This window comes from Equus przewalskii, chromosome 8 (genome assembly GCF_037783145.1).
Source record: "Equus przewalskii isolate Varuska chromosome 8, EquPr2, whole genome shotgun sequence".
Classification (NCBI taxonomy): domain Eukaryota; kingdom Metazoa; phylum Chordata; class Mammalia; order Perissodactyla; family Equidae; genus Equus; species Equus przewalskii.
Genome location: NC_091838.1, coordinates 56,065,512 through 56,137,600, shown reverse-complemented (window position 1 = coordinate 56,137,600; position 72,089 = coordinate 56,065,512).

Genomic DNA, 72,089 nt, shown 5'->3' with positions numbered 1-72,089 from the left:
ACGGAAAATATTATGTTTAAATTGTTATAAAACATCATGTTCAATTTTACATCCAAATATATTTCCATTCCATAATCCATTCCTATAATGCAAATAAAATCATTAATATGTGCATTTTAGAAGCCATTTGACACAGATATCTGTAGAACTGCTATTTTCCCAAGATGTCTTGATAATTAATAATCAGCTGACAATTTTTACTCGGCTCTGAGAAATAAAATTTAAAACACACCTGAGTACATCTGATTCTTGACATTGGTGGACAAGTTGTTATTGATAAAAAGCCGTGCTGTCTTTCCAAACATTGAAGTGCACTTTACATGATTTCAAAAAAATTGTTTTAGTAATGTTTCAGATAATCACAGAAGTCTATTGTTAGGCTGCATGTGTACTCTAACTATATTATTTGACAGAGGGTCTTTTAAAAATATGTATTTTCTTAAAAAGAGTCTTGTTTTATTTGTTAGTCTCTAAGAACAAAATGTGCCCACGTATTTGCTATAGAAATAGCTAGGGCATTTTAATTTTTGATGGACCTCCTCCCTCACCCACCCACCAAAAATACAACTGCAGTAATTTTTACATTTAAAATGTTGAAATATGCATATACAATGTGTTACCCTGTTAAGACAATAAATATAAATCTCGAAAGAGAATTCTATAACTAAATTAAGTAGTTAACTCTAGGGTTTATTCCAAAAGATTTTATAAGAATAAGAGCCAGGACATGATATTATAAGAGCACAGTCAGAAATACAAATTATATGTTACTAATGGATGTTTTAGTTTTCATCAATTATTTAATACAATTCAACACATTTTCCCCAGCTTATATGTGAAACATTGACTTGAGGGTTTTACATTTTATCCATTCATCTCAAATCTATCAACTTTTAAGGGAAAAATATCCAGCTATAAGCTAGATGTTCAATATTACTTTTTGCTGCCAAATTAAAATGCTTTCCCTGCTGGGAGCTAAATCTTAAAAAAGTAATATTAAGCCAGCACAGAAATACATAAGCTCCTTACTTGCGGTATATATTAAAGTTTCGGAGTGCTGACACTGATTCTGCCAACTGGATAATTTTCATAATAATAACAAAAATCTTGAAACTGAAACAAATCATAGTAATCTCTCAGCAATCTCTAATAAGAAGAAAATTAAGCTATAGACATATTGTAAATATTTAAAGGTGCTTTATTATACTAGATAATATATGATCAGATATTATTATCCATTCTGTGCTTTGTTTTTTCCCTCCCAACCAACAAGGCTTATTAATTGTCTGTAACATTCATTTTGTTGTGGCCTCCTTGTCTCGCCTGACCCTCTCATTATGTAGTAACGCATAAATTCTGCATTTTTATGCCCAATGTGGCCAAACACCAAAAGGCCAAGTTTCAAATATAATCAAACTAAAATTATAATTTACATCAACATTATCACTTGGGGACATATTACGCTTACTCCTATGCTTCATTTCAGCACTGTTTGTAACGTGTCCCTTAGTGTCATCTAGTCTATAACTGCTCTTGGCTTTGCTTCCCTTGTTTTGGCCCTTGGAGCCTAAGTTCTTGACACATACATATTCTATGGCTTCTGCTACTCCTTAGCATTCAGGAAAATTTTCATTTTTTGCCTTGTTTACTGATGTGATCAAGGGCTCAACTGGAACTTCTTCAAAAGACAGGGAAATAGGGATAAGTGAGAGGTGGGGGTGAATAACAAAATGCAGGCTACCTTTCACCTTCATGCCAGCTTCAACTGGGCACTTTAAATTTTGTTTTATTTTCATAACGTCTTTTCATAACTTTCCACAGATATTAACACATAATATTTCAACGTTATATTTTCTCATCTAGACTAATGAAACAACCTCTTAACTGGCCTACTTGGTTTACATAGATGCCTGTGATGTAAATTAAATCTTATTTTGTCATACTGCTTCTTACAGCTCTTCAATGATTCTACCTTTATTGATGTAAAGTTCCAATTCCTTTAACAAGACCACAAGCATCTCCAGCCTTATCTTTGTCCACCACCATTCTTCCAAGGCCTTCAATCTAGCATCAAGTTTCCTAAAGCATGCTCCACAGATGCTATTGTGTGGCATGTTAATGGATATTATGCAAAACAAGTTTAATCTGGATAAATATACTTGAAAAGACCTGGCCAAAAGATTCTCAAAGTGATATTTTTTTCCCAGAGTAATTAGTATGCACTGTAAATCTCCAAGAAAAATATAAAGCATTTCTTCAACAATTTGACTAGAGTATTTTTTTTTAATGGAGTATCTTCAGTAGTGCTGTTTTAGCCACATTATGTTTGGATAGCTTACACTTTCTTTTATCTCCAATCCTGCTTGAAATGCCTTTCTCCAACTGTGTTAAATCTTAAAAGTTGGCTCAATTGCAACCTATTTGAACTTGCCTCTCTATAATATAAAGACAAAAAAAAGCTAAAAACGATCTTTCCCAGACACTCTTGCAACTTGGATTCCGCAGATGATCTAGGTCTACTAAGGAGAAGCATCCCCATGAGATGTGGAAGCAAGAGTAAGCAACATCAGGCAATGGCAACATGTAAAGTTATAGGACACTCTGTCAAGCGTGATGGTGTAAACTTGTTCTAGACCTGGTAAAATATTAGCGATGATGCAGGATGGACAACTCTAACAAGGATGCAGCCTTTAGAATATCATGCACTATGGTGCATTTACATTTACAATTGCTGCTGTGTGACAGCAAAGCCTGATTTCCTGATCCTCTCAGAAATTTTGTAATCTAACGAATTTATTTATATTAACCTTCTTCCTGCATAAACTACCTGGAGTTGGGGTAGAGGATTAGGATGCCTTGAACTACAAAAACTTTACTGATAGAATAATTATCAGAGGAGATGTCAGGTTAATATACACTTAAGAAATTGAGGATCTCAGAATTATTATCTTACCTGATTGAGTTTTAATTTATTGATGATCCGTTTAGCTTTTGATGATGGTACACTGATAATCTATGGCATAATGTGGTGAAACAGTTAAATTATTCACTGAAATGAAGCGCGTATTAAAAGTAGAGTTTTGGTGAATAATGTACTTATGTTTGTGAAGGGCATGAGGAATACGAAGATTCAGGGTTAACAGTTTGTGTCTAATTGCACTGGAAATCTGAAAGAAATAAAATGTCAAACTGAAAGCTTGGAAAATCTCAGCTAAATACTTGGTAATAGAAAACATACGTTTCTTTGTCTACCCCAAAACAATTCCTTTCTCTCATAACCACAGGATATAGACAGCAAACAATCAGATGTAGATTCTGATTCTGTCACTCAAATATAACATAGGTTGAATTTACAGAATCGCCAGGAAACTTGTAAGAAACAGTGGGAACCTCAAAATTTGAATGGAAATATTTTATAGGATTCAGATGGCTCTGAGTACAGCTAACCATAGCTGCAGCCCCTTCTCTGTCTTGTGAGGCTTATCCTCCTTATTTAAACATCATATAATGGTGCAACCTGAGGCAGTTAACCTGCAAGAGGTGTCAATTCCTTCAGCTTCACCTCTATGTCTCATTGCCCCCAGACCTAGAACTAGAAGCATATCTTTCTTTATCCCAGTGGACAAAATCCAAAGCCAAATTCAAAGGGAAAGTCTTACACACCAAAGGAATTGCAGTATTTTGCTTTTTTGTATTGGCAAGTCTTTGGGAATATTTATGTAATGAATTCTGAAGGTGCTACCCCAGGGAAGGTGGAATACAATTTAGACTGTAGTGAATTCATTGACATGATCACACTTACAGGTTGTTTTGCGTTCATTGTTTTAACTCATACAGCTGGGAATGTTTGCTTCCTTAGTTGAATGAAACCTTGAATCAATGGCATCTAAGTAAAGAGTGTTGACAGAAATTCTTTAAAAAGAAGTTAAACACTTAAGAAGATTAACATTGAGTGGACTTACTCAATATATATTAACTGAGAATAGGTCCTTGACAAAATCTTTGAGGTCTACATAGTGAAAGATTTTCTAGTCTCTTTGAAAAGTGACATAGTGACTACTTTTTGTGGGTGGGGATTATGGTGGCTGACATTATCATGGGTGATTGTATCATGGCTGATACCAAAATAGTAACATTTAACCAAGCTGTTAAAGCAACCAAATAGACACACTACACTTAGCTATGAAAATAATATTGATATGATTGCTATAATGAGCAGCAAGCCTAGACTGATAATAAGATTTATTTGACCCAAACGGATATTTGGCAATGGCAATTGATGATTCCATTCCTATGACCAAAATCGAGGGGCAGTCAGCTAGTTTTCATTTTCATCTGTAAACTGGAGAAACAGACCAAAAAGGAAACTTTCTAAGCCTGACTTTAAACCACCATAAAAATAAAGTCATGTATAATTATCCAATTCCCAGGACTAGGTAAGTTCATAGATTCAGAGGCCTTAAAAAAAAAGAAGGCCTGGAACTCTTGAGAAAAGTCTTAAAATTATGCACTAATATATTATATAAATCTTCTACTTAGCTTTCCCTATAGGGACATGCAACCACTTACCAGGGTAGCTATGCACTTCAGGAAAGAAAACGCATTGATATTTGGGGGATTATTGAACCATCCTCTGAGCTAATACACCAATCACAGAGAACACTGAAGGTTCATGTAGTTTCCCAGTCAGAGTAGGTCTAATGGGATTAGATAATAAATGTAGTTTTGGACAAAATCCATCTTGTAGTGGGCCCAGTGGATCTCGGAAATCATTTTGTATTTGTTTTCTGGTACCTACACATCTGGTTGCAGTAGACACACTCAGACATTGACTGGACCTCATATTGGTTCCTGACCCATAAATCCGTTGCTTCTCTTAGAGAAAATACCGTGTGGGGGAACCCACTGTTGCTCTCTTATCCTACTAAAATTGTACATTAAAAGCAGTGCTACAGGGGCACCTGGCGGCATAGTACTTGAGTTCTCATGCTCCGCTTCAGCAGCCCGGGCTTCATGGGTTTGGATCCCGGGTGCAGACCTACACACTGCTCATCAAGCCATGCTGTGGCAGCATCCCACATGAAAGGGGAGGAAGATTGACACAGATGTTAGCTCAGGGACAATCTTTCTCAATCAAAAGAGGAAAATCGGCAACAGGTGTTAGCTCAGGGACACTCTTCCTCACCAAAAAACAACAAAAAAAGCAGTACTACAGCCCTTGAAAAATTACATATCAGTGACATCCTTAAAGACTTGAAGATTGCAAGGAGACTCATCCCTATTATATCTAACTTAAACTTGCTTTATTAGCTTATTGATGTAACAGATGGATCTTGATTAATAATATGTAACTAAGTAGCAAAACGAATTGCAAATGTTTTGTCATATATGATTTCATTGCTCGCATGAAACAATTAAAACCCAGGTGCCTAGTGTGTAGCAATCAATCTGGCAAAGCATTCTTCTCCAGAAGAAAATTGAAAAATAGTTTGCTTTCATCTGGCATGGTTCACGATACACATTTACCGTATTGTTTCAGAGCTACATCTATGCCCTAATCTTATATGTACTTTAGTCATCAGAAACATTGATCATCTCACAATACCAGAGGATTCCACTCTCATCCACCGGATTGATAACATGAGGCTAGTAGATCCTAGTGATCAGCATCTAGGAGGTATTTTAATGCCAGAGGAGGATCCCTGCATGTCAGAAAATGGGAAATAAACTCCCTGGGAATTCAGTGACCTTCACTTCAGTGAATGCATGAGGATTGAAATGTCTAGAGCATGTTAGGATAGTCTCTTCTAATTAAAAACAAGTTGTTACGTCTTGTACTTTCTAGCACTAAAAAGGAAGCACACTCGTTAAAAACTTTGATCATTCAAAGATTGTCTGAGGTTGTCAGTTTTGAATGTGTTCCAGAAAAAAGAGCAAGTTCATCAACTGGCCCAGGACAGAATGCTGACCCAGGAAATTTAATGTTTCTCCAAGTATTTTTGGTAGATTGTGATTCTGGTTGGTGACCCTGGGATTTTAGAACAAAGCTATGTCCTCTTCATCAAATAACTATTATGTTTTTGAGCACTAGAAATAAATTTTGGTTGCTATTGAACCATGGTAGAGGCTGAATACTTTCCACTGGAAACCTAAGTGGCCCCATAAACTGAGTTTGCTTTCATAAACCAGATGATATCTGATCCTTCTAGCCATAGATTCAGACATCATCAGCAATATTTCATCCACAAGTAGTTAGCTCACAGTTCCAATGCGTCTACTTCTACTTCAACACATCGGTATAACCTCTATGTGCGTTCTCTATGTCCAATTGACTGAGAAGGAAAAATAATAATTCTGCCTGGTTTACAAAAGCCTCTTCAGAATAGGCTATCACCAGCCAGACGCTAACTGTGGCAGCTTTGGAGTCCCACTAATTTACTCTGATGGAGAGTAGAGAAGGGAAATCTTTAAAGTTGGCAGAATTTTAAGATATCCCTTTAACAGACAAATTTTCATGGAAAGAGAGACAGCCAGAGGTGTATATGTGTGGGGGTGGAGATATAAACATATATGAAAAGTAGTAATGTTTATATGGATGGTTGGATACTTATAAGGAAGGAGATAAAACTGGTGACCAGAATATCTAATAAATAATTACGTGATCATATCTGTTGAAATGACCCTAGAATGCTCACCCCTAGGTCCTCTCCAAACAAAATTGCTCTCAATAATAACGGGAAGAAAATGGCCTGTCTGCTTCCCAGCTGGCTTCCATCCTCAGTCACCTCAGTGCATGCTTAATAGACTCTTGATCAAAGTGACCACAAAGGCAATAATTGAGATTTTTCATGGGCTCGACAAAAAGAATTTCCTCTTCATAATGGTTATTGTTTAGAGGTAACACAGAGCAGTTTTCCTCTTTCTGGAAAAATAGTTAGGTGTCACTTTCCAGCTCCATTTCATTTAACTTCAACCATGTAACTAATTCGCACCAATGGTGAGGTGAAACATCACTTCTTGTGGAGAGTTAATAGTGCATAAGCCCCCTAAATACTCATTTTCCCATGTACCTTGACCTTGAAGGCTATATGGTTGAATATGTTAGCATAATAAGACGGAACGAGCCAGGGTACATGTATGAATAAGGAGCAGAAACCCTTTAACCGTATTAGACAGTGAAGTAAGTAAGGAATAATGATCTTATTTTATTAAGTCACTGATCTCTAGGATTGTCTGTTTCTGCATTTATCCTACTCTGACTACTAAAGACAGTAACGATTTCAAATGGTATTGGTGTAATGATCACATAGTGGCCATTAAAGGAACATATATCAGACTGGATATAAAACAATATGCGTTATTCAGTGGAAAACCATTTAGTAAAACTGTTAATCATGATAACTTGAAAGGCAAATCCTGAGTGTATTGAACCAAAAGCTTTAAGAAAAGTGATTAGAAAGAACAAACATGTGGTTTTGGCAACTACAGTCTGCATTTGGAAGAAAATACAAGAAAAAGATAAGCTTGGGTGATAATTGAATCGTTTTCAAGGGTAAAGGAAGCGAATTGCTAGAATTCAGAAAATAGAACCTCGAAGGTTTGGAAAAGCTGTTTCCCTCTAGATTTAAATTATAAGAAAAATAAGATTAAGAATGCTTTTTAGTAGCAAAAGCCCATGTAAATCCCTATATTTCAACAAAGGTCAGATTAAAGACTTGAATTCCCCACTCTAGCCTGATAGCCTAAAAATAGTTTTTGTCATCTTGAAAGAGAGACGCAGAGTACTAATCCGAGAAAGTCTTGGTTAAGTCAACAGAACCCTAGAGAAAAGCTTTCTCATTAGAGAAATTCCTCATTGGGTAGAATGGCCCATCCCTGGTAAACCTGCCATTGACTGAGAGGAGCTTAGGGAGCTGGGCCTCCAAAGGGAAACTGAAATGGATCCCCATATTGCCCTGGCTGGAGTCTGTCAGCCAGCTACACTCCTAACAGTGGGTTCTCTCTTGAAGGGAGAATTGAGTAGCACATGTGCATGGCTACCACAAGGACTGATGAATTTTCTTTTTGTCAAACACCATAAGATGCTAGTTATTGTAATTGCACCATTAATTTATGCAACACTAAAAGAAATTTTTAAAATACCACTGATAAATCTATGACGTGTTTTCTTTTTACATTTCTTATTAAAATACTTGACGTTCAGTGTTCTTTCAAATCATTTTTTGCTGTTTTCAGTGTCAATATTTTTCCATGAAATACCATATTTTGTACACTCAAGAATGAATACTATATGTTTTGTTGTGTTTGTTTTATTTTGTTCACCAACGAGAGTACATGAGTCTGAGAGACAAAGAATAGGAGTAGAGATATCTCTCACTATTACACTTAATGACTCACTTAGAATTTTTTATTGTGTTTTCTTTTTTTGGTTTTGTTTGTTTGTTTATTTTTTATGCCTGTTATACTGGGCTATGCTGGTTTACAGTTCTTAGAACCCAAAAGAGGAATGCCTCCACTAGAAAACATACGAATGGGTCCACTAAGATGGTAGTTGAACCCATCACTTGACCTTTTCAGACTTCTCATTCCAAAGGATAAACAGGGAAGCACAGGGCTTCTGTGTAGCCTGGGGTACACAATTTAATGGAAAATTGGGTGTAGCTACATGGTAGGATTATATCTGAAGCCTGGGGGAATCTTTGGAATTGCCTTTTAATACTATAATGTAGGTGTTAAAAGATAGTAGATCGGTCCAGAAGGCTAATATAGGTGGGGCCAGCAAAGCGAAACCCTGAGAAATGAAGGTTTAGGTTACTCTGTCAAATAAAGAGACCCAGATCACAGTGGGTGCTTCATGAGGGCACAGAAAAAAATGCACAATGGAGGAAGACAGTTGTACAGACCGACTATCAAATTGTGACCAATTGTAGGAACAAGGACTATAATAGATATCATATTTTTCATTTGTTCTTGTTTATATTTATATTAATTTTAATTTTTCTTGACTAACTTCTCTTTATAATTTTATATAGGATGGATTGGAGGTGCTTACCTTTATAATTTATTCCATGGGCCACAATTTATCAAGATGAGATTTTAATTGAACTAGAGAAGTGAACATCACCCAGAGATGGATGCAGTGACTGACGAAATTTGAAGCTCGGCTTTCGGGGAAATGATGTTTGTTTTCACTGATACGATAGATGACTATACTATAATAGATGAAAATGTTATTTTTGTTGTTATTTCAAAATCAAGTATGATAAGGCAGATATATGTGTGTGTATTAGCAGCCAAAACTGTAGACGGCGCAGATGCTGTAAGGTAGTTCAATGGATGTTTATTTAGAAGTCTTTCTCTAATTTGTCTTCCTATACTGCAGAACCTGGAAATGTAAAACAATATTTTCTTGCAATGATGCTGTATATATGACAAAGAGTCCTGCAAAGGTAGATATCCACGTGAGATTTGGAAGCCGACATGAGAAGCATGAAACGCTAGCTGTGCACTTATCACAAAAAATATGCCTGTCATTTTGTTGCCTCCAGTAAGATTTTCCCCAGTCCCTGTTCTCAGTCTGGGTTAAGTGCTGCGAGCTGTATTTTGGGCAACTATTTTTTTTTTTTTTTTTGAGGAAGATTAGCCCTGAGCTAACATCTGCTACCAACCCTCCTCTTTTTGCTGAGGAAGACTGGCCCTGAGCTAACATCCGTGCCCATCTTCCTCTACTTTATATGTGGGACGCCTCCCATAGCATGGTGTGCCAAGCAGTGCCATGTCCACACCCAGGATCCGAACCATCGAACCCCAGGCCACCAAAGCAGAACGTGTGAACTTAGCCCTGCGCCACCGGGGTGGCCCCTGGGCAACTATATTTTAACTTCATCTAAACACCTACCTCCTACTGTACTCTTAATATGAAAATAAGATGGTAGTAAAGATGCATTAAGCTCTTGATGTCTGTAGATAGTCCACCAAGTGCTTCATATGCGTTATGCCACTTAGTCCTCCAAACAGCTCTATTATGTTGGGTTTGTATTGTGGTTGTTAACATCAGATCCATACTAGCGTTAGACCTCTGAGAGTAAGGACTGCAAATGCTATCGTAGTCAACAATTTCTAGTAATATAAGGGAATATTTGGAAACTCATAGGCTGTCAACAAACATTGAATGAATGAATGAATGATTAACTGTGTTAATATTTTCTTGCCTCTAGGACAAGGCAATCTTAAGGGTAGGAATGGACATTCTCAATATTATTATGCATAATTTTATGGAAGTTGGGAAGAACTGAATGCAACATGTTATACATAAGCTCCAACATGGCAGGGATGGATATAAATATTTTATATTTATTTTAAATAGTAAATAAAATAGTATTAAAAATACCACTGGGGCTGGCCTGGTGGTGTGGTGGTTAAGTTGGCATGCTCCGCTTCAGAGGCCTGGGGTTCACAGGTTCAGATCCCAGACATGGACCTAGCACTGCTCATCAAGCCGTGCTGTGGAGGCATCCCACATAACATAGAGGAAGATTGGCACAGATGTTAGCTCAGCAACAATCTTCCTCACAAAAGAAAAAAAATACTGCCATGAAATATATTTAAACAGGGAAAATAGGGAAGCAACAATAAAATCAACTCTTAGAGGAGTAAGACATATTGCTTATGACAAAGAAAAATGACCATTTTAGATCAAAATTCAAGTATTAAAACATTTAAAAACCCAGTTTGAATTATATCTGCTCTATTAACCAATTCTGGGTAGTGTGACAGAATTTATCTGCTACATTAGGTAGCATAAATTTCTTGACAATTTGATATAATAATTGTATTATCAATTTTATAGATTTTTCACATTCATTTAATGCTTTAATGACATGTTGTCATTAATTTAGCAGAAGAAATTTCAGATTTTCTAGATTCAAATAACTAAGAAACAATTAAGTGACATTTAAAGTAACCAATGCTTATGCAAGTGGTGACTTCTGAAAATAAAATAGTTACTTATCTAAATAATATAATTCTTTATACTCAAATAGATGTGTTTATTTGTTCATTTATAAATAAAATGATTATTTTATTATGAGGTTCCATACCAATTACATATATATATATAACTTATTATGAGGTTCTATACCAAATATGTGTGTATAATTTAGAGAGAGAGAGAACGTAATTACATATAATTATATACTTGCACACATACAATTGGTATGAAACCTTATATGTTTTTATTTTTTATATACATAATTATTCCTTAAAATTTTACTTACCATGTGAAAACATTAGTAATAAATTTTTTATATTAATTTATTTTATCCTGGTATCCTGTTAATAAACATGAAGGTTCTGACTAGGAGGAAGACCAATGTTTTATTACATAGAAATCCTTGAATTCGTTCCCCAGAGCCTGTTTCTCCCAGACAGGCACAGTACTGTGAAAGCCAGATGGACCCTGGATGGACAGGGGAGTCTGTACTTCAGAAGAGGATCTCAAAATTACGAATCTCAGAGCTTCAGGACTTACATAGAAGCTGCCAGAGGATTTGCCTCTTCTCATCTTTGCCAAGAAGGGAGAAGAAGCTTTGCTCGCTAAGGTAAGCAAATTCTCTCCAGGAAGAGGAGGGGGAAACCCTAAGTTTTTATGTAACTCTTTGGAATGCAAACAAATGGCTTCAGGCCAGATAAACCTATAAATCTCTCCAGAGCAATTCACTATCTCTAACTTCCAAGTAATGGTTATCATTTAATCATCCTTTAACTCAGGTTGCCAGAAATTTTTTTTCAGGAAGCACAACCATGAAGAAACATGAAAATATTCATGGAGCATAATTTTCCAACAATTAAGATGTTGATGGGAGGTATAACGCAAAGCAAAAATTAAAAATTCTCCGCCTCTGAACTCATGGATCTTTCCATTAGGATAGAAGACAGATTTTAATCATATAAACATAAAAATAAAATTTCGACCATGATCAGTCCTATGAATGAGTGATATATGGGGCAATGAAAATGGTACAATTGCAAGATGTGTTCTGTTCAGAAAGAACAGGAAAGTCCTTGAGGTAATGAGAATTGACATGAGATGCTAAGGGGCAGGGGAACTTACCTTGATTCAATCTGCTTTTGGATCCGGTCACTGGCTGAAGTGCAGGAAAAAGATTGGAAGGGACAAGAAAAGATGTGTTTACACTATTTAGGAAGATGGCTAGTAGGGGAGTGGGAATATTGTAACTTTCCAGACATGATATGGAGGATAACGTCACCTAAGATGTCATTATCAGAGAAACTGAGTAGTGGCAAACGTCCATTTGGTCCTTTTTGATAGTGTATATCTCTTTATTGCTATTATCTATTTGTAGATACAGAAAATGGCTAACAATGAACTTTACACTTGATTTATTAGTCTGATGACTGGGTTTCTACTTCAGATAAATATTTAAACTGATCAACCAGGAATATTGGCTCCCATGAAATTTTGAGATTTTTAAATATGTCTATGTAAAACCTACACATGATTAAGGACTTTTTCTTTAAATGTGTGCATAAGTGGTTAATAAGTTTGAGTTACGTTTATTGAGTCAGCGTAGTGAAATTGTCATGAGCCAAACTGCTTAGGTTCCATTCTAACTCTAACAATAAGTAGCTGTGTAGGCTTCAGTACCAGGAAGTCATTTAACCTTCTCCTGCTTCAATTTCCTTATTGGTGAATTAGAGAGAATAATATTTGCTATCGCTTAGGACAGTTGTGAGGTTTAAATGAGTTAATCTCTAGAAAGTCTTACAACACTGCCTGGCATTGACTAAGGCCTAAATGAGTACTAGTTACTATTATCCAATAGTTCTGGTTGGTTAGGAATTCATTTGGTTTAACATAATTCAAATTTTCTTTGGTTGTTAAATTGTTCCATTTCAGTCTCTTTTTCTTTGGAAGTTATACTTTTTTTAGCTGTACAGCAAATTTTTAATGTGGCCATCGGAATACGGACTGCTTATATTTCATATTTTGTAATTATGTGGAGTGTATTTTTCATTTTCAATACAATCGTGTAATGTTATTTTCCTTCATGTCTGGCTTTGATCAGGACATGGGTATTTCCCAATAAGTTTCTATAACAGAAGACAGCTCATTACTTAGTATAGACCCTTCATTCTACAGTCACAGGCTAGAAAAGAGAAAAAGGAAAAGCATCTGTAATGTGCTTTGCCCATGGGGCTCCAGTAAACCTCAGGGAAGAATAATAGTTTGAGAGCTTTTTATATCAGAGGATTTTTTTTTCTTTTTCTTTTCTTTTCTTTTTTTTTTTTTTTACCTCTATCTAAAGGCAAAAATGTTAACCTTGCTTTCTTGGGTATTTTCCTAGGACCTTAGAGAGCCTTCACTGGGGGACAGATTTCTTAGTGCCTAATTGGTAGCCCATTTGAGTCTGAATCAGAATCACAAGGGTACTTATCAAAATGCTGATTCCAAATTCCAAGAAATCTCGAGAACCACAGTATCTGGTAATCTGCTGTGTCAGAAGCACTTCAGGTGCTCCTAATACTGCACTTGAGGCAATACTGCCAGAACTATTTTATTCCTGCATGTGAATTTAATAAACTGCTAAAGGCTACACATAGTTAAAGGGGGCAGACTTGATGCAAACTTTATTTAGATGTGTCTATTACCTTGAAATGTGAAAATTGAGAACTAATTTTAATACGCTCATTGAATGTCAATTTTCATTTTTGTATTCCTTTTTCTTTAAAAGAAAAACTCTGATGGAAATGAGACATTAACATTTGGAAAGGACAAATTGGTCTATAGTAATGTAATGCAGAGTAGATGCATTCACAAGATTAAGAAATTATCAAATTCGTGATTGAAATTTATGCCTAAAAATATTTTATTGGTGATTTCAATTATTATTGTAATATTTCATATACTGTTGGTAATTATTACAAAATTATAGACCCAACAATGGAAAGCTTAATAAATACTAATATTATGCAAATTTGCACCCACACAACAATGATATTTATATAATAAGGATAAAAGATTGCTAGTATATAATTTGCTATTTTCAATTTAAATTTTGTTCTTGGAAATAATCTTTTGTTTCTTTTATTTTATAAGGTTTCTGGGAATTTCAACAGTGTCTATAGGTTATTATAAGAGAAATGCACAAATATAATATAATTGAAAAACTGTATATTTTAGGCATGCTGAAATCAGCAGATTTCTATAGTGCACATGTGGCATTTGCACCTGGGAACAATTATCCTGCAGGGGATCAATTTTCTGTGTGGGATTTAAATGACCTTTGTCATCTGGTCCTTTGAAATCCAGGCAATATTGTGAAGGCTGCGAGGATTTATAAACTTTGTCTATCTTAATTTCCTTGAGGATGAAACATTGATTAGAAGTCCAAAAGTCAGTTTTAACTTATTTTACATAGGGAAATAAGGAACAGATGATGTATAGGGAATGGTGCCATGAGGATGTAGCAAGACTGGTGAATTGTTGCCTGGAATGGCATAATGAGCAAGAATGCATCTGTGTTCATAAAGGCCACTGAACTTGGGGTAAAATCCAGACTCCTACAGCATCTTACCAGACCCCGCAGGGTCCAGTGTCTGCGAACATCTTCAGTCTCACATCATGTTACTTTCCTTAAGTTTCTCATTGTTCTCCAATATTAGCAGAACCACACTGACCTCTTTACTGCCTCAGAACATTCCAACAAGTCATCACATCTTCTGGGAACATGGATCCCCCACTGTTTATTCATGGATGATTCCTTGTCATGCTTTGGGCTTTGACATAGATATTGCCTTCCCTCAAAGGTCTTCCCACTTAGACCTATAGTCCTTTCCTTCTCTATTGCAATACTTTCTGCTTTCCTTACTTAGCACTTGTTGCATAACATAATTAGTCATTTTTGTAACTTATTTATTTTTCCCGAATAGTCAGTAATTTCGAACAGGGCAGGAAATACAGCCATCAGGTTAATTGCTGTATACCAAACACTTAGCGTGAAAGCTAATAAGTATTTTTTAATTGAATGAATATCTTTTAAATATTTCCCAAGGGTGTTACACATCAAGTACTTAACTCTCATTAGCTTATTTCCTCTTAGGACTTGACACCTAAATGTATCAGCTCATCACTAATAGGTCAACTATCCTAAAGAATCAGAATTTTACTTGTTCTAGAAATAAGGATATGTCTCTAGCTTTTTCTGCTGACCAACAAAAAAAGGGAGGCTGTGATTGTATTTGTTTGTTTGCTTTTATTTTATATCTAATACATCCATGTGGACCAAATCAAAAAAGTATGGAGAATAAGCAACAAAGAGTTTCATTGCAAGTTTTTTCTCAAGCAAAACTGATGCTTTGTTCTATATCTTCTTGATTATTTTTCAAAATAACAGTATAACTTGGACTTTGTTTTATATTAGTGTTTTAAATTTTAAATTAAAATGTCTTCATTTGGGTCTCAAATATAGTTAGTATGACTTTTGCATCTCTTCTCTAGGAGAAAAAAACATAATTATATTCACTAGGAAATTCTGATTGTTCAGGCTAATGCTTGCTTACCCTCTCTTCACCCCACTTAATGCTACATACCTGTGAAAAAAATAAAACAAATAGTGTATACACCATGATAAATGCTTGTATAGAAGCATTACTTATTATTTGGTGTCACAGAAAAGTAAGAAGGTAATTCTACTAAGAGTATCTAGAAGGGCTTCATAGATAAGGAGTTATGTGAGACAGCACTTGACATATGAAATAAATACAATTAGATTATGGAAAATGGGATGTGGAGATTTACATAAATCCTTCACCTTTGTTAGTAAAATAAAACTAAGATCATTTAGAATTGACAGTGGAGAAAAAAAAACTCTCCACTTGGACAGCAGTGACTGGATTATAAAACACTGGCTTGAATTATGTAAGATTCATTCTCCTTTTGAGGGTAATTCACATATTATTGTGGTTCACTATCTTTACTGATGACAAAAATCTCAGCCCTCCCTGACCTTACTTCGTAGTGGAGGAAGAGATATAAACAAACTATCTAGAATATATACGTAGCAGTTTTAGGATTAAAAGAGCTATGGAAAAAAGCTGAATTGGGAAGAGAAAAAGAAAGTGTGTTTTTGCAGTGTGACATTTTAAACAGAGTGCTCAAAGACAACCAGAACTGGAAGGTAACAATTGAGTAAGATCTGAAGGGAGTGAGAGATAAAGTCAGGTCTGATGAGCTGTGCATTGGGTTTACCGTTGTAACTTCAGGCCCTGAAACAATGCCCAACACATAGCAAACACTCAATAAATATCTGTTGGATATATGCATGAATAATTTAATTTGTAGAGTAATGGTAAGGAGAGTGTATGTACCGGAAGTAAACATCAAGTGAGGAGACGAAAATTGCTTGGGCTGGATACATGAAAGGGCGTTTATTTTCTGTTAAGAAAAAAAGAAATTAATCTTGTGGGCCATGTGGAGTTCATGAATACTTTGATATTATATTTTTAGATTTACTGACGATGCCATCAAATCACATTTGTTTATTGGGAAAATACCGAGGGCAAAGGAGTAGAATAAAGAGAAGGATTTTTCAGACAGTCCAGTTAGAAGGGAAGCTGATGGCAAACCTGTAGATATTTGATACCAGTGTCGAAGTTGACACAGAGAACTTATGAGGGTTCAGACATGCCTTTTTATGAAGTAATGACAAGATTTTAATTATACAAGCACAACTGATGATGAGGCATATAATGTAGTTATTAACAATTGCCAAGTTTCCGACTTGGCGACTAAGATAGATAAATGGTAATTCCAAATACTTACATAATTAATTCAAGAGTATGAGCAATTTGGCTTGTGAAAGATAAAACACTGAGTTCAGCTTTGTATATACTGAATATGATATGCCTTGAGTTACAGACTGAGGTATTTGGTTTATTATACTATATATATCACATAAAATGCTATAAACACAAATAGAAGACCATTTATTTGTGTTTAGGAGTGAAGTTTAGGAAAAGCAATGGAGGAAAAGTGTATTTGAGGCAAATCATGAAAGATGAGGTGGCATTGGCCAGTGACAAGAATAGAGTCTAGGTCATTCCAGGGAGGGAAATTATCATAAATTCATAAAACCCTGAAAGTATATGATATGGAGAGAGAGGAGGTAATACGTATGTGCCACTAGCATCTTTGTTTTTGTGGGGAATAAAAACAGCCGGACAAACAAACTTATATTGTGTATGGAAGTGGGTTTCATACACAGATTCCTTACGTGAACTTTTCTTTGCCTTTATTCTTCAGAGTCCATTACCAGCTCATATTCAAAGTCCTTAGGGGAAGATTTGTTCCTGTAAAACATAAACATGTTTCTGAAAGCTGTAAAAGACTTTGCTGGATTTGACTATTGTGAAAACAGGCTATCACCATGGTCACTTAAGTGTTTGAAGAGTATTTTGTTTACGACGGAGTGGGTAATATTGCTTGTCACTTCCCATTACCTTTTGATCAACGTGATAACAGGAGTGGCGCTGCCAGAAGCAATTGACTTTGACATTGTGAATGCATTTAATGGAGTTCAGTTATGGCTATGAGTTTCATATGCTACCCATTTGACTTCCACTATAATCAATTATTATAACTTTCGGGGACAGTTAAATTGAGTGACCTCTAGAGCTACATGCTTGAAATAATATTTTAGTAAATCTGTATTGTATATAGTCCAAGTGGTAGATCTGAACTTCAGTTCAAGGAAGTTACCACTTAAATGAACTTGTCAAATAGCCTATTTAAGACTATGACTGATGTCTTTGTGAAACATGAGATATGTTTACGCTCCAGCAGATCATACAATTCTAGAGAAAACTCTAATGGTGTTTTTTCTTCCTTATTGCCTTTATCAGACATCTTTTAGTACAGTTGACACTAGCTCAACTGTCTGCTATTTGCATAAATTCATATATATATAGATTAAAATATATTACTAATAAATTTAGGAATAAAATTTAGGTTATTTCTATAGTTACTCTGAAATTTTCAATGTTTGACCTAGAAACTCTGTAAAATTCAATCTGGTATTAACTGAGCAATTGATCATGTATTCACTGAATGCATATTGTATTCTGCCTTAGTCTTATATGTATATCCAGAACTCAAGAAATACAAAGTTGGGGCTGGCCCCGTGGCCGAGTGGTTAAGTTCGCGCGCTCCGCTGCAGGCGGCCCAGTGTTTCGTTAGATCGAATCCTGGGCGCGGACATGGCACTGCTCATCACACCACGCTGAGGCAGCGTCCCACATGCCACAACTAGAAGAACCCACAACGAAGAATACACAACTATGTACCGGGGAGCTTTGGGGAGAAAAAGGAAAAAATAAAATCTTAAAAAAAAAAAAAAAAAAAAAAAAAAAGAAATACAAAGTTTATTTTGGAGTTATATTTTAAGATGTTAACACAGAGCTAACAATACACCATACTATAAGGAAAATGCTAAAAGCCAAACGCCAATGCAAAATTATAGTAGACAGAAGGGACTTCATGATATGGAAAGAAAGAGACTTGCAAGTTTAGACATACATATAAGTAATTTGATCAGCTTTTTTTTCTCAATTTAGTATGATTGTCTTAACGAGCATATCACTAACAAAGCATATGATTAATGTGACTGGCACAGACATCCAATGAGCATAAAGACCATTTTCTTCTCTAAGTATTTGTAACTTATTACCTGCTATTTTTCTTTACCCTTAGTCTGTTTTCATATGTTGAAACTCTTCATATTGAAGCCAATATTAGTTTATCACTTATAGGTATAAGCATTTAACTACTAGTAATTGATGTGCAAATCATAAATCTAATCAACCATACACTTCCAGCCTTGGACACAGATTGAATGTCATATTTCATAAAGTGAGTTTTCTGTCTCCCTTATACAATGTATTTTTCTTCCCAAATATTGATTTCCCAAAGAGACATTCAATATGAGCTATATAATAATAAAATTTCTCAAAAAAAATCCTTGGTAGGGGAAAGCTATGGACAACCTGCTTCTGTGATACCCTCAATATGTTTGGACTTGATACATTTGACATATCAGTCCTCCCTAAACAATGATTAGATCTAGAAGAAGTGTGTTTTTATTAAACATGCTATGAGCTTACAACAATTTAAATAAAAATAGAAGTAATTATAATAATAATATTTTCATTATTGCAAAGATTAAGTAAGTTTAATGCATACAGAATGTTTAGCGCAGGACCTGGCACATAGAGAGGTATAGATAAGTGTCATCTAGTAGTGGTACTGGTGGTAATAATAGTATTACCACACCAATACCACCATCATGACCATCACTACTCCTATTGTTACTTGATTTGGTGCCCCATAAAATAGAGAGCTCCACTGATTTTATTATCTTTGTCCTAATTGAAAAGAAAATAGAGGTTAATTTGATGGAGTAACATATGGAAAGATGAAAAATAAATGCTTACTTAGTATAATGTAGAAATACTGTCTTCCCTTTACTTATCTAATGAAGGTTCTGAGAAGAGATTAGAATCAAAGGTTATCTGAACTGCATTCATCCAGAAATGTTTAATTGCTCTCATTATGTTCTTCTGTTTCCTTCCAAATACATTGCTCAATTTCATTTTTTTTAGTTCTGCATTATCATATCAACATAAAACAGGATCACTAAATTCAAGTAATAAAGTAATTACTGCATCATATTATGAGCAAATAGTCATAACAAGAGCCATCTGCAAATTTTAATATATCATTTACTGAGTTTTCCAGATCATTGATAAACTTGTATGATAATGATATGAATAACACTGACCTCTGATGAGCATAAAGGCCATTTTCTTCTGTAAGCACTTACAACGCATTACCTTCTATGTTTCCCCACCATTATCCCGTTTTCATATATTGAAACTCTTCACACTGAAAGAAATTATTTCTATGGTAATTTTATTAGGAACTGTATCACCTCTTTGGCTAAGAAACAAACACATGAAGATATTATGACTCTTTCTCATTTTGTAATTATGCAAAAAGTTTTTCAATTCCTTTCATTTGCTCAATACTTAGTTGTGTCTTTCTTGTGCCAAGTACATAGGCTATATTTTGAATGAAATTATAAACTCCTTTAAAAATTTTCGTACTATGTATAGCATTTGTTTCCATTCATCTATCTTCCACTGGACAAATGTGTTTTCTTCCTTTTCAGATAAAGTTCATCATTTGAACTTCTATAGTATTTCTTCCCTTTAATGTTTCCTTGTTATAATTACACACACTATCTTGACTCCTTTTACCCTTACTTGTCTAAATATTCATTTATTTATCCCTGACCACCATTCAATTATATTAATCTGTTTTAGAATGTCATTGGCCATGTGATTGGAAACCTCATTTCTTCAGATGTATCCCTAGGACGTCTGGCCTACACCAGCCCAAGGAAGCCAATACATCCCGCTCAGATCTGAATAAAGAAGAGAAGTACGTTCCCTTACACCATGCACAAAAATCCACTCAAAATGGATTAAAGACTTGAATGTAAGACCCAAAACCATGAAACTTGCAGAGGAAAACATAGGCAGTACAGTCTGTGACATTAGTCTTAGCAGCATTCTTTCAAGTACCATGTCTGACCCGGCAAGGGAAACAAAAGAAAAAATGAGCAAATGGGACTACATCAAACAAAAAGCTTCTGCACAGCAAAGGAAACCATCAACAAAATGAAAAGACAACCTAACAATTGGGAGAACATATTTGCAAACCACATATCAGATAAGGGGTTAATATCCAAAGTATACAAAGAACTCATACAGCTCAACAACAAAAAAAGCCAACAACCCAGTTAAAAAATGGGCAAAAGATCTGAACAGAGATTTCTCCAAAGAAGATATATGGATGGCCAATAGGCATATGAAAAGATGCTCAACATCATTAGCTATCAGGGAAATGCAAATCAAAACTACAATGAGGTATCACCTCACTCTGGTCAGAATGGCTATAATTAAGAAGACAGGAAACGACAAATTTTGAAGAGGGTGTGGAGAGAAGAGAACACTTGTTCACTGCTGGTGGCAGAGCAAACTGGTGCAGCCACTATGGAAAGCAGTATGGAGTATCCTCAGAAAATTAAGGATAGATCTACCATATGATCCAGCTATTCCACTGCTGGGTATTTATCCAAAGAACTTGAAAACACAAAGGCATAAAGATATTTGCACCCTTATGTTCATTGCGGCATTATACACAATAGCCAAGACATGGAAGCAACCAAGGTGCCCATCAAGGGACGAATGGATAAAGAAGATGTGGTATTTATACACGATGGACTACTACTTAGCCATAAGAAATGATGAAATCCAGCCATTTGTGACAACATGGATGCAACTTGAGGGTATTATGCTGAGTGAAATAAGTCAGAGGGAGAAAGTCAAATACCATATGATCTCACTCATAAGTAGAAGATAAAAACAACGACAAACAAACACATAGCATTGGAGATTGGATTGGTGGTTACCATTGGGGAAGGAGTGAGGGGGGGAGGGCAAAAGGGGTGATTAGGCTCACATGTGAGGGTATGGACTATAATTAGTTTTTGGGTGGTGAACATGATGTAATCTGCACAGAATTTGAAATATATTATGATGTACATCCGAAAGCTATATAATGTTATAATCCAATGTTACTGCAATTAAAAAAAATAAATAAATTTGGGGCTGGCCCCGTGGCCGAGTGGTTAAGTTCGCGTGCTCCGCTGCAGGCGGCCCAGTGTTTCGTTGGTTCGAATCCTGGGCGCGGACATGGCACTGCTCATCAAACCAGGCTGAGGCAGTGTCCCCATCAAACCACGCTGAGGCAGCGTCCCACATGCCACATCTAGAAGAACCCACAATGAAGAATATACAACTATGTACTGGGGGGCTTTGGGGAGAAAAAGGAAAAAAATAAAATCTTTAAAAAAATAAATAAATAAATAAATAAATAAATAAATAAATTTAAAAATAAAGAAGTACAAATATTTATACACAAAGTTCTGGATGACACTTTTTTTTCTTGCACTTTTATCTTTTTTTGTTGTTCTAGGTATTTTAGAGTTATTATTACCCATCTGAAGTATTAATGGAGGAGAGAGAAGTATCTTTGAGGACAGTCTAATTCAGTACACAACTACCAAGAGGTATCCCACAGACGCTAGGCCATTATCTCACTGTTTTCACTTGGTCATTGCAGATATGTGTAGTCTTCAATAGTGAGATCCATTATGACATATAATGTGACAGGAAAACAATTCGAACTTAAAAGAAGCATCAGTTTAAATTTTCTTTTAAAAGACATTTTAAAAATTCCATTTAATGGAGATGCTTGCACATCATGGTGCTAGTCTCATATGGGACTCAAATATTCACTGCTCTTGAATTGTGGCCAACTCAGCAAAAGTATGTGGATATGATGAAATTCTGTTTTAAGATACTGCACTTTTGAAATAGAAGTCTATTTGGAATGTCGACTCACCATTTAGTTTTCATTAACTGTCATATACAGTTTCATTAACAGTCATTGACTGGTTCCTGTAAGAATAGGCACTTTCTCATGTATAAGGAGAGAAGGATATTCATATCCTATGATGCCTGGGATGAGTGGGGAACATCACAGATATTATCTGGTGGGTAATTAGACTGAAAAGTTGGAGGACAGAAAAATAAGGTTTTGTTGTATCCTACGAATAGAATTTTCTTTACCAAAAGAAACCAAAATGAAATGTGGAGATAGAGTCTCTTCATTACCTAAAAAAGAAAAGTGTAAGTTGTACAAAATATGACAGAAGACATTGTTTAGATCAATTTCCAGACCCTAACCCACATTTTCAAAGCCATCCGCATATGGACTTGGTATAAAATACACATAGAATCATCTATTTTCCTTTAAGAAATATTAAATATAAGAATATTTGTCAATTAAAATTATTTAACTTGAATTTTTTTGGCTTTATATATCAATATCGATATGAACATAGTTATAAAGGTGATATGAGATTTTACCTTCAAACTTCTCACAAATCTGTAATTCAAACAGCTTAAAATCTTACTGAATAATCACCCTCAAGATCATTTATCTACTAATATGCTCTTTTTCTTCCCATGGAAGCAATGACAAGAAAGAGGACCAAGCATTTTTTTCTCCTTCATAACACAAGTAAAAGTAAATACAGGGGCCGGCCCCGTGGCGCAGTGGTTAAGTTCGCACGTGCCACTTCAGCGGCCCGGGGTTCACCAGTTTGGATCCCGGGTGTGGAAATGGGACCACTTGGCAGGCCATGCTGTGGCAGGTGTCCCACATATAAAGTAGAGGGAGATGGGCACAGATGTTAGCTCACGGACAGTCTTCCTCAGCAAAAACAGGAGGATTGGCAGCAGATGTTAGCTCAGAGCTAATCTTCCTCAAAAAAAAAAAAAGAAAGTGAATACAATGAAAATTCTCTCAAAGAATGAGATTTTTGGTAATTATGTTTTCAGTATTTTAAAGTTCATAATTATAAGATTAACCTACATTAGCTAATGTTATCCTTTTGTCTCCATTTCAAACAAAAGATTTTCCCCAAAACACAAAATTTCTTCTCATAACACTTAATGTAGTATTTATAAATGAAGTTAATCTGGATTAAAGCAAAAAATTCATTATCACATTATCTACATATTCAAACACCTCAACTTACTGACCAACTAAATTTTTATTGTTTTAAGCTATATCCAATTGTATATAAAGACCAACAGAACTATGAGATCAGCACTCATTGAAATACTCAAATTACTTACCCTGGGTAGTCTAGTAATAAGAATATGGGTGATATTTTTAACCTTCAGCCTCCAACGTGTATAATGAATATTCAGTGGAAATACAATTTTTTTTTCACCTTGCAGGTTTAATCAGGCAAAGAAGAGATGCTTGGAAACCATGGCAACGTGCATAATTAGTTGACCATTGTGATCCTTAAGACAATCAAAAATCACTCAACTGTGTTAAACATCCTGGGACTTTAGAGAAAAGAGGGCAGTCTTTGATTTGAACATCTCTGTGATCAAAACAGTTATGCTTATAGACTTAGGCCAGAAACATTAATTGATTAATTAATTTTTTGCTATGGAAAATTTCTGTCTGGGACTCAAGTGATCAACTTCCTACTACACTATTAGCTTCTTTGTCTAAAAAACATTTAATTAGTTAAATTAGTCAAAACAATAAAAATTTAGTCATTTAGGGTTGATTTGTACGATGTATTCAATCTATTTAAAGAACCTAATGAAGACTGTTGCTAAACCGACTACACAAACAAGAAAATTTGCTTTTCTGATCTCATAATAAAATTGCTTAGTTTTATCATGAACCATATGGTTCATATTTTTTTAAAAAAACTAACATGGGACTCTATTGTTATCCAAATGTTTCAGTATGGGATAATATAATAGAAGAGAAGAAATATGTTTATCTTCAAAATTCTTTAAAATGTCTTACTCGGAATTTAAGAGGGAGGGAAATTGATTTGGGAGAAAATTAAAGCAGGAGAAAAAAACTGACATAATTTTCTATATGTTTGCTTGTAGCCTTTGTGGTTCATTTAATTTAAGGCTACAGGGAATGTGTGGGAAGCAGTAGATTTTAGACATCTCTACAGAAGATATTGTATGTCTGACCTCTGTGCTTGAATCGATTCTGTCACATACTGTTAAATTGTTTGGAAAAAATACGTGTCTCCATAAATCTGAAGAGAGACATCCTATTTCTAAGTCAAGTTCCAACAGAAACATCTACCAAAAAGCAAAGAATGAAGAAATGCTAAGGCCTTAGCAAATCTTGTATAGGGACATGTCTATTCTATAACTTTGTAATTCTAATCGAAGTAATGGTAACTCACCATCTCATGAAGGATCTATTGAAGCCATCATCTTCTGTAAGGATCAGCAATATGATAAGAGCCATATACACACGTTGTGAATTTCTTTCTTCAACCTGATACAGAATCTCAAGAACTAGTAAAAACTAGAGAATAAAAATTTTAATTTATTTCAATTAATTTATTATAAGACCAAATGTTTCAAACATTTATAGTATCATAATTATATTACCCTTCAGAGAAAAAAAACATACACACCAGCTTCTAACTGAAAGTACTTTCCACATGTATAGCTAAGATACGAGTAAAGAATATCATCACTAGGCCAGCCTGGTGACATAGTGGTTAAGTGTGCACACTCTGCTTCAGGGGCCCAGGGTTCTCAGGTTCTGATTCCAAGTACAGATGTATATAGCGATCATCAAGCCATACTGTGGCAGTGTCCTACATACAAAATAGAGGAGGATTGACACAGATGTTAGTTCAGAGACAATCTTCGTCATGAAAAAAGAAAAATCATTGCTAACTCTGAAGATCTGCCTGAGAATGTCTATTGCCACAGAAAGGTTGGATTTGCAGACCATTTAGGCTCATGGTTTGTTTGAAGTTTTTAAGAAGCCACACTACTTTCCCCCAACTCCCCTCCAAAAAGCACAGCTGCTCAGAAATTAAAGAACATATTTTAATTGTTATGCTTCACATCACTTATATTTTAATGTTAAAAAATCATGTAGCTAAATAGGCAAGAAATTATACACATCATATTGTGACAATCATCAAGTCAACAATCCCCACTGAAAAGGGCATACACAGACCACAGCATATTTCCAAGTGTCAGCGTTCAATAAAGTTCATCCATAACCCAGGCTGAGTTTAAATATTTTACCCTTTATGGGCCTTATTCTAATATCCTATTGGGAATAGTTTTCATGTACTTCATAACAAACTTAGCAGACCACTGTCATAAAAGAAAAGAGGTCTATAATCATTCCAAGATGAATTTGGGTGCATTCATGTCCCGCAACATGTATTCTCTTTTTCTGTTTGGCTAAAAACAAAAACAATTAAAATTAGTTACTGAAAGATAAGAGTTTTGCAGTTTTGCATGCTGATTTTGTGGCCAAATGATTTTGCTAATAGCATAATGCAGTCATTGATATTTTGAGAGTTACCAAACAGTATTGAATAGAATACTCTGGTTTCAAGTGACAGAATTCAACCCAAATAAATTAAACAAAAGCCAAATTTATTGTCTCACATAGCTGGAAATTGTGGGGCAAAACAAATCTCAGGCCCAATTAAATTCAAGGACCTAGCTCATTCTTGCTAGCTCTGTTAGTTCTGCTTTGTCGTGTCCAGCATCATTCTTTTCTCTGTAGATTGAGCTTCTTCAGGAGGAGAGGAGCCTGAATACCATCAGCTGCTCTTTCACGTCCATTCAGCTCCATAACTTAGAAGGAGGGCAGCTAGCTTTTGAAACAGACATTTTTGATATGTAAAAAAACATAATTTGTGTGTGTTTCTGTGTGAGTACACATGGAAATTTTTCTGGGAGAGTTTCCATAATTCTCAAATTATAATTTAGGAATCCAGGCTGTCAAAGCTTTCTCATAGTTTACCCATTCCAACCTCCTTTTCGGTTACTGCTGCTCGCCTGTTACAATCACATAATTTTGGCCAGAATTCAATTATACTACATCTCAGTCCTGACCAAGTTTCCACTGAATTTTAGTACTCAGTTTTATGGCCATGGTGATCGGTTCAGGATAACACAAATGACCCATCAAAGACAACAAGAGGCCTTTTCCACAATGTTTTTATTTTGAGCTGGCACTAAAGAAGCCAAGATTCTTAACATTAAGCGTTTGGTTTCTACTAACACTGTAATATATTGATTCTGTCTGCAAACAGCTGCCCAGCAGTAATTTACATAATGTTTTCATTTGCTTGGCTAAATCAATAGGCACCAGGTAATTAATTCAATTAATCCAAATCAACAAACATATATGGAGAATCTACTATATGCCAGGAACTGTTTCAGATGCTGCAGCCTTAAACATGAGAAAGATACAGTCGCTCTCCTCAGAAGTATGCACATGTTTGCTCAAATGCTCATAGCATGGTAAAGGATGAAGACATTGTCTGAAGTAGGGCAGTGATCCTCAAACCTATCAAATTCAAATTCCCCCTTCTAGAAGACGAATATTTCATAATACTCCCTTTAATTTCCTGAATTGAAATCTATGTATAATATCAGCTCTTACATATAATTTCAAAAACATTCAATATAATCCCCTTAACTATAAATCAATAAAGCATGAATAGTAATTTAAAATAAAATAATATTTATTTAAACATACATGTGCTACCGGAAAGCAGATGACTCTCACAGATTCACAAAATGCTCCCTAAGGGAATTCCTGCCTCCCAGGAATTTTAGATTCCAAGACTGAAGTGGTTTGATTATGGGTGATAGTTTTGTATGTTTGCTTGGTTTGGTTTTCAAATTCCCCAAAGCTCCATGCACTGTGGCCCACAGACCTGACCCATGCTGTGCTAGCATGTTGTTGGAGTATGTATAGAAAGCAGCTCAGAAGTGAAAAATGCTTCCCTCAACATTCTCAAAAATTACTCCAAATATTTTATCTTATGTCATAACTTTTTTAACTTAAGCACTCAATTGTAATTTTGCTTTATTTTCTTAATGAAGAACAAAATATTATGATGACCAATATACTGCATTATTTTAGGTCTCTCCTGTGATAGCTGCAATGGGCAACTTTATAGTGGAAATTTCCATCTTACCTTGATTCTTACATTCACTCAACGACACTTCTTGAAAACATTCGATTTTTAAATTACTCATTTTGTTAGAATTTTATTTTGACTTGTTTCTTAATACGTAAGCAGTGACATTGAGTAACAAGTTAAAAATCTGGTATCCTATGTTTTCTTACTCAAATATTAAGAAAAATTGGAACTTGATTTATAACAACCACCAGAAAATCAAGCATGAATATGGACATTGCAAACCTGAGAATACACGGCAGAATTGACAATTGCACTAAAATTCACAGCGTGATAAAATTTCACTGCCGTGCGTAAACAAGTTCAGAACCTACTTAGAGTTAAAACTTTACCAAACAGTTGGCCATAAACCTGAAGACTCACTGTAAAGAACCCGCAGCGCTTTAAAAAGACACGGTGTATAAGCAAGAAGATTTGGTCGTGACCATTTGGCAATCAAGTAAAAAGCTATGATTCTGCTGCCGTATAGTATTCTCGAACTGCTTTAAAATTTTCAGAAATATTACGTCAACAACGACTTTTGGAGACAGATGAGCATGTGAATATAACACTATGTTCTATCTAAGTAAGGCCTTTTTTTGGATAATATAATAATAATTACTAGGGTGCAGTGTATGAAACTCAGGACAAAAGATTTCTAAATTGAGGGCTTATAGATATTAAATGGTTGAAGCTGAAAGAAATATTTCATTGAAAAGCCACATCCAAGTTTTCATATCTAAAAAGATTGAGATTTTAATTCCCATTTGGATTGTCTTTATTTGGGGCAAATTTTATGAACACGTTTAGTTACATAAATGTAAAGCAAGGGCATACTCATTATTCTGGAGAAAACTGAAGTGGCTCAAAAGCCAACATTTTAGACTGAGATGCTAATTGTTCTGTTAGGTAAAGTAAACGATTTTACTTTAATTAATTAAATTGGCTTCACAATACTTTGTCTATCTGTCTATCTACTTACATACCTACCTATGTGTTATCTACCATCTATCCATCTATGTACCTATTTACCATCTCTAATTTCAGTGGTATTGTGTGATTGGGGTTGGGGGGTGGGGAGGTGAAGTTCCTCTGGACCGAAGACAAATCCATACCACAGTGTGAGAGTTGGAAATTTTCCCTGAAGGAAGGATTATTTACTTTGGCAGTTGTCCTGAGAAAGGCATGGTTCTGAGGCAGAACACGAGAACTAATTAGGTGAGTCATGTCGTAGAGGGAGTTTTTACTTTCCCTGTATGTCATCGTGTTTGGGCCTGTCAAAGGTGTTTGGAGCAATCCTAGTGGTGGGAGTGGTTTTCGCTGAGAGCCATACTACTCCTCAGTGGGCACTTTGGAAAGGAACAAAGGACAATTTCCTGGTTGCAATCGAATATAAGTACCTTATGTTTAGAAGGAAAACTAAAGATGCTAGCCTTTCTGTAATGCATACGCCACTGAGAGATGTTCACTCAAGTCAAAAGCCTGCTTAAATTATCTGCATTTGGAATTTAACTCCATTTTACATAAAAACCAAGGTATTTTTTGGTAAATTTAATATATGCTTTTTTTCCCTGTAATGACAACATTGTGAAAATTAAGGTAAATTGTACATTAGTTTGTGCACCAGTTGTTTACCAATGACAACACTGCTAGGGTAGGGTAACACAACACATCTGCACTTGTAGCTGACGCGTTCACTGTGAGCCACCTTACAGTTGCTGATTCTACTTAAGGCACAAGCTTTATTTTAATTATTTTCTTTTTTTCTTTAAATATGTTTTTGAAAAGGAAAGTGTTTATGTTATATTATGCCTGAATTTCAATTCATTATGCTAAATAGAAATTTGGAAATATTTGTTATCAAAAAGAGCATTCAATCTAATAGAGTTGAGAATCACCGACACAGATGCAGATGAGGAGATAGTCAAGCATCATAAGTTATCTTTTTGTTAAATTACATTTCCATTATGCTGAGCCTCCTATACAATATTCCAAAAATCTCAGCTGGATCTCAGCAGAAGTAAGAGAAATTTAGGAGAGACCTTGGCTCTGGCTTGGAATTAGAATAATGAATATTAAAAATATTTCTCAGTGATGAAATGCTGATTGGCTAAAATATTTTAGAGACATGTTAGACCTTGATGTAATTAAGTTGGAATCCACGATCCCTGCAGCCTCTAACTTTAGGGAACAAATGGTGCTGAAATAATTGGATATCAATATGAAAAAAAACTTGTTTCCATCCTTCAAACGATATACAAAAATGAACTCTCAGTGGTTGATTGACTGAACTATAAACCCTAAAACTATAATCTTCTAGGAGAAAATCTGTGTGATTGTGAGTCAGGCAAAGATTTTTTATATTTACATCAAAGCATAATTCATAAAAGAATAAATTGATTTGGCTCTTCAAAAGACAATTTTAAGGAAATGAAAAGATCAACCCCAGACCAGGAAACAATATTTGCAAAGCATATGTCTGTTAAAGGATTTGCATCTCCATTATATAAATTCTTTTGCAAAGCAAATAATAAGAAAATAAATAAGCTAATAGTAAATAGACAAAAGATATGAACAAACTCTTCACCAGAGAAAATACGTGGATGACAAATAAGTACATAAAAATGTTCAACATCATTAATAGTTAGGGAAATGCAAATTAAAACTGCTGAAATACGTTTACATACCTATTAGAACAGATAAAATTCAAAAGATTGACCATCCCAAGTGCTGGAGACGATGTGAAGGCACTGGAACTATGCCACATCGCTGGAGGAAACGTAAAATTGTACAAGCACTTTTTAAAAAATGTTTCATACTTTCTTTAAAAGCTAAATATGCTCTAGCCATTCTAACCTTAGGTATTTACTGGAAAGAAAAGTAAATATACACCTATACAAACACTTGTAAATGAATGTTTATACTAGAGTTATTTATAAAAGCTCAACCTCCAGACAATCTAAGTGTCCATCAACAGATGAATGAATGAACAGTCTTATCCATACAACGGAATGCTACTCAGCAATAAAAAGAAATGAACTAGAGACACTCTCAACAACTTGGATGGATCTCAAAACAATATGCTGCATGAAAGAAGCCAAACAAAAATATTTATTTATACTCCATTTACATAAAATGCTGCTGTTGCTTTGGGTTGAGTGGTGGCCAGCAGTGAGAGAAAGAATTAATCTTTTGGAGGTGATGCACATGTTCATATTCTTTTTTTTATTTTGAAGATCGGCCCTGAGCTAACATCTGTTGCCAATTTTTTTTTTCGTCTTCTCCCGAAAGCACCCCAGTTCATAGTTGTATATTCTAGTTGTAGGTCCTTCCAGTTCTACTGTGTTGGACGCCACCTCAGCATGGCTTGATGAGTGTGCTAGGTCTGCACCCAGGATACGAACCCACAAAACCCTGGACTGCCGAAGCAGAGTGCACGAACTTAACCACTGGGCCATGGGGCCGGCCCCAATGTTCATTTCTCAATTGCAGTGATTGTTTCATAGGTGTCAAAATTCATCAAACTGGACAGTTTAAATATATATAGTTTAAAGTATGCCAAATATCTTCAATAAAGCTATTAAAATGTTGCACAGAAGAAAACCACTAAAATTGTATACGATACGAGTAAGGCAAAGAAAGCCCCTTAAGCAGCTTTGTCTGACCTAGGGATGAAGACAGAAAGAGAATTAACATAGCATGGTAGGCAGGATTGGCACTCCAAAAGTCTCAACTTAAATACGATGATAGTTATGCAACTCATGTGTGACCATAGGTAATATTCTTAACATCTCTGAGGCTTACTTTTTCACTTACACAATGGAAATAATATCTACAGCAATGCAGTTATTGTGACACCTTGCCTTGCTAACATGGGCATGTACCTATGCTCCATATGGACTGGCCGCTCTTATTTTACCCATCCTCCCCCTTGAAATTATTTCAGTTGTACTTTGCACTTTAAAACAAATCAAAATGCTTGCTCATAAAAAATAGTGTCTAATTCAATTCAACAAAAATTCATTTTGTGCTTACTAAATACAAAGCACTACTCCAGGTGCTCTGAATATAACAATGAGCAGGGACCATCGGGTTAAAACAAACGTCTAACTTTCAGGCCTTCAGAGTCACAGAAGGAGAGGAGAAAAAGGGCAGCACTACAAGTATTTGAAGAAATAATGAATAAATCTTCCCAAACTTGGCAAAAAACAGCAAACTCACACCTCATCACAACCAAACTTCAGCAAACTAAAGACAGAAAAACTCTTGAAAGTAGCAAGAGAAAAATGACACCTCATCCATAGGGAAAAACTATTTGAATGATAGCAGGTTTCTTATCAGAAACCACCACAGAGGCCAGAGGGAAATGGCACAATATTTTTCAAGTCCTGAAAGAAAAGAACTGTCAATTCAGAATGCTGAATCCAAAACAAATATTCTTTGAGAATGAAGGGGAATCAAGACATTCTCAGATGAATGAAAACTAAGGGAAACTGTTGTCAGCATATCTAACCTAAAAAATGGTTAAAGGAAATTCTCTAAGCAAAAAGGAAATGGTAAAAGAAGGATATTGAAATTCCAGGAAGGAAGAGAAAACAATGGAAGTAATAAAAATATGGATAAATAAAACAGACTTTCACTCTCCTTTTGAGTTTTCTAAATTATATTTGACTTTGGGAGAAAAAATTTTAAGATGTATTCTAAATGCATAGTGTGATGGTTAACTTTATGTATCAACTTGTGTAGACAACTTGTTTGGTCAAACACTAGCCTAGGTGTTGCTGTGAAGGTATTTTGTAGATATGATTAATATTTACAATCTCTTGATTTTAAATAAAGGAGATTACTCTTGATAATGCAGACAAGGCTCACCCAATCGGTTGAAGACCTTAAGAGCAAAAACAAGTTTCCTGGAGAGGCAGGAATTCTGCCTCCAGGCTACAACACAGAAATCTTGCCTGCATCTCCAATCAGCCAAGAGGCTGTAAAATTTTGAACTCACGATTACAATATTAACTCTAATCTGAGTTTCCAGCTTGGCAGCCTGCCTTATGGATTTCAGACTTGCCAGCCACCACAATGCCTTAAAACAAACAAACAAACAAAATATATATATATACTTACATAATATATGTTTACATATAATTGATATAATAAAAGTTGCGTATATTTTATATAATATAAATGTTACAATATTATGAGTATTAATTAAAATTTATATTAATATTTTACTATGATAATTATATTATTGATATGATTATAAATAATTAATGTATTTTATAATATATATCATTTGTATAATATATAATTAAAATTATAAGTAATGTATAACAAATTAAAATATAATATGACAAATATAGTAATGTAATTAATATACAATTTATATAATATTATAATATATTGATATATCTTATATACTATATTTAAATCCAGATATAATATATATATGTATATTATACACACACACACAAGTATGTGTATGGATTTTTCTATAGTTCTGATTCTCTGGAGAATTCTGACTCATACATACGTATAAAAATATTTAAGACAATTATATCAAAAATGAGGAAGTGTAAAATGATATAGATTTCTGCATTTCACTCAAACTGGTAAAACAAAAGCACCAATGGGCTGTGATGATATGTATACATAATACAGTAGCTTCAAAAACTACTAAAAAAGCTATAAAACACTATACATAAGTCAAAATGGTATTCTAAAAAATGTTCATGTGACACAAAGGAAGGCAGAAAAAGAACACAAAAACACAAAAAACGAACAAATAGAAAACAAAAAAATATTCTGGCACACTGAAGTCCCAATATATCAAATATTACCTTAAATGTAAATGATCTTAATACACCAATTAAAGGACTGAGATTGGCATAGGGCATGAAAAAAAATGTGCCCTAACTGTATATTGTCTATAAGAAACTCAGCTAGAATATAATGATATGGGCAGTTTTAAGGTAAAAGGATGAAACAAGACGTATCATGCAAACATTTATCAAAAGAAGCAGAAGTGGTTATACTAATATGGGGTAAGTAGACTTCAGAGGAAAAATTATTACTAGTAAGAGAGAGGGGCATTATGTAATGAAAAAAGTGCTTACCCCTGAAAGAAGAGAGAGCAACTGTAATGTGAATGCACTGAAAAACAGGGGTTGGACACAGGATGCTCCTGGGAGAGCGTATGAGTTTTGTCAAAGATGATTTCTTTACTTAAGGACAATTCCCAGAGGAATTTTTAACTAAGAGCTCCAGCTGCCAACATTCCCAGCATCTGGAATGGTAAGTGCCTCAGTCCTGAAGGGAGAATTTGGCCAACATTAAGCAGATCCATCACACTGGAATACTAGGAAAGTTCTGTGCATCCCAACATGAGCCTTTTTCTACTATCCTTGCCACTGCTCTTTCATATTCCAGAGTAGTCAGAAAACAGGTAGAGTACCTATAGAACAAGTAAATATAATTTTGATTTGAACACAAGAGATAGTAAAATAATATCTTTGATGTATGAGGAGAAAATAACCTCAAGTTAGAATTGCATAACCAACCAAACCTTAAAATGAAAATAAACATATTTCCAGATATATTCGAAAACAAGAGTTCATTAGCCTTTCTTTAAAATAATTTAGAGGGGCCAGCCCTGTGGTCAAGTGGTTAAAGTTCTGAATGCTCTGCTTTGCTGGCCTGGGTTCATGGGTTCAGATCCTGGGTATGAACCTGCTCCTCTCATCAGCCATGCTGGCAGGCATCCCACATACAAAATAGAGGAAGATTGGCACAGGTGTTAGCTCAGGTCTAATCTTCCTCAAGCGAAAATAAAATAAAATAAAATAACTTATAAAGAATACATGCCAGGAAGGAAGGAACTGCCCTCAGAAGGCCTAAGATGTCTGAAGAAACAAAGATCAAAGAAATTGGTTTCCACTTAATTTTATGAGAGAGCCTACTGCACAAAGATATTCATTATCACATGCCTTGCAATAACTAAAACTGGAAGAAAAACCAAAACCCCAGATACACTGAATTAGGTGATTGGTCAACTAAAAGAATTTCTTAAGAGGGCAATGGGAATCTATGTTACGGAGCACTAGAAATTGAGGACAAAAAAGAGAGGAGAGAGAGAGAAGGAGAGAGATGCCTAAACGCCACCACTTTGCGAGTGGACAAGGATTTCCCAGAGAGAAAACAGATGACAATGTTGGAGACCAGGGAGAGTTGAGAGCAAGGAAAGCAAGCAATATGTTGGGAAGTTGGGGTCTCAGCTGCATAAATATCCAAATAGTTGTTAGGGACAGGGAGACCTAGAATTTAACATTATGGCGTTTTCATCGATGCAGTGAAAATCCTTGTCTCCCTAATAACTCAGTGAAACCTCCTACACATACGAAATGCCTTGATGACAATTAAGGAAAGAGGCAGGGCTTCTTTATCTAGGCTGACATAGCGTGAACAGGGAAAAATAAGTTTAGTGGGAGAACCCCCAAACTAGATCAGTAAGTAGAGGCCCTGAGCTCCGAGCCAGAGGTGATCCTGAAATTGAGAGACATCTGGAAATTAACAGAAACCTTCCAAGAGGTCATTAGAATTTCCAAAGTTCACATAAAGAAGTTTTGAATTAGTGTTATTATATGCAACTTAATGGACATTATGACCCATTTGTACTCTGTGTTTAAATATGTGCACCAGAAAACGAACAAGGTTTTCTATAAAATGAGATTACTTTTCTTTCTTTTTTTTTCTTTGCTTATAAGGGTTCTCTAACCTTTCATCATTAGTCTCTCACCCACCCCTGGCTCCCCATATGCTAGGTGACAGGCTCAGGCTCTCTAAATGCTCTAAGCCTCTCTATTTTAGTCCTCATTGTAGTTGTGTGAGAGTGCACACACACACACAAACACACACCCCAACCTACAACTATTTGATTGTCTTCCCTTTTAGAGTCAGTTTCCAGGGAGAGAGAAAGTGAGAGCCAAATCAATTTTTTTCTTGCCATTTTATTCCCATTTCTACTGGTACCTTGCACATAGAGGTGCTCGGGAAACTGAGGACATCATTTTTCTTTGCTTTATTTCACTTTCCTGACAGGTGAAATGGGGATATTGAACAAGTATTTACTGAACGCTTACCATGTGCAAGACACCTGCTAGGCTCTGAGTCACTTGCACCCTGAACAAAATGACAGGAGAGCCTGTTCTAGTGGGTGGAAGCGAAAAATAAACCAAATTACAAAATATATATATTCTATTATATGATTAGGAAGTAATAAATACTTTTGATTAAAAATAGAGCAGGATTGGAGATAGTAAGTGTTAAGGGTTGCGATTTTAAATAAGGCAGTCAGGGAAGGCCTTAGTGACAAGAAAATGTTTGAAAAATGTAGATTACATCACAGATTTGCATATAACAGGGGACAAAAATAGTAACAAGTTCAAGAGAAGTAATTATTTGTGCAAAATAAGTTCAATGAGTATCAACTATTACTAAAAATATGAAAATTGTTTAATTTTAATGAGAGGCTATTTTTTTCATATATGGAAAAGACACAAGAACATACATCTGGGAAGGAGAAACACTTATGCAAAAGTTAGACAAGCTTGGGAAAATTAGAGCAAATAGAAAATCAACGTTTTATGAAATCAATATTTTGATAAAACCAAGCAGCAAGGCCATTTTTAATGAGATGTCTATCAGGCTTTAACCTGTCACACATAGGTTGAATGCCGTTTATAAAATATGTACCTATGGCTCCCATTTATGTGAAACCTGAAAGCATAAGTCTTTGAAGTTTCTATTCTCTGGGGTGAACCCAAGCAGCAGTTAAGGATTCCTGCTGCTGTTCGTTTAGAAACAGAGAGAGTCATAAGCTAACATAACAAAGGAAGTCCCTATTTATTAAAAATAACTTGGAAAATATATTCTAGTATTTTAATGGAAAGTGTTTTGGCCTGCAAAAGCTTGAGCATTGCGCTTATATCACTAAGGAAGGCACCATGTGAAGCGATAGATGTAAGGAATAGATTCCATAGCAGCTTTTGATTAAATCAAATATTCTAGATAATATTTAGATAATTAACACATAAACCTTTTGTAAAGTAGCTATCATTAGATGTTAAGATGCATATTCACCGGGAGATGTCTGTAAGTTCTGATACAACTCAAAAATAATAAATAGATATTAAAAAGTTTAGCTTTGATTTTTATTTTGCATGTAACATGTCAATTTTGATTTAGGGAAATAGGCTTAACAACTAAGAGTGTAACATATAAAAGTAAAATCAAATTGACTCAAAAATGTATATAGAATACAAACAAGACTATATACAAATGTTCACTTTAAAGTATTCTGATTCTCTGACATATATACACCTCACAATCACAAAGCATTAGCAGTAGGAGGGATCTTAGAAATACATTAGTAAAATGTCTTACTCAATGTATGAATCCTCAACAAATGGTCACGTAGCCCATCAACGACCACATAAAGTAATAATTCTGTCATTTCCTTGTGAGGTTAGGAGCTCCAGTCTGAGATGCTGTCATGATTAGAAAGCTCTTCTTTGTATTGCACTGTAATGGGATTCCTGGGAGGCAGTGGAGGGTTAAGGAATGTGGAGTTTGGAGATGATCAATCCTCATCATCACTTTGATTCTAGAGAGGTGACTAATACCCTGAAATTTCAGTTTTGTCTGTCATCTGTAAAATGGAGATGACAGTTTCATCAGATTATTATAAGGAGAAACTGCAATAAAGAATGCACGTGCTAAGCATTTATTAAAGCCTCTAGAAACACTACATTTATAGAGTAACTATTCAGTCATATTTTCTCTACTTTCTTTGACCACTTGTAGAAAGTCTAATTATGCCTACATAAGAGCAACACGTAAATAAAAGGTTGAGCTATATAGCTCTAGTATGATTTCCAGATTTAAAGTTCCATGATTATTTCTGGCAAAACATCAAATCTCCACTCTATTCATTTTCCCTCCTGGAAGGCTTTTCATCTGCAGACTGGACATCCTTGCTCCTTCCATTTTTCTTTATATGGCATAGCTTTAAGTTCCTTCTCCATATTGACCTCCTCCTAGTTATTCATAGCCTTTCTGAAACAAAATATGTAAAATGTCATGCAACACTTCACAAGCAGACTGACTAGTATAGACTAGCACAAGACACTCACTTCCCTTTTTTCTAGATGTTATTTTTCTATTCAAGCAACCTCTGTAATGAATATCAAAGTATTTTCTCCAGGAAAATACATATGACTTTATTTTATTGATGCACGAATTATAAACAGCAACTTAACACTTCAGAAACTGAAATTTCAAATTTCTGCCAAAAAACAAACATGGATTGTGAACGCAGGCTCCCATATTCTTCCTGGAACACAGAAGGCATGCTCTTGCCTCGGGGTCTTTGTGCCTGCTGTTTGCTCTCACTAAATACTCTGCTCCAGTTATCTAAATGGCTCTCACTCACTGTCTTCCTTCAGGTATGTGTTCAAACATTACACTTTCAGTATTCCCTCACCCAATCACTCCATTTAAAATTACAAACCCCCACTTTGGAGTTCTCTTTCTCTGGCTGTTTCCATTATCTAACCTCCTATCTGCATTACTTATTTTGTGTATTGGCTGCCTTGCTCTCCTGGAATGTTAACGTCATTGAGGTTGGAATTTGTTTTATCTGTTCTGTTAGCAGTTGTATTCCCAATGATATAACACTGCCAGAATAAAGTAGATGTTCAACAAATACTCGTTAAATGAATGCTCTTGAAAACACTCAGTAATTTCAAAATTTTTTCCATTGAAAGAAAATTCAGGCTGATAATTTATAAAAGTCACTGAGAGGCAAATACAGTAAATAAAAGTTTGACCAGGCTAATCAAAAAACAAAAACTGGTTTGTAAATGTAAATATACATTTCTGAAAGAGAATATAGGTGTTCTTGTACTTCAACTTCAAAATATATGCTCTGAAAATATCATTGAAATAAACAAATGATGGTGAGAGTACTCAAATGTAAAATTATTTTAAATATACAAACTAACATTTCTGTGAAAAAACCCATCTCACTGCCCATTTGTGCAAAGGAAAAAAATTAATATTCTATTTTTCATGTTTATTGGTGAAAATTAAAATTTTGTAACTAAGGTAAAGATCAGTTTGAAAAGTGAGTCGTAAAAATTTACCAGGACTTCATTTAAGATCATGTTACTTTTCATTCAAACACCTTCAATAACTTGTTTACTTATATTTCAAGGTGGAATGAAGTAAATGTATATGCAAATAACAATTTTTAATCTTCCATGAATCCTATCACTGAAAAAGAAAATTTAGGGGTCCGCCTGGTGGCGCAGTGGTTAACTTCGCAAGTTCCGTTTCTCGGCCGCCCAGGGTACGCCAGTTCGGATCTTGGGTGTGGACAAGGCACCACTTGGCAAAAGCTATGCTGTGGTAGGCATCCCATGTATAAAGTAGAGGAAGATGGACATGGATGTTAGCTCAGGGCCAGTCTTCCTCAGCAAAAAGAGGAGGATTTGCAGTAGTTAGCTCAGGGCTAATCTTCCTCAAAAAAAAAAAGCACAAGAAAAGAAAATTTAAATGCCTCTTTCTTTTCCTCCTGTCAGGAATAATTGCTTTTAATTATATTAAGATCAAAAAAGTGACCTAATTCAATAGAACTAAATATGCCAAAATACAATTGATCTTTTCAAATAGGTACCAATATACTAATACCACTCTTTGTTGGTGTTTTCTTTTTTTTTTTTTTTGCCTTTTTTTGTATTTGAGCAGAAGGAAAGAAATATCAAAGATGAATGGACTGAAAAAGAAAAAGAATCACACATTCTTTTGCTATCTAAATCATGAAATAACACTAGATTAAGGCATCTTTTCTTTCCTTAGGTCAACTATAAACATTCAGACCTTAAATGTCAAATCTGAGTGTTATGGTTCAGATGCATTTGTACTAGATAGACCAAGACTCCCTCAAGTGTTCCCACTCTTAAAATAGTGAATTATTGTGCCTCTTCAAATCAAATCATAAACAGAGATATTCTTGGGGCTAAATTCGGCACAGTGTTAATAAATGAAAAGTTAAATAATAACGCTGAGAGTCTCTCAAAAACAATAACCAAAGGTAGTTAATTAGGTTCACAACAGACTGCACCAAAAAATTTGGAAGAGGAAAATATAAGATCTACAATTCTGAAAGAAAACCTTCACGACTGGGTCTGCTGTGGAACTGACTCCTCTTTGGGTTTTAAAGAGTTAATATGATGCAACTACTATACACTAGAGTGTAGGGCAGTACACTGTAATAGACTATAGTAATACTCATCGGAGAAATATATAAATATTCACACTATGTGAGATAAGGAAAGACCATGAAGAGAGCCATGTCAGGTGAGATCATGTTTAGCTGCTACTTGAGTTACGAAAGAAAAAAAAGTATTTTTTCACAACTTTTTGAATTTTCGAAATGCAAATACGGAATTGCAGATCTGCATTTCAAAAGCAAAATGATATGATTATAAAACATATGATATTAATGCATACAGTTACTAAGTCATGCTAAAACTACTTCAGGAGTATCATAACTAAGAAACGCCTTTTTATACAGCTTAACTTTCCACTTTATGGAGAACAGATTCGTAAAAGGCACATCTAGGTTCCCACCAGGGAGGTGGAAAAACAAGTAGCTACCGCTGTTAGAAGGCAGCCCCAACCTTAAGGGTCTACCAAACTGTGTTTCAATTGTTGTAATGGAGTCTGGCATTTTTTCAGATGAAACATGTTCCTGTTTTTAAGTTTATCCCATGTTTATTCAAACATCAAGCATGAAAGTTTCTGTATCACTTAGGTATCAAAACTCTCTGATCAGAAAGAATCAATTCTTCTCACTCCAAGGGACTCCATTGATGTTTTACGTGAGAATTCAAATAAAATAACTACATATTTTCTATAGTATTCATGGGGAAGATGAGGGGAAAGAAATATTTTTCCCCTCCAAATTTTAAGAGAAAAAGCAAACTCATTGCAATTGCTCTTTTCAAGATTATCTTACCTATGTAATTGAGAAGAAATATTCCACAAACAGCTTCATCATTTATTATAACTATGGCTGCTGAAATGAAGGAGCTGATTAGATTTGGTTTTATTTACCAGAAATAAGACTTGCCATATTCTTTTTCCATTTAGTCATTCAGTCAACATCAGAAACAGCTTTTTAAATAGCCAGCATTTGCCATGATTTCAATGGCCAGGAAAGAATCCTCAGATTTTTCTGGTTACTTTTCCATGTACTGACTCTGCCCTATGCTGATCAAAACCTGTTCTGCTTGCCATCTTTTCAACAGGTGAAATGGGTGGTTGAGAAAAACAGGTATTGTGAAGTCTATTTACTTTATCATCACCCATTTTCAGAGAGTGGATAAGCAGAAACACTAGGATACCATTCTCTTGGACTGTTTCTCAAAAAATGAAAAGAAAAACCATCACCGTGAGGCTAAACTGGGATTAAGCACTCCTCAGATAGTGCTTCAACTTTGGAAGAAATTCTAGACCAGATTGAACACTTCCTTTATTTCAACAATGCATTCACACTTCATTTTCTCTTCTAGTGACGCTGTCCCCTCCAGGGCCCCATTGCACATAAAACTTAAATATTCAAAAAGTTACCAATGAGTGTTTACCTGACGTCACATTTAAGTTGTGAATATAAATGCAACAGAAATCATAGCTGTACTTTCTAAAGAAAGCACACTGAAAAATAAGATCTTGATCTTCAGCACAGAGAATTTGTACAACCTAACCTAGAATTCTGGCTCCAGATATGGAAATTTGGAAATTTTCTCTGAGTTTTCAAAAGTCTACCAGACATCCTTTTTAAGGAAACAATTATACTATTTACAAAATCAATAGAGTGTTAGGCCTGGAAGCAACAGCTGCAGGGACTGTTAAAAGAACAGTTGTACCATTATAATCACTGTGCAAAAGCTTCAGGCTGGGCATCCATCTTGTCGACTCCTCCTGCATAGCAGAACCCACCCTGCCAGAAGCTTCATCTTCCAATTGGGTGGCATATATGCTCCTGAATTTCTGTTCTTATGAGTCAGAAGGCACACAGCCTAACTGGAATTGCAAAAAAAAAAAGGAAAAATGAGAAATATAAATGTATATCATATTGCATTGTTCAATGAAATAAATTATTCATTGTGTATTTGGTATATCTATACCAAGGACTTAGAGAGATGGATAGATATATGATAGATAGATAGATAATAGATTAGATTAAAGATAGATATTGATACACCCTTCTTGTTTCAACTGGTTCTATCAATCCATTGTCAACTTAAGATGCCACTTGAAAGAAGTCCCTATTAAGAGAGTATAAAACCATAGACCACAATTCAAACAGAAGACCTAAAACTTAAAACAAAAATAAGCCACTGCGGAGAAATGTGCATCCCAGCTTTGGTACAAGAAGAAAGTTCTACCCCTCAAGGACCCTGGCTCTTTCTTGATATGCATTATTCAGATCCATATTTGGGCTTGACAGGTCAGAGTGGATGCTCTAGAGCTGCCCCACATTCCTTATAAATAGTGCACCCAGAGCCACACCAAAAGAGGTATCTTTTAAAAAATTCATTAGCATAATTGTTAAGTTAGTCTTCAATGTTTCCCATTTACCTTTTTTTATTCATGGCCATTCCATGCTGTACCTTCCGACCTTTTAATCCACCGCTTCCACAAAAAACAAGGGACTGGCTGATGCAGCATCATCTTCAGAGTAAAAGGCATTTATGCTTAGTTCTTAACCAGTTTTACATGCATTTGAGTACTTTGGTCTCCAAGTGTGAAGTGAAATGTGCTTTTTATTAAAATGATTTAAGATAGGAAGTGGAAAGGAGGATAATTTTGTGGAGGTCTTCTACAACACAAAGATATCATGTATTCTAGCAAAACAAAATGTTGGTACAGAGGTTTAACATATTTCCTTAAATTTTATAATTTTAGCATATCTAGACCCAGGCAGAAATTAGTGGAATTCCATCTTGCCCTATACTGCAAAATATTTCCCTTTTCCTTGAAAAGGATGAATGTCTAGTCAAAGCAACTGCAGTCTCTCATTGAGAAAATAGCACTATCCACTAGCATGTCATTCATTCATTCCCTCATTTGTTTATGCAAGCATTCATTTGTCAAACTTTTATGGAGCCAGGCATTGTATTATCCAAAGTCCTGAAATGATTGGACTTGGGTTGGAGGAGAGCTGTTGGTAAAAGAAAATGCTAATAACCAGCATTCCAATAGGATTCCTCTTCCAATGTGAAATGTGTGTGTGTACAGAGCTGCTCTAAGACTGGAAAAGCTTGCACACCAAGTTTTAATCTTAACCCTGATATTCATTAACTGAGTCATCATGAGTATATTCCTTAATATCTTTAAATTTCACTTTTATTTTCTATAAAATGGGGATCATAATCACCCCATGGGGTTGTTCTGAGGATTAAATGATTACAATATGTAAATTACTGGGTCCAACTTGGTGGCACAGTGGTTAAGTTCGCATGCCCACTTTGACGGCCCAGGGTTCTCTAGTTTGGATCCCAGGTGCAGATCTACACACCCCTCATCAAGCCATGCTGTGGCCCCACACAAAATAGAGGAAGATTGGCATAGGTGTTAGCTCAGGGCTAATCTTCCTCACCAAAATAAACCAAAAAGCTAAATTACTTAGATAACTGAATGGAATATGTTAATTGTTATACACAGATTATCTAGGTGTTTTTTTTAACTATGTATTCAATATTATTTAGTAGGTGTGATGATTAGTTTTATGTGTCAACTTTTCTAGCTAGGCTATAGTACACAGTTATTTAATCAAATAATAATCGAGGTGTTGTGGTGAATGTATTTTGTAGATGTGGTTAGCATCTACATCAGTTAACTTTAAGTAAAAGCTATTGCCCTTAATAGTGTCTACGTCATAAACTCAATAATGTGAGTGGGTCTCATCCAATCAGCTGAAGACCTTAAGGGCAAAAACTAAGGTTTGCCAGAAGAAGAGGAAATTATGCTCAAGACTGTTACATTACGCTTGCCTGAGTGTCCAGCCTGCTGGTGTGTCCTACAAATTTTGGAGTGGCCAATCCCAACAATCATGAGAGCCAATTTCTTAAAATGAATCATATATATGTAGATGCACATGGATTCTGTTTCCTACATGTATGAAACATGTGTATACATGGAACATACATATGTGTATACATGTAAGTGGATATGTGTCTGTGTGTGTATGTATATATGTTGTCATATTCTATTGGTTCTGTTTCTCTGAGAATTCTAGCTGATACAGTAGGGGAAGTACAACACTGATTTCATATTAATAAACTGTATCCTTCTTTATTTTTATATTTGTGACTAATAATCAGCCATCTTACCCTCCTCAATTGCAAACTTTGCCTAAATAAAACTTCACACATTCAACAGCATCAGTGAGCGAAGTAGAAATGATAGAGAGAAGACAGACGTATTGCACAGGAACCACAGCCTTATAATGGTAAAAAAAAAAAAAAAAAAGAAAGAAAGAAAGAAAGAAACCATAGCCCTATAACAGCTAAACTAGTTTTCTCTCTCAAGTGTTTCCTCTCTGCCGTATACTTTACATTTTCTCTCTTTTTCTTTTACTCTCTTTCTCCTTCCTCCCTTATAAGGTCCTGCATTCCTCTGTACTTTGCCCTGACAGGCTTGAGCCCATTTATATGCAAAGTAATTTAATTCTATTTCCTATCAGTATTGAACAGTGCACATAATCCCACATATAATTTTATATCCTTCAAGCATGTCAAAATCATTATACTGAAGATAAAGAATTTGTCTTGCTTTGAGAAAGTTACCACCACAGAGAATTGTATTGCACAGTTCCATGATTAAACATGAGATAGCTCACCATTTTGTCTAGTTATTCTATAGTCTTTTATAATGCTTTATGATATTTAAGTAAAACACCTTTATATATTCTTAATTTATTGTAAAACATCTTAATATATTATTAAATATCTTAAAACATCTTAACATTTTTAATTTATTATAAAATATCTTAGTATATTCTTAATTTATTCATATACCTTATAGTTTTTGGTGTAATGGTGAGTAGGATATTTCTATTGACTTTTATATTGTGTATTGCTGATATAAAAAATGATATTTAATTTTATATAATACTATTGTATCCAATTATTTGGATGAATTATCAGTTCCAATTTATAGCCTCCCATGAATTTTCTGTAGAAATTTGTACACCTTGTTGGATTTTCTACGGCTTTCTTGACAATTCTTATGACTTTATTTTTTAGATCTATATAAAATTGGCTACTGTCTCCATTAAAATGCTCAAGAGAAGGGAATGGAACAACTTCCAAGAAGATTAAAAGATTATAAAATCTATGCATCTAAAAATTGCCTTGAACAATGCAAAGCAACAAAATAAAACTGTAGTATAAGAAGAAATTTTTGTAATTTTAGTTTTGGCTTCTGATTTAACTTAATTTCTATTGATAATATTATGTGTGAGATCTTGATTTTTGGAAGTTTGTTATGGTCTATTTTGGATGTATTACATTGCTTTAAAAAGTAGAATTTTTTTTAAGTATGTGGAAATAAATACCAAAATAGTAAGCTAAAAAACTTGAATATTGCGGCTGATAGGGAGTGAGAAGGTGGGAGGATGCTGTTTTTATGCAGCACACTTTGCAGGTCTACTTAACTCTTTAAAATATATGAATGTATACTTCTTAAATCTAATTTTACTTTATTTTTACTTTTCAGCTTGGGGTTTCCTCTTCTGTGAATGCTTGTTTATGTCCTATCCCCATTTTTCAATTATGCCCCCACTTCAATTATACCTTCACTTTGTTTTACATTCATTTGCTTTGTTTTTAATATTGATGAGTCATTGGGTTTAGATACCGCAAATATCTTTTCTTAGTCACCTGTCTACTTGTGTTACCTGTGGTGCCTTACCCTGAACAGAGACTGTTAAATTTTTTCTTTAATCTTGATGCAGTCAACATTTATTTTTAATCTTATTGTTTGCCTTCAGGATCTTGTTTAGGAAGCCTGTCCCTAACCATATATCACAAACGTATTTTCCTGTATTTTCTTCCATTACCTCTAGTCATTACCAATAGTCTTCCTCTTTAGACAGATAAGATAGCGATTCAGTTGTACATTTCTTTTGTTAACGTGTTTTCTTCAGATAGAATTGATATATAACGTTACGTTTGTTTCAGGGGTTCCACATAATGATTCTACGTATTGTGAAATGATCACCACGTTAAGTCTAGTTAACATTCGTCACCTTATACAGTCGGGATTTTTTTCTTGTGATGAGATCTTTTGAGACATATTTTCTTAGCAACTTTCAAATCTACAATACAGTATTATTATCTATAGTCATCATGCTGTACATTATATCTCCATAACTTATTTATTTTCTAACTGAAGTTTGTACCTTTTGCCCACCGTCACCAATTTTACCCGACCCCCCATTTCCCACTTCTGGCAACCACTAACCTGTTCTCTGCATCTACGAGTGCACTTTTTTTCTTCTAATCATATTTTTAATCAAACAGGATGTAACTTATTGGTAGGCAGACAGAGCTGTGAATCTAGGTTCTCCTACATATTTAGCTATGACTTTAAGTAAGATTCTCAACATCTTTGAATCTAAGTTGTGTCATTTGTAAAATTAATACAATATCATCTACCTAAAAAGGTTGCCACTAAGATTAAGTTATAGAACATGTAGTAATCTTAATACATTGTCCATTACATAATAGGCACTAAACAGATGAAAGTTAAAAATACACAGAACTGAAAATTGATTTTTAAAATATTTTCAGAGTTTTTCTAATGGCTATTTTCATCTTGTTAAGTTAATGCCTTTCCACTATAATACACAAGAGACTTATGTATCTACACAATTAAAATTTTAAGCATAGGATGGGTAAACTATATAGTTAATGTAAAATAAAACTATTAAAAGATCCAATTTGGGGTCTCCTGGTAGCTCAGCAGTTAAGTTTACCTGTTCCGCTTCAGTGGTCTGGGGTTCATCGGTTCAGATCCCAGGTGAGACCTATGCACCACTTGTCAAGCCATGCTGTGGCAGGCGTCCCACATAAAATAGAGAAAGATGGGCATGGATATGGCTCAGGGCCAGTGTTCCTCAGCAAAAAGAGGAGGGTTGGGGGCAGATGTTAGCTCAGGGCTAATCTTTCTCACAAAAAGAAAGATCCAATTCAACTTTCTAGAGGTTTAAGAATTAGAATTACTGTTCAATTCAGTAACCATTAAAAATTTAGTATTTTATTGACATATTTGTCCTCTTTATATCACAAAATGTTGAATATATCTAATTTGCTTTCCAGTAAAAACATAAGATGAATTATATCCATTCCTTTTCTTTCTGCTCATAGCTCATTTTTGACTACAGCATTCTTTGGCTCTGAGTTGGAAGTCCTGCACTAAATGCATTGAATTATTTTATTGCTGCTTCCCCTCCTGACTGGTGCAGGACCAAAGTTGTTTTGCTCTCTGACTGGTCTTGTTGAACATCAGCAAATGCTTGCTTTGACAGTGAGGTTTTATATTATGTTCCACAGTTGAGAAGCACTCATATTTGAGGAAAAGATATTGTTAAGCTCCAATAGAGCCTATTTCAAATGCAAATTTCATTTTGATTTTCTAATATTTTTAAGGAGGATACGCTGGGAATAAAGTTGAAGAGTGATGTTTATAGAATGTCACAAATATTCTAAAAAAAGAATTTTATCAAAAAGTGAATTGACTGATATTAATGGAAATATTTTACATAAAATTAAATATATCAATTCGACCTCTCTCCTTGTTTAGGACAGGATATAAGATGGGAGGAGAGAAACAAGTGTTCTTCAATTTTAAGACAGATTAACTTTTATGAAAAAATTGACGTTCTTTCTAATCTCACTTTTACATTGTTATTGTTGCTCTTGTTTCCCCTACATTTGTGCAAATAGCAGCTAGGCACTTGCTATTGTAGGGGAGGAAGAAGTATTTCTCTGTCCTTATGTCCTCCTGGCTGGTCTGAAGATTAAATTGACATGAGACGGAATAACAGGAGAAAATCAAACAAAGTTTAATAACACTTATACATGGAAGAAACCCAAGAAAACTGAGTCACCAAAATGGCAGAACACACTACCTTAAATATCATCCTCAGCTAAGGACAAAGGAAGATGTTGGGGGTAGTGGTATGGGACTTCAAAGGGGAGAAGGCAATTTACACGGAGATGGAAAAGCAAATGTTTGATAAACGAATGTTTGCTGGGCCATCTATAGACAATGAGACCCTAGAGAGAACTTTTATAAAAGTGGGCTTGCTAGTGCTTTCCTGGCTACCACATCTAGTTTATATTGTATGATAGTTATCTTAATGGTATTAGCTCATTCCTGGAACAGACCTTCTATCTTAAATTTGTTTAGGGAGCTAGGGGGAAGATCAAAGTTTCTTTCAGAACCTTTTGCTCTTAAAAATAATCAAGCCAAAGAGACACATTTTGGGATGGCAAATTCTGATCCCCCATACCATGTATTGATCACTATGGCAAATTCTTTATCTATATTATCACATTTAAATAGCTGATTTTTCTAAATATTGTTTTCCCTATTTTACATATGAAAAGAACCCTGAAAATGTGGGAGAGAAAATGCATTGCCCAGAGTCTCAGAGCTAGCAATTCTTGAAGCTACCCTTTGTACCCAGGTATTATTTGATACCGTATTATACTTTCTTTACAAAGCAAAACAGGTGATTCATTGTAGAGTATGCCCAGAGATGTCATTTCCACAGAATTGGCATTAGTTCCTAAACTGTCACCATTAAAACTAAAACATTCTTTTGAAAATAGGGGTATTCTTCAACTGGCAACATATTAAACTGAATATAGGTCTTTAGTGTCCTAGAGGAGACGAGTTTGTCAGGTCTTTCCAGCAAAAAATTAACTGGGAAAAGTTCTCTTGTTTCTTGAACTAGCCTCAGATCGAGAAGGCCAGATATTCAACTGAAGGAAAAATAAAGTCAGTGTCTGCATGTTGCCAAACACTAATTCAGCCTAAATCTTTCCAGGATTCTGGGAAATGGTTTCTCCACAGTCCATCTGCTCACTATGAGCCAATGGCCTTTCATGTGGGTAGTTCAGACATTAAGTTTAGTCCAATGACTTCAACCAAAAATCTATTCCCCACAAGACCCAAATAGAAAATTTCACTGTCTTGCCACTACTACTCGACTCTTTCCTTGTTTCCAGGTGTCTAGAAGGGAGGAGTTGCCAGGGTTAGGGGCTATAGAAACTTAAGTGGGTGCTATAGAAACTTAAGAATTTGAAGTTATTATAGATATGATTCTTCTGGTCTAAACCTCTCAGAATATTTTAAAGTATTCTCTCTGCAGGATGAAATAAGAGGTCATTTACAGGTGGATTGTATGAAATTAATTTTCTGCATGCAATTTTATTTTACTTCGAGCAAATGGGTTGTTCTCAGGTTGATAAGAACCAGTATCTCTCACTTTCCACATTACCTCTAGCAGAAAATCATGCACCTCAGAGATTGCAATCATTCTTTCAAGCCCTAGGATATTATTTAGCTTATTGCAATAATAATTTACTAAATGTTAAGGAATTTAGTATAATCCAGATTTAGTGTAATCCAAGATTTCTACTCATCCTGGAATGGGCTTGACTATTACTGTGTTTGTTCAAAAGAGTTGTTATAACCTTAAAATATATAGAATTTTTGATATGGCAGTATATGGCTTAAACATTAGGAGAGCTTTACTCTTTTAATCTCATTAATGTAATGATGTTTTTAGGATTTCATAGGAACACAGTATCTTCTTAAGCAAAAGAAGGGCTTAAAATTTGTGTGGCCAAATTGCTTCATGTTACAAATAAGAAAACAGATTCAGAAAATGGCTGGCAGAATACTAGCCATCCACTCCTACCTCCTACACCCACGCACACGTGCATGCATGGGCATTCCACTTTGTTATTTCATTGATTACCTCCCTTTCATCCTTTAAATCTCAGGTTGAAATTCATTTCCTCTAATAAAAGTTCCTTGGTGTCTCATCTAGATTATTTCTACTTGCTGTGCATTCCTCTGACCATGACATTTACCACAGTTCATAGCTTACTTAATTACCAGACTACTCCCAACAGACTCTAAGTATTTTGTGACAGGGACCATGTCTTTATTGCTCCTAGTCATATATCTAGAAGCTTGCACAGTTTAAGGTCACACGGCATACGCTCAATAAATATTTGATGAATGAAAATTATAGCAATTAATGAAACTTTAACTCAAGACTCAAATAAAGATCCATTGTTACCCATCCAGAAGTTGTGAAACTATATTATGTAGACACGTTAGTATACAACCCCATGTGTGCAGTTTCTTGATTGCCAGCATGTTCTACAGAATAACCTTATTGTTACTGTTTCCGTCTTCCCAGTGGAATATTTCAGCAAATATACTTTACTGAAAATAATTTCTTTTAATGTAGTAGTATTTTATTCTGTTTTCTACAAGAAACATCAGAAGAAGTGTGTGCGTGTGTGTGATTTTTTTAAGCCAGCTGATAAGACAAATTTCAAAGAAGAGAAGGAATCTTGGATTATGTTAATCACAATAAACCACTGGAAGGGCACACATCTTGCTAACTATAGCTAGTCCGACACTAATCAGAGGCTCATTAGCTTTAAAAATATCAACCTGGTGTGCTTTCTGTGCTGTATGTGTTCTCAGAGGACTAACAAGTTGCATTAGAGCTATCTCACTAAGATCCACATAGGAATGCATTTTCCCGCTACTCAGATATTGCACAAAAGATTTTAGCAAAGTGGGTGCAAATGACAAAGTGCAACTGAAGAAAAAGGTCAACTTTACATTGCCCTATGTTACTCAGGCTGGAGGGAGGACAGACGGTGATGAAGTGGGAAGGAGGCATGATCCCCATTAGCCACCTCCAAGTGCATAAAAATCTTGCTATTATAATTCAACAGAAAATTTCTTCAATACAAACAGGTTCTTTACATCTTCAAATATATTAAATATACAAGTCTTACCATACAAATAGCAAATCATATGCAATTATAGACAGTTATTAATTATGCCTACTTTTGGCTTATAACAAAATATGAATTTTTGTCTTAGACATGGTCATCTTAAGATAATGTTAAAATTGTACAAATAATTCAAAACCATCTGTACCAGGAAACAGCCACAACAATACAACCCAACATAAAGATGCTTGACCATTAATGAATGGGTAGTTGTTCCTGGCTGCACCACTTATTACCATTTGATCTCAACCTTTCTAAGCCTCAATTTCTTGATATGGAAAATGGGAATAATAATAATCCCACCTAATAAGTTTTTTGTGAGGACTAATAATGAAAAATCCTCAGTAGAGTGTGTGGCACAAAGTAGGCATCCAATGAATATTAATTATTATTGTTTGCTCGAGTTTCTAGATTTAGTGTATAAGACTCAAATATGCACATATTACCAATTATGCTATGATAACACTATTTCTAAAATAGCAAATTAAATTCTTGAAGTTATTCCTGATGTAGAAAAAAAGATCTTTTTCCTCAGTAACAGATAAGCAAACAAGGGCAGTTTTAATACCTACTCTCGGTTGGTTTGTTTTGTTTTGTTTTCTATTGAGTCCCTATCATTGTGTGTTTTATTTCCCAGGTTTTAAAAGATTGGAGGTGAAAAAACATAAGCCTAGAAATACAGGCTAGAAAACGAGAGTCCCAGTATTAATTGAAGTCATTTCAAGAGGATTTTAGCTAACTCCCTCCTCATCAATGCAGATTAGTTGAAGACCCCTTGGTATTTGGTATTTTTCACAAATCCTAGTGAACAACTTACTTTGGCAATATGAACTAACCCAATTCAGCTGTGTTATTCGGACATTACTCCTATTAGCTAATTCCCTCTGGCTCAAAAGACAGAAATACAAAGATTTGAAAAAGCAAAAGCCCACAATTGAGCTCTAGACCACTTTCTCCAACACCAAGGCACTCATCTTTCCTGTGCTCCAGTTTCTTTTGCTTAAGTGGGAATTAAATTATTAAATATGGAAGAGTAGCAAAATTCATTTCAAAACACTTTCCGAACTAAGCTTATGCATTACTGCTAATTTGCATATTGCTGCCCAATTTGAAGTCTGTTGAGATGCCATACTCTTAAAGCAAAAATGTGAGGCAATCAATAAACCATTAGGTATTTATCAAGAAGCAATTCTATCCTATAATCTCGAATGGACATCAGGGCAAATGAAAGGGAAGAATAAGATTTGGCACCTTCCCAAAAAGACCATATCATATAAATATATGTAGATTTTTTAAAGCACATAAAAGAGTCATATAACAATATAAAACAATTCAAGGGATGCCAAGGAGGCAACTGAAAAAAGCAAACACTCTGAGTAAACAAAGCTTCCAATCTCCCCAGGGAACATAGCAAAAAAGGAAGATGATGCTGGGATATACAAGTGGAGTTGCCAAGTATGTAGATGAATATATGGTAGTAGATAGTACTAGATATGGAAAGAGAATTTCTAAATGCATCAAAATATCAGTTTTTTTTACAGGAGAGAAGACCTGAAGCATTTATGCTTCAGTTAGAATAAGTACCACATCCACACTTTTTGTGTGGATAGGTGTAGGGAGCAGCAAAAAGCAAACTGAGCAGTTTTTCCTGAGTCTAATATATTTTTAAGAACAGCAAACGATTTGTGAAAGGAAGATATCTAGTTAAGTTTACGATAAAAATCGGTTATTCACAGAGAACTTTGTAATTTGTCAACAGCTCTATGTTGTTGGGGATCATCAGCTCCAAAATATTCTGGGGCGTTTATGTATCTCATACAGGTAAACCAAAACTGGAGTTGTCTTCTTAAAATTAGTATTTTTGGCCATTGTTCAAAAAATAATAAGAAGAAGTGGCTCTTTTTTGAAGGGTAATGGAAACTAATGTAGAAAAATGAATTCTGTGCAATTGCCTGAGTAATAATGACTATTATATTTCACATGCTATTGTATTACAGCAGATCAGTCAAAATGAACCTACATCAAAAATTTCTGCATTTGTACCCATTACAGTGCCTCATTTACGAATGGCAACCTGACTTGATTAGCAATTCAAAGCATACTTGCTTTTTTAAAGGGGCATTAAAATTCCTTTCAAGGGAATGTCAGCTGTCATAACAATTGCAAAAATTTCATTCACAAGTAAACATATGAAACCATTTCTGTGGTTAAGGGATTGTCGTTTTTATAATACCCAAAGTAACTAACACAATAAAGATTTTTTTAAAAAATAAAATCCATTGAAAAAATGTTTTAAATGCCTTCTGTAAACTAAAAGTGTATGATATGAAAATAAATGTGATTTTTCAAATGGGTGCTTCTGAATGAGCATTTGCCAAACAAGGTGAGAAATATTTTGTGTGAACTTTCTTATGCAATCCTTAAATATGCTCCACGTACTGCCTCTTAAAAGAAAAAGCTCAAAAACTGTACATATCCTAAGTTGTCTGAATCTGAGCTCTTGTATTAGTTTAATTAATCACTAACCTAATTTGTTAGTGATTGTCCTAATAGAATCTCAAATCATTTACCTCAAATGAGATTTATACTTTATGTTCAAATGCATACATCTTTTTGGAAGAAATTGAACACATTAATTGTATATCTGAAGATCTTATATTGTCTGAGTGTATCAAAACACCTACACATTGTAAAAACTTTTAAGTTGCAACACATTAAAAATATCTTTTTCTGGCCAGCCCGGTGGCAAATCTGTTAAGTGCACACGTTCCACTTCACCGGTTTGATCCCGGGTGTGGATATGGCACTGCTTGGCAAGCCATGCTGTAGCAGGCATCCCACATATGAAGTAGAAGAAGATGGGCACAGATATTAGCTCAGGGCCAGTCTCCTCAGCAAAAAGACGGGGATTGGCAGCAGTTACCTCAGGGCTAATCATCCTCAAAAAAATATATATCTCTCTCTTTTTCAATTTTTCATAATATAATTTTGTATGATTTAATTTTTTAATATACCAGATTTCAACTACTGGATAGGTCAAATATTCTGTTGTGGAATAGCCTAAGACATATTTTTAAAATGTTGAGTCTATGGGAAAGTGTTTTTGATGTTCCTAATAATGATCTCCCAAATAAATTTATAGAATATAAACTATTTTTAAGAAATTATCTGCCTACATTAAAAGTGATTCAACAATATTGTAAAAAGATATCTTATATGAAGCCTGGACACTGGATACACAAGAATCAACGATGAAATTGTAATATAAATATAAAATACAGCTTTAAATATACTGACCATTTAGTTCATCTTCATTGTAAAGTTAGGTTACCATTATTAACATTACTGATCAATACACACACAATTTATAATATTTAAAACTCTAATGACCTCTGTCGGTGTCGCAAACCAATGTACACATCGGGATAGATGCGGAGAGGGCTGATGGCCACTCTGAGTTTATTATAAGCAGCATTTCAATATATACATAGCTTACATCTGTTAAACATACAGGGGTGTTCTGGACATGTAATTAGCAAATGCCAAGAATTCTTAGTGATTTCTCAAGGAGCCCTCCCTTGGCCTCTGTTTTGTTATTATCATGTTATTGCTGTGCTCCTATATTCTTATCTCGGAGCACCCAAGCCCTCCTAGGCAACAGCTCCTCCTGCTCCCGATATCGTGTCTCCATCTGTGCCCCCAGGCTACCGTGCCTTAGGTTAGGTTAGGCTTAGGTTGCCCCGCCCTTGAGGTCTTACCCATCATTGGCTAACTGGCCTTCTCACCTTTGGGTCACAGTTTGTAGACAAGCCTTTTCCAGTGATTATTAACCCTTCCTGTGTCAGAGGCGGCTACAACCTCACATCCATTTGGATGATTAATATCAAAAAGACAGACTATAACAAGTATTGGTGAGTAATTGGATAAATTAGATCCTTTGTATACTGTTGGTGGGAATGTAAACTGATGCAGCCTCTGTGGAAAACAGTATGGCAGTTCCTCAAAAAATTAAAAACAGAATTGCCATGTGACCCAGCAATTCTGTGTCTTAGAGTCTCAGAAAGAATTGTAAGTAGAGTCTCAGAAAGATATTTATATATCCATAGAAGCATTATTCACAATAACCAAAAGGTAGAAGAAACTCTAGTGTCCTTCGATGAAAGAATGGATAAACAGAATGGGGTGTATGTATAAAGTGGAATATTATTCAGCTTTAAAAAGGAAGGAAATTCTGACACATGGTACAACGTGGATGGACCTTGAGGACGTTACGTTAAGTAAAATAAGCCAGTCACGAAAAGACAAATACTATATAATATCACTTATATGAGATAGCTTAAGTAGTCAAATTCATGGAAACAGAAAGTAGAATGGCGGTTGCCAAGGGCTAGGGATAGGGGAAAATGGAGTGTTTTTGTTTAATGGGTACAGAGTTTCAGCTTTGAAACGTGGAAAGAGTCCTGGAGATGGATGGTGGTGATGGTTACACAACAATTTCTGTGCACTTAATATCACTGTATTGTACACTTAACAATGGTTAAAATGATAAATGTTATATTATTTGTATTTTACAATTTTAAAGCAAGATACAAACTATTACGAAAAAATCTATGTAATAGTTTACTTACTTAGAATACACACTTTTGAATACATGACTTGACATATTCAGTATGGCCCTGTAGACAAGATTAACATTAGTATGCAAGCTCCTCTTAGTGCAACCATGGAGAGGAAACACAACCAATCATCAAATTAACAGTTAGGTGGAACCTCAGCCCACAGAAAAGAAGTCAAATAAAACTGCCCCGCCCCCCACCAAGCCCCAGTACAAAAAGTCTGGATTTAACAGAAATCTGATGACTGTGGGACACAATAAGGATATTAGAAAAATCGAACTTGGAATGTCCTTTTTCAAATATCGGTTTAGCTACTGAAAACTGAATATCATCCAGAGCTTTACTTTTGAAATCAAAAGATTGGTTCATGGAGATATAGGGAAAAAAAATATTTATCCTATGTTTGTAATATGTCTGTATTTGGAATCCAAGTGCATATAAATTACATTCAGTAGCATATTTATGCACTTCAGCAACAGGCCAAATTAGATTGACAGAAAATTAAATGAAGGATTAAGGAATTATCATAAAAGCGAATTTGCATGACAGATATGTTATTTTTATGTTCATGTGGACAAATTGTCTTTTAACCAAAGCAGCTGTAACTTGCAGTTTATGTGTGAAATCAAAATACTTAACCATTTTTTCAAACATCTTGCCACATTAATTGGATTATCTTCCACACTATGGCAATTTAGCCATGAAATATGACATCAAAACATAAGATTAACTGCTGACTGGTGACTCAGATGATAAAGGTCACATGTGATGTTGGAAAGAATAAAATGGCCAAGGAAACTTGTGAACTGCAAATGCAGTAAAATCAAACTTGGAGAAGGTCTGTGAAAGAGTTGGTAATGGTTTTGAATTTTAATGTTGTATGCTCAAGGATTTAAATAATTTACCTCCCTAAAATTAGATTTTATATACGTATATGTATATTCTTGAGAAGCCCACAAAATTTACCAACCCACAAACTTTTTAGCAGTCCTGTACCTGTTGACATTTTGCTACAGAATACATTTTTGAGTAAATTTTATCAAGGTCACAGTGACATAGCTAATGACACATAATAATTTGTGAGGATTAGGTTCAGCTGTATGTAACAAAAAAGTTAAAATAATAGTGGCTTAAATAAGGTAGATGTTTATTTTTCTTTCCTATAAAACAAGACTTTAGTTTTTCTGCTTTTCCACCTTGACTACATTGATTCCCTTTCCAAGGGTATCATTCAGTTGAGGAGACTCGCTGAGTCTGCATTACAGGAAGCAAGAATGAAAGAGGAGAGAAGAAACGATGCCCATCTCACTAAAATTGAGCTCCCATGCCTTTCCCTAAATGCCCCACGATACTTCTATTTGCATTTCACTGGCTAGAAAGCTGGTCACATGTCATCCCCAGCTACAAGGAAATTTGGAAATGTGGTCTTTTAACTGTCCCATGGCTGCCTAAATGAAAATGGAAGTTGTATTACTAAAAATGTGGAGAATGGATATTAGGTGGAAAATTATAGTCTGCTATAAATAATGTTTTGGTTCTTATATGCCTCTTTATTTTCTTATTTTACCACTTCCTAACTTAAAATAGATTGTTAAGCCCTTAGATCAGTGACAGAGCTGCTCATGGAATGTGAAAGGAACCTGCAGAAAGTTCTGTAAAGATAGCTGGGACTGCTGTATTGGCTTTACACAATCTAGGCATCAAAATTAGGATGCTATTGTACAGGCAGAATATACTCTTTCAAGTTACCTACATAAAAACCTACTTCAAGTTGTTGGTTATTGTTTATTTTTATTTACAAGTTTTATGAAGATTAAAATGGATTCTGTTGAGCATGATTAAACCCTCTCCCTTTTGAAGACCTAATCCTGCACACTATGAGCAATGGCTGATAACATGCTGATGATAACCAGGATGACTGGGGAAATACTCTCTGGGTCAGTAAGGGCTGGGATTCTCCAGCTTCCCTTGCTCTCCCTAATATATGCTAGGACACCCAGTTCCTTCTTCATGACCTTTATTGGTAAGTCCTAGTCATTTGCCTATGTATATGCTCTAAATACAGTCATTAAATATTGAGGTTTCTCTCAGTACACTGGGATTGCTGGCTTTATTCTCCTCAGACCTCCTAACTTGAGCACTGCCTGTATCTCTCAACCCTGGGAATATATTCTCTCTGGCTGCAGTATAGGCTTTTTTCATTGATGTTTGGCTGGATGAGTGCTATAATGCTCAGAATCTGAATGGAATATGGGTATGTTATTTGTCCAGTGCCATGACAATTCAACTGAACAACATGAAGCCAGTAGGAGGATGGGTCACTGAATGCCCAATATCTTTTGGGTTACATTTGATTCTTAAACTACCTCAACCATTTTTTTTTAATAAAGATGACCGTTTTATTTTATTTATCATTATTTTTTTTTTGAGGAAGATTAGCCCTGAGCTTACATCTGCTGCCAATCCTCCTCTTCTTGCTGAGGAAGACTGGTCCTGAGCTAACATCCATGCCCATCTTCCTCTACTTTATATGTGGGACGCCTGCCACAGCATGGCTTGCCAAGTGATGCCATGTCCACACCCGGGATTCGAACCGTTGAACCCCAGGCCAACGAAGCGGAACATTCAAACTTAACCACTGTGCCACCAGGCCAGCCCCTCAACCATTTATTTTAAGACATTTCTCTAGAATCAGGAGGGCTTTCTAATTTCATTTATTACTGTTTTGAGTAGAAATGTTTACCACCTTTACAAAAAATATAGTCTAATCATTAAGGAAAAAATTCTTTTGAAAATGTCTCTCAATTAGCCTTCTTATTAGACTAATTTGGTGCCAAATAACTAAAGAGTACTACCAAAGACTAACTGGTGAGCACAGACTTTTGGTACCAACACAAGGTTAATTGATAACTCCAGTAGGCTGAAAAAAAGGATCCCCAAAAGACAGTCATATTCTAATCCCTAGAACCTGTCAATACTACTTTGACAGTCTTTGCAGTTGTGATTAAATTAAGGATCTTGAGACAAGGAGATTATTCAGGGGGGACCTAAATGAAATCATACGTATCCTCCAACAGTGAGGCAGAGAGAGATTTGATACATGCAGAGGAGAAGCTAACATTAAGACAAAAGTAGAGATTGGAGTGATGCCACCACAAGCCAAGGAATGCCAGCGGCCACTGGAAGCTGGAAGAGGAAAGGAATAGATTCTTTCCCAGAGCCTTCAAAGGGGGTGTGGCCCTTTTGACACCTTGATTTTGGCCCAGTGATGCACATTTCAGACTTCTGGCCTCCAGAGCTGTAAGAGAATAAATTCTGTTGTTGTCAGCCACCCAATTGGTGGCCATTTGTTAGAGCAGTCGCTGGAAACTAATCTCATAATTTTGAACAAGTAAGATTATTTTGAGTCCCCATTTTTGCTTTTAATTGTTTATGAGCATTTAGTTCTTTCAGCTTATGTGGAAAACTAGGATTCTGGTCACAAATGAGTTCAGGAAACTGATAGCAAGATGACATCCAGCAACTACTACACACTAAGAGGTGCTGTAAGAGGTTACTGATAGCCTATTGTATGTCAGGCTCTATACAAGGCATTGGATATAAAGCAATGGACAGTAAAATGTGTAGTTTATTGAGACAGAGTAAGAGGTGAAACAATAAATGCTTACCTATGTTATGATTCAATATGGAATAATAAGAAGGACTCGTTTTTGATTGGTTTGTCAGGCACAACATAATAACTGATTATATTTAGTTTGAAACCTAATGAATGGTAATAACTCAGTTATTTGACAAATAAAACATAAAATTGTAATCCAACTCTAGGTTGCAATGAAATAGTGACTACTAAAATCAATTTACTGGGTTGTGACCAGTCATTAAAAAAGAAAATAAAGTAGAAAAAAAAGCAGAGGTATCACATATGGTAAGAACAAACATGGTTTTAAAACACTCTCATTGCAGTTTTACACACACATATGCTGGATCATGGTATGAAATCCAATTCGTACTGAGGACTATGGTCATAAAAATTTAAAAGACAATCTTCCAGGTGGAGGAAACGGCAAATGAACAGGTTCTAAGGAAAAAAAGAGTTTGAAATATCCAAGGAACTAAAGACATTCATGTAGCCTCACCTGAGTGAGCACTGGATAGGCCAGGGGTCAGGCGTGGCAGGTAGATGGAGGAGGCACATGGATATGAGGAGAGAGACGTCAGCAAGGTCTGCTCATGAATGTGTGCAGGTCATAGTTATGAGGGTTTTTTTCCGGAGCAATGGGAAGCACCTGGAAGGTGTTAAATGGAGGGTCTGCTTTCCATTTACAAATGTTCACTTAGCTGTGTGAAAAATGTATTGGAGAAGAGCAAGAGTAGAACAGGGATGCTGGTCCTCAAGATAAAACACTGGGCTAGGCAAAAGATAATGGCGGTTTGTACACAGGTGGCTGTCATGGTGGAAAGATCTATTTCGAAGAGGTTGAAACATGCACCACAGTAATGCCAATAATATAACTTTTTAACTGATTTGGAATTGGTTTCCTTTTCACTTTTTTTCATATATCTGGATAACACACATCCTAGTCACATATGATAGGCATAAAATATGTAATAGCACTGAAATTTAATTAAATTAATTTTCTTTTCTTGACTCCATATGACCTTAAATTTTCCACCTGTCTTCTTTCTCTTGTATTTCTTCCATTTTCTGAAAAGCAAAGGGTGTAAAGTGTTAAAAATTCAGAGAAAAATAAAAATGAAAATAAAGAAAAACAAAACCAAGCTTTTGTTCTTCTACAGAGCATCATGCAATGTACTGTTTAGTTTGAGAATTTCACCTGACTGCTGCTGTCAACTTTAGACAGCTGTCAACTAGCTGATTCCAAGACTGGTGGTGCCCCTAGAGTTACACGGTTCAACTTGGGCGTCCTTGTTTTTAAACTACACCATAGGTCAGTGATCAAAAATTCTTCGTTGATAGTTTGCTTGATTTTGCTATGTTTTGTTTTTATTTTCTATTTGAACATATTTTCTATTTTTTCCTAAGCTGAACAGACATAATCTCTAGATGTGTAAGGAATCAGGAGTAGGGTGGAGTTCTGAGTTAACCGGCACCACATTTCAACGCATTTCAGTGCTCTATTAGTGACTTTTACAGACCAAGAAGTAAGTCTGTCTCTTAATCCTACCATACCTTATGAGGATGAATTCTTTGATCATTGTGTATATTCTACTCTGATCAATTAGCAGGTCCACATAGACCCTCAAATGCTCTGGAAGAGGAGAACCAGCCTCATGCTTTTACCAATCCAGCACTTCACTATTCTACCCTTTTGAGAAAGAAAGCTAGCTTGGCAATCTGCAGGTATTCCTTTATGCTTTTGGACAGCAGCGGTATTTTTGTGCATGAAAGTAACACCCTTGTGCATGGGTGTATTTCCCAAACATAACTTCTGTTCAGAATTGCTTTAGCTTTTCCTGGAGCAAATAAACTCCTTATTCTAGAGCATTTTCATCTTGAATGTTGTGTCACTCTCTTAAGTATTTATATAATTTTACAAGGCTAATAGGTAAAGTTTGAGGCACTGTAGCATATACACAAGGCCTTTGTAATCCAGACACCATAAATATCTCAGAATAATTCATTTAAGAAAGATTTTTTTAATCACATCTATGACTCAATTTATTATTACAAGTACAATTTCATTCTCGTCAAGATTGAACAGTATCTGACTCTGGGCACATTTAAGCTGCTCACAAAGACACTGTCTTAAATTTTGATTTAGTATATGAATATACCTTGTCTCAGTGACAGAAAAGTCAATACACAAAGATAGTGGTCAGCTGGGCCCCTCACTGTCTAACTCAGGAACTCCAGGCTATTACAGTTTCCTACAGAAAAATCCAGTCATGTTGGTTTTAATGTATTACGTATTTTTATTTTACATCCATCAAAAAACAAAAACAAGACAGGAGTGAAGATAAAGTATGCAGATAACTAACATCAATGAGCGTCACTTACATACTGGTTTTTCTTTTTTATTTCTCACTCTCTCCTTATGGGGATAGTATCTTCTTATATCAACATGAAAAATCTGAAAGAAGTGATTAATCTTATTTCCAGTTGTTGTTATACTAGTAGCCTTGTTCAGGAGCTTGTACTGTGTTCTGCCTTCAAAGTTCATTAATTGCCTTTTTTCTTGACAGAAATCTCTGCTAGTCTGCATGTTTTTTAACAGAAATCCCTCTAATGGAAGTTACCAATGCACAATTACTATAGTCTCAGTTTTGTGAGCCAAGACTGGCACCTACTGGTAAAATAAATTTGGCTCACACTGGGATAAAATGTTTTCAGTTCATCGGTAGAAAGTAGTGTATTATGTTGTGAGCCACTGTGATATTGCTTTCATTTTATTCATTAATATCAAAATGTAAAATTATAAAATATCATCTATATTCATACTAAGTTACATTTAAAAGATAAAAGCTGGCTAAAGTCCACCAAGTTAAAGAAATTTAGTAAATGTAGAAATTGCTATTTAGTTTTCAAAACAAATTAGAATCAATCTGTCTGGACTCATTATCAAAAATTAGTGTGTTCCAAAGGACTGAGTTAAGAATACAGAGGGACATTACATAGAAGATCTCAGAGAAGCCAAAAAGTAGTTTGAAATTAGGAATGGCTTAGCTCACAAGGTAGTGTTACATCACTGGTGTTTCTAAGCCTAAGCTGTATGAACATCAATCAAAAATGCAGTAAATAGGTAAATTTGTGTAGCAAATAAGAGATAGACAATGACATTTAAGATACTTGCCTTCCGTCCTCCAGACCTGTTCTTACACTTGTGGAAGGTGGCACCATTATCTATCTAGTTGCTCAAACCCATAACTAAAGAATCATCCTTAATTTCTTGCCTTCCCTCACTCTTTTCAACCAATTAATCAGCAAATCCTCTTAACTCCCCATCCAAAATATATCCTATGTTTATCTATCTCACTTAAACTTTACTGCTAACCTATGCCAAACCACCATCTTCTCATTTGGAATCCCAGGCTGTTAATTGGGAAGGTCTTGCTTCTCCTACATTGCAATTCTATCACCTAATCCTATTCTCAACACAGCAGAGAGAGTGATTTTTTTAGAAATGTAAATCCCATATTTAAATTGGATCATGAACTGCTCAAGGGAAAGGGCCCAGCACATATTATTTCTGTAATATTAATAAATGTTTTGCCATTACGTTGTGCCAATTACAATTTCGTTAGATTCTTTAAAAACAACATACTAAACTTTCTGTCACACACACGTATTTAATTAGATATTTTTAAAAGATTATAAGCACATTCACAAGATTAAGCTTGTGATTAAATTGATGACATTTTGGATACGTTACATAGTCCCCATTTATTCAAATATTTTAGAGGAATATATTTCTTTTTATAATTGTGGTTCCACAAATTTGCATTCCAGGGGCAATAAAGTTATACATAGTTATTTAATTATTTGTCTTCAGCTTTTTCCATTAGGTAGTATGAATATCTAAATTATAGCTGTCAAGTACTACTCTAGATATCCAGAATATTTTTCACAGCTTTATTGAGGTATAATTGACATAGGGTAAACTGCATATATTTAAATTGTACCATTGATAAGTTTTGACATGTGTAAACAGCCATGAAATCATCACCCAAATCAAGATAATGAATGTTTTTGTAACCACCATAAGTGTCCTCCAGCTCCTTTGTAGTCTCTACCTCCAGCCCCTTGCCATCTCCCCTCACACCCACAGAGACAACAACTGATCCGCTTCTGTCACTATAGACTAGTTTGCATTTTGATAATTTTACATAAATAAAATCATATAGTTTTGGACTGATTTATTTTACTCAAAAAAAATTATCCTTAGAATCACATGTATTGTAGCATGTATAAACACTCAATTCCTTTTCATTGCTAAATAATGTTCAATTGTATAGGCATATACTCTATGGCATTTGTCTATTCGCCTGTTGGTAAATTTTTGGGTTGTAGCCTTTGCAGGTCTTTGAATGTACATATATGTGTTTTCAGTTCTCTTGGGTAAATACATAGGAGTGAAATATCTGAGTCATATGAGATGCATATGTTTAACTTTTTAAGAAATGACCAGATCTTGTCCAACCTTCCTCTGCAGATAAGTAAACTCTTGATATGGTCAGTCTATTTAATTTTAGTCACTACAGTAGGTATGTAGTGGCATTTCTCTGTGGTTTTGATTTATTGTTTCCTTAGTGATTAATGATAATCAGCATTTTTCTTGTGCTTATTTCTCATATGTATATCTTCTTTAGTGAATTCTCTGCTCACATCTTTTGTTCATTTATTAATTTGTTTTCTTATTTAGTTTAAAATTTTTTATATAATATAGATGCAAGTGCCTTATCAGATATATGGTTTGCAAATATTTGTTCCCAACTTGTGGGTTGTCTTTTCATTATCTTAACAGTATCTTTCAATCAGAAGATTTTAATTTTAATGAATCCATGTTTATCCATTTGTTCTCTGATGGTTCATGCCTTTGATGTCCTGTTTAAAAAAATATTGCCTAACTTAAGTTCTAAAAGGTTTTTATCCTCTTATTTTGATTCCAGAAGTTTTATAATTTTAGCTTTTACATTTAGGTGTTTATATTTATATTTAAAATAAGGTAGTTTTTTCCCCTAACTTTGTTCTTTAATTTCAAAGTTGTTTTGGTTTTTCTATGTACTTTGTACTTCAAATGAGTTTTAAAATCAGTTTGTCAATTTCAATTAAAAAGTTGGAGGGACTGGCCTCGTGGTGTAGTGAAGTTCCATGTCGTCTGCTTCAGCAGCCCGGATTCATGGGTTCAGTTCCTGGGTGCGGACCTACACAACATATCAGCCATGCTATGGTGGCAACCCACATATAAAGTGGAGGAAGATTGGCATGGATGTTAGCTCAGGGCTAATCTTCCTCAGAAAAAAAAAAGTAAATGAAAAGGAGAATTTTTATTGGGATTGTGCTGAATCTATGTATTGTTTTTGGAAGATTTGACATCTTAAAAATATTGAAAATTTTGACCCATGAGCACAATACATCTTTCTATTTATTTAGATCTTCTTTAGCTTCTTTGGCAATGTTTTGTGAGTTTTAAATGTTCAAGTCTTACGCATGTTTTGTCAAATTTTCCTCTATTTTATATTTTCAATGCTGTCATAAATGGTATTATTTTTATAATCTTAGTTTGTGATTGTTCATTGATAATGTGTAGAAATATAATTCATTTATATTTATTGATCTTGTATTCTGTAACCTTCCTAGAATTGTATATTAGTTCCAATAGCTTTTATGAAGATTCCATCCAATTTTTCACGTGGGTGATCATGTGTTTGGGGAATAAAGATATTTTTAGCTTTTTTACTTTTTCCTTTCCAATCTGAATGTTTTTAATTCACTTTTTTCTTTATTGCACAGGGTAAAGCCTCCTATTAAATAGAAGTGATGAGAAAGGACATCCTTGCCTTGTTTCTGATCTTAGGAAGATAGCATTCATTCTTTCCTAGTAGTATTCATCATTCATCAACGATGAATGTAATGTTCATCAATAAGGATTATGTTAGCTACAGGTTTTTCATAGGGTACCTTCAACAAGTTGAAGAAGTTCCATTTTATTCCTAATTTTCTGTCCTTTTTAAATCAAGGATAGATGTCAATTGCATAAAATGCTCTTTCTGTATCCATAAAATAATCAAATGGTTTTTACTTTTTAGATTATTAATATGACGCATTACATTTGTTGATTTCCAAATGTAAAACCGACCTTGCAATCTTGAACTAAACCTCACTTAGTCTTGACATTACTGTTTTTATATATGGTTGGATTCAACTTGCTAGTATTTTAAAGAAATTCTGCATACATGTTTCTGAAGAATACTATTTGTAGCTATCTTTTCTCTTAACATTTGTTTGGTTTTGATTCCAAGACCTCATACTGGCTCTGCTAGCCTCAAACAAAGGGTTTCAATTTCCTATAAAAGCATTTATTGAATTGCCATCTCTTTCTTAAAAGTTTGGATGAATTCACCAGGAAAGCCACCTGGACCTGGAGTTTTCTTTATGGGAAAGTTGTTAACTACAAATCAACTTTCTTTTATATATAAATACCTAAGAAATTTATTCTATTTCTTTTTTATTTCCTTTTTTATGTCTGTATCTATATAGGTGTTTTCATAACAAATATGAGAAGTACATACAATTTTCTAACCTGCTTTTCTAAGAAATCGATTATTATGGCTTTGGTATAGTTCAATAACTTTCTAGAAACACAAGTTTTCCTGTATTACACTCTAACTTTCCTTTTATTTTTTAGTGGTTTTTTTCTTCATTTTTTAAGAGCAGTTTCAAGTTCACTGCAAAATTGAGCAGAAGATACATTTCTCTATTTCTCACATATCTCCTACCATACATCTGCATAGACTCTCCCACCATCAACATCACCCACAAGAATGGGTTATTTGTTACAATTAATGAAACTACATTGACACATCATTATCACCCAAAGTCCATAACTTACATTAGGGTTCACTCTTGGTGTCTCACATTCTATGGATCTGGACAAATGTATAATGACATCTATCATTATAGCATCATACGGTATTTTCACCACCCTAACAATCCTCTGTGTTCTGTATGTTCATCTTTCACTGCTCCCACCCTATGCCTGTCAACCACTGATCTTTTCCTTGTCGCCATAGTTTTGCTGTTTCCAGAATGTCATATAGTTGGAATCATATAGTATGTAGTCTTTTCAGATTGGCTTCTTTCACTTAGTAATAATGCTTTTAAGGTTCTTTTATATCTTTTCATGGCTTGATAGCTCATTTCTTCTTAGCACTAAATAATATTTCATTGTCTGGAGGTACCACAGTATATTTCTCCAGTGACCTACTGAAGAACATATTGGTTCCTACTAAATTTTACGAATTATGAAGAAAGATGCCGTAAACATTCATGTGCAGGCTTTTGTATAGACATAAATGTTCAGTTCCTTTGGGTAACTATCAAGGAGCGCAAGTCCTGGATTGTATGATAACAATGTGTTTAGTTTTGTAAGAAAATACCGAATTGTCTTCTGAAGTGTCTGCACCATTTTGCATTGCCACCAACAATGTATGGCAGTTCCTGTTGCTCAATATCCTCATCAGCATTTGGTGTAGTCAATGTTCTGGACTGTGGCCATTCTAATAGATGTGCAGTGGTATCTCATTATTGTCTCACTTTGCATTTCTTTGATGATATGTGGTGTGGAGAATCTGTTCATATGCTTATTTGCCATTTGTATATCTTCTTTGGTGAAGTGTCTGTTAAGTCTTTGGCTCAATTTTTAATCTAGTCATTTGCTGTTTTACTGTTGAGTTTTAAGGGTTCTTTGTATATTTCTGATGATAGTCTTTCATCAGATAATATGTTTTTTGAAAGTATTTTCTCCCACTGTGTGGCTTGTCTTCTAATATTCTTGACAGTGCCTTTCACAGAGCAGAAGTTTTTAACTTTAATGAAGTTCAGCTTATCAATTATTTCTTTCATGGATCGTGACTTTGGTATTGTATCTAAAAAGTCATCACTATACTGAAGGTCATCTCGGTTTGCTCCTATGCTATCTTCTAGGAGTTTTATAGTTTTGCTTTTTACATTTAAGTTTGTAATCCATTTTGACTTAATTTTCGTGAAAGATGTATGGTCTGTGTCCAGATTCATTTTCTTGCATGTTAATGTCCAGTGGCTCCTGCATCATTTATTGCTGAGATTATATTTTTATTATCTTTGCACCTTTGTCAAAGATAAGTTGACTACACTTACGTGGGTCTATTTCTGGACTCTCTGATCCATTCTGGTCTATTCTTTCACCAATAGCACACTGTCTTGATTGCTGTAGCTTTATAGTAAGTCTTAAAGTCAAGTAGTGTCAGTATTCCAACTTTGTTCTTCTCAATAAATATTATGTTGCCTAATCTGTGTCTTTTTCCTCTTCTTATAAATTTTAAAATCACTTTGTCAATATTCATAAAATAACTTGCTAGGATTTTCATTGAGATTGAATCTATAGATCAAGTTAGGAAGAATGGACATTTTGACAATATTTAGTCTTCCTATGCATGAACTTGGAATATCTCTCCATTTATTTAGTTCTTCTTTGATTTCATTCATCAGAGTTTTGTAGTTTTCTTCATTTAGATCTTATACATATCTTGTTAGATTTATACCTAAATATTTTATTTTTGTGGATCCTAATGTAATTAGTATTGTGTTTTTAATTTCAAATTCCACCTATTCATTGCTGGTATATAGGAAAGTGATTGACTTTTGTATATTAGCCTTGTAAACTGCAACTTTGGTACTATTACTTATTAATTACAGGAGTTTTCTTGTCCATTCTTTTGAATTTTCTTGATAGATGATCATATCATCTGTGAAGAAAGACAGCTTTGTGTCTTCCTTCTCAATATGCATACCTTTTATTTCCTTTTCTTGTCTTATTGCATTAGCTAGAAATTCCACTATAATGTTGAAAAGAAGTGATGAGAGGGGACTTCCTTGCTTTGTATCTATTCTTAGTGGAAAAGCTTCAGACAGCTCACCATTAAGTATGATATTAACTGTAGGCTTTTTGGTAAACAATCTTTATCAAATTAAGAAAGTGTCTCTATTCCTAATTTACTGAAGGTTTTAATGTGAATGAGTGTTGAATTTTGTCCAACGCTTTTTCTATATCTATTGTTGTGATCATGTGATTTTGGTTCTTTTATCCTATTGACGTAATAGATTTTGTTAATTCATTTTTAAATGTTGAACCAGCCTTGCATATCTGGGATAAATCCCATGTGGCCATGGGGTATAATTCTTTTCATACATTGTTGGATTTCACTTGCTATTATTTTGTTGAGGAATTTTGCATCTATGTTCATGAGAGAGATTGGTTTGTGGTTTTCTTTGCTTGTAATGCCTTTGTCTAGTTTTGGTATTAGGGTAATGGTCTGATGGAGTACGTTAGGAAGTAGTCCCTTTGCTTCTGTCTTCTGAAAGAGATTATAGAGAATGGCTATACGTTTTTCCTTAAAAGTTTGGTAGAATTCACTAGTAAAGTCAACTGGGCTTCATCCTTTCTATTTTGAAATGTCATTGATACCAATTCAATCTCTTTAATGGATAGGCCTATCGATATTGTCTAATTATTCCTGTGTGAGTTTTGGCAGATTGTGTCTTTTGGCAGATTGGTTCATTTCATCTATGCTATCAAATTTGTAGGCATAGACTTGTTCATAGTTTTCGTTTATTATCCTTTTAATTTCCATGGAATCTGTAGTAATACTCCTCTTTCATTTCTGATATTAGTAATTTGTGCTCTATCTCGTTTCCTTAGTTAGCTTGGCTGCAGGCTTATCTACTTTATTGATCTTTTCAAAGAGCCAGCTTTTGGTTTTATCGATTTTCTCTATTGATTCTGTTTTTAATTTCATTGGTTTCTATTCTAATTCTTATTATTCCTTTTCTTCTGCTTCCTTTTGATTTAAATTGCTCTTCTTTTGCTAGTTTCCTAATGTGGAAACTTAGGTTATTAGTTTAGATCTCTCTTCTAATATATGTATTCAACATTATAAATTTCCCTCTTTCACTTTTGCTGCATCTGAAAAATTTTGATAAGTTGTGTTTTCATTTTCATTTAGATCAAGATATTTTTAAATTTATCTTGAGATTTCTTCTTTGACCCCTGTGTTTTTTAGAAGTGTGCTATGTAATCTCCACATATTTTGGGGTTTCCGAGTTATCTTCTGTACTGATTTTTAATTTCATTTCATTGTGATCTGAAAGCAGACACTGTATGATTTCTATTCTCTTTAATTTTTTAAGGACTAAATAAAATAAGAGGTGATTTTGGTGGTTGGGAGTTTTTTGTGTACTCTGTGTACTCTGGAGGTGTTAAATATAAAATGATAGAATCTTACCACTTGTGGATAACTGGAATAAAATTTTCTCCTGGGAATGTAGAGCTGTAATGGCCATGTTGGACTTTGTTCATTCAAGTTGTACATATATATATGCATATGTATATAAAATCATCTTAGCCTGTACCCTAGAGATCCTCTGCGTGCAAAGGTCAAGCCTAACTTCTTAACTGTCAGAGCGTGTTTGCAGATACAGAAACAGTTATTCATCAACCATCCTTTGTAATCCCAATCCTAGGACCTCTATATAAAAAACCCAAATGCAATATCCTAGGAGGGAAAGAGCTGTGTGGAAAACCGAAGAACTGTTTCACTAGGAATGTCAGTCTTTCTTGTAATGACCCCCTGTTCCCTTCCCCAAACCCTGAAAGAAATATACGCCTTCTTGCCAGGAAGCAGAATATGCAATTATAGGAGGCCACAGCAAATAAACTATGGAAGGAAGTAGCAACGGAAATAAAGATATCCTAAGTATCAAAAAACAAGAACAGTGGTCTCATATTAGAGATCTCAGCAGAAACAATGGTCATATCAGTTAACAAACCTGGAGATGCAGTGACTTTTCCTAAGTCAGGCTCATCAGTTTATTAGGTATAAAAGATATGCAGGCTACATGCACAAATGCTTGGAATGCTCTCACATTTTTCAGTAGCTTGAACTTTAATAGACACATCAGGATCCACAGCTTTCATTCTATAAATGTTTATTTGTATTAATCAGATGCACTTGGTGAAATAAAACTATGAAATAGGGATAGAAAGATTGGTTGCTGAAAAAGACACTTTGTAAGAACAGGGGAGAAGGAAGACTGTGAAGTAACAAGAGGAGATTTAATCTAGGGAAATTATGAGGGAAAGGATTAATATCTCCAAAAACAAACTGGTAAAAAAAAAAATGAACTGTCAAAAACAATCATCACATTCTTAATTGTTTATTTTTCGACCATCCGATATTCATTCATTTATTCAACCAACAGCTACTATGTGGTTAAAATATATTTTTATTGGTAACATATCACACATATTCTGGTTTGGAAGAGTCTAATATGGGCAAAGGATTCTAGAAGAAAAACAAAACAAAGGAGGTAATCCTAAATAGTAATGGATCAATAATCAGATCTGGTTTTTTGTCCTCTGTTTAAGGTGATTGAGAGTCTACACATGGATTATTGAACTGGAGTTGTATTTCAATCTACATGTAGCATTAGGTTGAAAAGCAGTTCAAAAGGCATTATATTACTGAAGAGAATAGTCTCTGGTTACTTAACTCATTTTCAACAGGGGGAAAAAAAACTTGTGTGTGAAGAATTAAACTCATATTATTTTCTTTATTATTTTATAAAGTAAATATTTAAACATTAAAAAAGTAACTAAGTACACTCTAAGAACTGAAAATTTTTTTAAAAAAGTGAAGTTATCAGCAACAACAAAATCTTGCAAATCTTTTCTCCTGCCTTATTTTGAAGTAACATTGAAGTTCATTGTAGAAAATACAGCATATACAATACAAATCAGAAAATCTGCCACAATCTCTTTATTATATAAGTTTTGTTGTTTATTTTTCAAAATTTATATATATATATATGTATATATACATATATATATATATAAAACGAGGTATATGTATTTCCTTATAGAAGTGGAATCTCTGCTTTTAAAGTTTTTTCAACATAATAATAAAATGTGAACATTATCCATAGTCATATCTCCATAACGTCACTTTAAATGGTGAGACAATATTTCATTATTTACAACATCATTCCTCCTAGATATTTAGGCTGTTCCCAAATTGTCACTTTATGCAAAAACACATTGCAATAAACATACTTGATGCATAAATGTTAGGTGACATCTTTATGCCTTCTTGATCCATTCCTAACAGTGAGTTTTGTGGACCAAGGAGTATAACCATTTATAAGAATTTTGCTCTGTATCCAAATTCTTATATTACAGGTTGAAATTCTGCATTTGCAATGGCAAAGCATATTTTCCTGTATATTGGGCAACATAAGATATTAACATGGAAAGAAAGGTGGTCAATTGAAATAAAAACAATTTTACTTTCTTCCTTATCATTGAACCACTTTAAAAATTGCCCCAAAAAACTGCATAAAACTTTAAACTCAATGAAACAAGTTGACAACCACCACCACAATCAACAAACTATAAAGGATATAAATCCTGTAGAAATGGGGTCAAAATAAAAAAGGAAGCTGAAAGCTGCCACATTAATCCTCAGACTTAGAGTATCAGAATTTTTCCTAAAATCATCATAGTCCTAAAATTTCCCTCTAATGGCACTTTGCTTATAAAAATAAGTTTTGTGTATTTGTTCTGATCAAACCGAAAGCGCAGACTGTCCTAGTTGGAGAGGCACAACTGAAACTCATCGACACATTGAAAAAAAGGAAACCAAAAAATAAACCTAATGAAACTACATTCTGAGTTTTGAAAGTAAGGCACAATAAAAAGAGATTCCAAGGGCTGGCCCCGTGGCCGAGTGGTTAAGTTGGCGCGCTCCGCTGCAGGCGGCCCAGTGTTTCGTTGGTTCGAATCCTGGGCGCGGACATGGCACTGCTCATCAAA